The following is a 72,089-nucleotide window of genomic DNA, read 5'->3' as shown; positions in this document are numbered from 1 at the left end:
GGGTGTTGCTAGGTGGTTGCTAGCATGTTGCTAGGTTGTTGCTATAGTGTTGCTAGCTAGTTGTTATGGTGTTACAGGTAGTTGCTAGGGTGTTTGCTAGGTGGATGCTATGGTGTTCCAGGTGGTTGCTATAGTGTTCCAGGTGGTTGCTAGGGTGTTGCTAGGTGGTTGCTATGGTGTTCTAGATGGTTGCTATGGTGTTGCTAGGTGTTTGCTATGGCGTTCCAGGTGGTTGCTAGTGTGTTGTTAGGTGGTTGCTATGGAGTTCTAGGCCGTTGCTAGGGTGTTCTAGGTGGTTGCTAGGTGTTGCTAGGGGGTTGCTATGGAGTTCTAGGCGGTTGCTAGGTCTTTACTGAGTCCAATGACGCGACCCATAGTTTTCTATGACAAACGGTTCAAAAGTTATGAAATATCAAACATCGGCCAATCAGGAAGGGGGGCGAGGCTGATCTCCACCAATGGACAAAGGACTCTCTACCATGTCCAATGAGGCATTGCACAATTTGTGGGCAATTTTTCCCCATAGAGATGCATGGCCGAATGTTCAAATCTAGAGAGAGACCAGAGCACTGCTGCCAGAAGACAGGGCATTGTGACATCACAAGGGTGAGAAGACAGAGCATTGTGACATCACAAAGGTGAACATTCCGCCATTCATTCTCTATGGGAAAAATTGCCCACAAAAATTCAAATTTTTCAAAAACCGTGCAACCAATCTTTCCACAAAGTAATAGCACACCATTCCCGATCAAGCCGCTCGATTTGACATATTGCACGTGTATGTGGTACGAAAACTCTGGGAGGAGTAGCGGTCCAAAAAATGCGTGGAATAAATAATAAATAATAACTAGACAATTCCTGCAGAAATTGTGAAGTGTGGTTGCCGCCAACGCAAAGTCGACTTTGTGCTGAACGGAGTGAACAGAGGTAGGTAGTTGCTATGATGTCTGAGGCAGTTGCTAGGTGGTTCTATGGAGTTCTAAGTGGTTTCATGGAATTCTAGGCGGTCGCTAGGGTGTTGCTAGGCAGTTGTTATGGTGTTCCAGGTGGTTGCTAGGGTGTTGCTAGGTGGTTGCTATGGAGTTATAGCCGGTTGCTAGGGTGTTGCTAGGCATTTGCTATGGAGTTATAGGCAGTTGCTAGGGTGTTGCTAGGGTATTCTAGGTGACTGCTAGGATGTTGCTAGGTGGTTGCTATGGAGTTATAGGTGGTTGCTAGGGTGTTGCTAGGGTGTTGCTAAGGCGTTCTAGGCAGTTGCTATGGTGTTGCTAGGTGGTTGCTAAGGTGTTCTAGGCCGTTGCTAGGGTGTTGCTAGGTGGTTGCTAGTGTGTTGCTAGGTGGTTGCTATGGAGTTCTAGGCAGTTGCTATGGTGTTGCTAGGTGGTTGCTATGGAGTTCTAGGCCATTGCTAGAGTATTGCTAGGTGGTTGCTATGGAGTACTAGGTGGTTGCTAGGGTGTTGCTAGGTGGTTGCTATGAAGTTCTAGGTGGTTGCTATGGTGTTCCAAGTGGTTGCTATGGAGTTCTAGGCCGTTGCTAGAGTGTTGCTAGGTGGTTGCTATGGAGTTCTAGGTGGTTGCTAGGGTGTTGCTAGGTGGTTGCTATGGAGTTCTAGGCGGTTGCTATGGTGTTGCTAGGTGGTTGCCTTGAAGTTCTAGGCGGTTGCTAGGGTGTTGCTAGGTGGTTGCTATGAAGTTCTAGGTGGTTGCTATGGTGTTCCATGTGGTTGCTAGGGTGTTGCTAGGCAGTTATGGTGTTCCAGATTGTTGCTAGGGTGTTGCTAGGTGGTTGCTATGGTGTTTTAGGTGGTTGCTAGGGTGTTGCTAGGTGGTTGCTTGGGTATTCTAAGTGGTTGCTATGGAGTTTTAGGCAGTTGCTATGGTGTTGCTAGGTGGTTGCTAAGGCGTTCTAGGCAGTTGTTATGGTGTTGCTAGGTGGTTGCTAAGGCGTTCTAGGCCGTTGCTAGGGTGTTGCTAGGTGGTTGCTATAGAGTTCCAGGTGGTTGCTAAGGAGTTCTAGGTGGTTGCTAGGGTGTTGCTAGGTGGTTGCTATGGTGTTCCAGGTGGTTGCTAGGCTGTTGCTAGGTGGTTGCAAGGGTGTTGCTAGGTGGTTGCTATGGAGTTTTAGGCAGTAGCTATGGTGTTGCTATGTGGTTGCTATGGAGTTCTAGGCTGTTGCTAGGGTGTTGCTAGGTAGTTGCTATGGAGTTCTAGGTGGTTGCTAGGGTGTTGCTAGGTGGTTGCTATGGAGTTCTAGGCGGTTGCTATGGTGTTGCTAGGTGGGTGCTATGGAGTTCTAGGCGGTTGCTAGGGTGTTGCTAGGTGGTTGCTATGGAGTTCTAAGTGGTTGCTAGGGTGTTGCTAGGTCGTTGCTATGGAGTTTTAGGCAGTTGCTATGGTGTTGCTAGGTGGTTGCTAAGGCGTTCTAGGCCGTTGCTAGGGTGTTGCAAGGTGGTTGCTATGGAGTTCTAGCTGGTTGCTAGGGTGTTGCTAGGCAGTTATGGTGTTCCAGATTGTTGCTAGGGTGTAGCTAGGTGGTTGCTATGGTGTTTTAGGTGGTTGCTAGGGTGTTGCTAGGTGGTTGCTATGGAGTTTTAGGCAGTTGCTATGGTGTTGCTAGGTGGTTGCTAAGGCGTTCTAGGCCGTTGCTAGGGTGTTGCTAGGTGGTTGCTATGGAGTTCTAGGTGGTTTCTAGGGTGTTGCTAGGTGGTTGCTATGGTGTTTCAAGTGGTTGCTAGGGTGTTGCTAGGTGGTTGCTATGGTGTTCGAGGTGGTTGCTAGGGTGTTGCTAGGTGGTTGCTATGGAATTCTAGACGGTTGCTATGGTGTTGCTATGTGGTTGCTATGGAGTTCTATGCAGTTGCTATGGTGTTGCTAGGTGGTTGCTATGGAGTTCTAGGCCGTTGCTAGGGTGTTGCTAGGTGGTTGCTATGGAGTTCTAGGTGGTTGCTAGGGTGTTGCTAGGTGGTTGCTATGGAATTCTAGGCGGTTGCTATGGTGTTGCTAGGTGGTTGCTATGGAGTTCTAGGCGGTTGCTAGGGTGTTGCTAGGTGGTTGCTATGGAGTTCTAGGTGGTTGCTAGGGTGTTGCTAGGTCGTTGCCTTTGTGTTCCATGTGGTTGCTAGGGTGTTGCTAGGCAGTTGCTATGGAGTTCATGGCGGTTGCTATGGTGTTGCTAGGTGGTTGCTAGGGTGTTGCTAGGTGGTTGCTATGGAGTTCCAGGTGGTTGCTAGGGTGTTGCTAGGCATTTGCTATGGAGTTATAGGCAGTTGCTAGGGTGTTGCTAGGGTATTCTAGATGGTTGCTAGGATGTTGCTAGGTGGTTGCTATGGAGTTATAGGCGGTTGCTAGGGTGTTGCTAGGCAGTTGTTATGGTGTTCCAGGTGGTTGCTAGGGTGTAGCTACGTGGTTGCTATGGTGTTCCAGGTGGTTGCTAGGGTGTTGCCTGGTGGTAACAATGGAGTTCTAGGCGGTTGCTAAGGTGTTGCTAGGTGGTTGCTAGGGTGTTGCAAGGTGGTTGCTATGGTGTTGCTAGGTGGGTGCAATGGAGTTCTAGGCCGTTGCTAGGTTGTTGCTAGGTGGTTGCTATGGAGTTCTAGGTGGTTGCTAGGGTGTTGCTAGGTGGTTGCTATGGTGTTCCAAGTGGTTGCTAGGGTGTTGCTAGGCAGTTATGGTGTTCCAAGTGGTTGCTAGGGTGTTGCTAGGTGGTTGCTATGGTGTTCCAGGTGGTTGCTAGGGTGTTGCTAGGTGGTTGCTATGGAGTTCTAGGTGGTTGCTAGGGTGTTGCTAGATGGTTGCTATGGAATTCTAGGCCATTGCTATGGTGTTGCTAGGTGGTTGCTATGGAGTTCTAGGTGGTTGCTATGGTGTTCCAGGTGGTTGCTAGGGTGTTGCTAGGTGGTTGCTATGGAGTTCTAGGTCATTGCTATGGTGTTGCTAGATGGTTGCTATGGCGTTATATCCGGTTGCTAGGGTGTTGCTAGGTAGTTGCTATGGTGTTCCAAGTGGTTGCTAGTGTGTTGTTAGGTGGTTGCTATGGAGTTCTAGGCCGTTGCTAGGGTGTTCTAGATGTTTGCTAGGGTGTTGCTAGGCATTTGCTATGGTGTTCCAGGTGGTTGCTAGTTTGTTGTTGGGTGGTTGCTATGGAGTTCCAGGTGGTTGCTAGGGTGTTGCTAGGCAGTTGTTATGGTATTCCAAGTGGTTGCTAGGATGTTCCTAGGCGGTTGCTATGGTGTTCCAGGTGGTTGCTAGGGTGTTGCTAGGTGGTTGCTATGGAGTTCTAGGCGGTTGCTATATTGTTGCTAGGTGGTTGCTAGGGTGTTGCTAGGTGGTTGCTATGGTGTTGCTAGTTGGTTGCTATGGAGTTCTAGGCCGTTGCTAGGGTGTTGTTAGGTGGTTGCTATGGCGTTCTAGATGGTTGCTAGGGTGTTGCTAGGTGGTTGCTATGGAGTTCTAGGCGGTTGCTATGGTGTTGCTAGGTGGTTGCTATGGAGTTCTAGTCAGTTGCTAGGTTGTTGCTATGTGGTTGCTATGGAGTTCTAGGTGGTTGCTTGTGTGTTGATAGGTCGTTGCTATGGTGTTCCATGTGGTTGCTAGGGTGTTGCTAGGTGGTTGCTATTGAGTTTTAGGCGGTTGCTAGGGTGTTGCTAGGCAGTTGTTATGGTGTTTCAGGTGGTTGCTAGTGTGTTGTTAGCTGGTTGCTATGGAGTTCTAGGCCATTGCTAGGGTGTTCTAGGTGGTTGCTAGGGTGTTGCTAGGGGGTTGCTCTGGAGTTATAGCCGGTTGCTAGGGCATTGCTAGGCATTTGATATGGTGTTCCAGGTGGTTGCTATGGAATTCTAGATGGTTGCTAGGGTGTTCTAGCTGGTTGTTATGGTGTTGCTAGGTCGTTGCTATGGAGTTAAAGCCGGTTGCTAGGACGTTGCTAGAGGGTTGCTATGGAGTTCTAGGCGGTTGCTATGTCTTTACTGAGTCCAAAGTCGTGACCCATAGTTCTCTATGACAAACGGATCAAAAGATATGGAATATCAAACATCGGCCAATCTGGAAGGGGGGCGAGGCTGATGTTCACCAATGGACATGGGACTCTCTACCATGGCCAATGAGGCATTGCACAATTTGTGGACATTTTTTCCCCATAGAGATCAATGGCCGAATGTTCAAATCTAGAGAGAGAGCAGAGTACTGCTGCCAGAAGACAGGGCATTGTGACATCACAAGGGTGAGAAGACAGAGCATTGTGACATCACAAAGGTGAACATTCCGCCATTCATTCTCTATGGGAAAAATTGCCCACAAAAATTCAAATATTTCAAAAACCGTCCACCCAAACTTTCCACAAAGTAATAGCACACCATTCCCGATCAGGCCGCTCGATTTGACATATTGCACATGTATGTGGTGCGAAAACTCTGGGAGGAGTAGCGGTCCAAAAAATGGGCGGAATAAATAATAAAGAATAATAATAATATGTGCAATAATAATAGTGTAGTTGCCCTAAGGCAACCACACTAATAATAATATGTGCAATAATAATAGTGTAGTTGCCCTAAGGCAACCACACTAATAATAATATGTGCAATAATAATAGTGTAGTTGCCCTAAGGCAACCACACTAATAAATAAATAATATGTGCAATAATAATAGTGTAGTTGCCCTAAGGCAACCACACTAATAATAATATGTGCAATAATAATAGTGTAGTTGCCCTAAGGCAACCACACTAATAATAATATGTGCAATAATAATAGTGTAGTTGCCCTAAGGCAACCACACTAATAAATAATATGTGCAATAATAATAGTGTAGTTGCCCTAAGGCAACCACACTAATAATAATAGTGTAGTTGCCCTAAGGCAACCACACTAACTAGACAATTCCTGCAGAAATTGTGAAGTGTGGTTGCCGCCAATGCAAAGTCGACTTTGTGCTGAACGGAGTGAACAGTGGTAGGTAGTTGCTATGATGTCTGAGGCAGTTGCTAGGGTGTTGCTAGGTGGTTCTATGGAGTTCTAAGTGGTTTCATGGAATTCTAGGTGGTCGCTAGGGTGGTGCTAGGTGGTTGCTATGGAGTTTCAGGTGGTTGCTATTGAGCTCCAGGTGGTTGCTAGGGCATTGCTAGGTGGTTGCTAGGGTATGCTAAGTGGTTGGTAGGTGGTTGCTATGGAGTTCTAGGCGGTTGCTAGGGTGTTGCTAGGCAGTTGTTATGGTGTTCCAGGTGGTTGCTAGGGTGTTGCTAGGTGGTTGCTATGGAGTCATAGGCAGTTGTTAGGCTGTTGCTAGGCAGTTGTTATGGTGTTCCAAGTGGTTGCTAAGGTGTTGCTAGGTGGTTGCTATGGTGTTCCAGATGGTTGCTAGGGTGTTGCTAGGTGGTTGCTATGGAGTTCATGGCGGTTGCTATGGTGTTGCTAGGTGGTTGCTATGGAGTTCTAGGCGGTTGCTATGGTGTTGCTAGGTGGTTACTATGGAGTTCTAGGCCGTTGCTAGGGTGTTGCGAGGTGGTTGCTATGGAGTTCTAGGTGGTTGCTAGGGTGTTGCTAGGTGGTTGCTATGGAGTTCTAGGTGCTATGGTGTTGCTAGGTGGTTGCTAGGGTGTTGCTAGGTGGTTGCTATGGAGTTCTAGGTGGTTGCTAGGGTGTTGCTAGGGGGTTGCCAGGGTATTCTAAGTGGTTTCTAGGATGTTGCTAGGTGGTTGCTATGGAGTTTTAGGCGGTTGCTATGGTGTTGCTAGGTGGTTGCTATGGAGTTCTAAGCCGTTGCTAGGGTGTTGCTAGGTGGTTGCTATGGAGTTCTAGGCAGTTGCTATGGTGTTGCTAGGTGGTTGCTATTGAGTTCCAGGTCGTTGCTAGTGTGTTGTTAGGTGGTTGCTATGGAGTTCTAGGTGGTTGCTAGGGTGTTGCTAGGGTATTCTAAGTGGTTGCTAGGATGTTGCTAGGTGGTTGCTATGGTGTTATAGGAGGTTGCTAGGGTGTTGCTAAGCAGTTGTTATGGTTTTCCAGGTGGTTGCTAGGGTGTTGCTAGGTCGTTGCTATGGTGTTCCAGGTGGTTGCTAGGGTGTTGCTAGGCAGTTGTTATGGTGTTCCAGATTGTTGCTAGGGTGTTGCTAGGTGGTTGCTATGGTGTTCCAGGTGGTTGCTAGGGTGTTGCTAGGTGGTTGCTATGGAGTTATAGCCGGTTGCTCGGGTGTTGCTAGGCATTTGCTATGGAGTTATAGGCAGTTGCTAGGGTGTTGCTAGGGTATTCTAGGTGGTTGCTAGGGTGTTGTTAGGTGGTTGCTATGGTGTTCCAGGTGGTTGCTAGGGTGTTGCTAGGAGATTGCTAGGGTGTTGCTAGGGGGTTGCTATGGAGTTCTAGGCGGTTGCTAGGTCTTTACTGAGTCCAATGACGCGACCCATAGTTCTCTATGACAAATGGTTCAAAAGTTATGAAATATCAAACATCGGCCAATCAGGAAGGGGGGCGAGGCTGATCTCCACCAATGGACAAAGGACTCTCTACCATGTCCAATGAGGCATTGTACAATTTGTGGGCAATTTTTCCCTATAGAGATGAATGGCAGAATGTTCAAATCTAGAGAGAGACCAGAGTACTGCTGCTAGAAGACAGAGCATTGTGACATCACAAGGGTGAGAAGACAGAGCATTGTGACATCACAAGGGTGAACATTCCGCCATTCATTCCCTTTGGGGAAAAATTGCCCACAAAAATTCAAATTTTTCAAAAACCGTGCAACCAATCTTTCCACAAAGTAATAGCACACCATTCCCGATCAAGCCGCTCGATTTGACATATTGCACGTGTATGTGGTGCGAAAACTCTGGGAGGAGTAGCGGTCCAAAAAATGGGTGGAAAGAATAAAATATATGAATAAAAATAATAATAATAATATGTGCAATAATAATAGTGTAGTTGCCCTAAGGCAACCACACTAATAATAATAATATGTGCAATAATAATAGTGTAGTTGCCCTAAGGCAACCACACTAATAATAAATATGTGCAATAATAATAGTGTAGTTGCCCTAAGGCAACCACACTAATAATATGTGCAACTAGACAATTCCTGCAGAAATTGTGAAGTGTGGTTGCCGCCAATGCAAAGTCGACTTTCTGCTGAACAGAGTGAACAGTGGTAGGTAGTTGCTATGATGTCTGAGGCAGTTGCTAGGGTGTTGCTAGGTGGTTCTATGGAGTTCTAGGTGGTTTCATGGAATTCTAGGCGGTTGCTAGTGTGGTGATAGGTGGTTGCCATGGAGTTTCAGGTGGTTGCTATGGAGCTCCAGCTGGTTGCTAGGGCATTGCTAGGTGGTTGCTAGGGTATTCTAAGTGGTTGCTAGGATGTTGTTAGGTGGTTGCAATGGATTTCTAGGCGGTTGCTAGGGTGTTGCTAGGCAGTTGTTATGGTGTTCCAGGTGGTTGCTAGGGTGTTGCTAGGTGGTTGCTATGGAGTTCCTAGGTGGTTGCTAGGGTGTTGTTAGGCATTTGCTATGGTGTTCCAGGTGGTTGCTAGGGTGTTGCTAGGTGGTTGCTATGGAGTTCAGGGCGGTTGCTAAGGCATTCTGGGTGGTTGCTTGGGTGTTGCTAGGTGGTTGCTATGGTGTTCCAGGTGGTTGCTAGGGTTCTGTAATTGTACTACAAAGTTCGAGAACACCCAAAGCAACATGTGTGGTCTTACAAGTTGACATGGTTTTCTGGAGTAAGACCGGACCAGAAGCTGCTGCACACGTTTTGTTGACGGGATTGTTGCCCTTTATAGTACCGTCTGGCTTGTCTGAGAATTCATTTATTCAGTAGGTGAGAGCATAAGCTTTCTAACCATGTATAACACGTCTAAAAGCGTTCTAGGCAGTTGTTAGGGTGCTCTAGGTGGTTGCTAGTGTGTTGTTAGGTGGTTGCTATGGAGTTCTAGGCGGTTGTTAGGGTGTTGCTAGATGGTTGCTATGGAGTTCAGGGCGGTTGCTAAGGCATTCTGGGTGGTTGCTTGGGTGTTGCTAGGTGGTTGCTATGGTGTTCCAGGTGGTTGCTAGGGTTCTGTAATTGTACTACAAAGTTCGAGAACACCCAAAGCAACATGTGTGGTCTTACAAGTTGACCTGGTTTTCTGGAGTAAGACCAGACCAGAAGCTGCTGCACACGTGTTGTTGACGGCGTTGTTGCCCTTTTTAGTACAGTCTGGCTTGATTGAGAATTAATTTATTCAGTAGGTGAGAGTATAAGCTTTCTAACTATGTATAGCATGTCTATTTTTGGTTTTGGAATATCGGTTTTAGGTCAAACGAAAGTATTCTCATCATCGCATTAAATGCATTCACTCTTTGTTAGCACTAGCATTCTAAGACGCTACACCTGACGAAATGTCGTCAAAGAATTTGCGTAATATCTTGTGAAATACTATTATTATTGAGGAAATCTGGGTATGCCTAAGCCATATGTTTGTTGATATACCTAGCTGACAGCGTTTTCATTTGTAAATTTGCATTTGTATACCGTTTTAATCGCGTTCACTTCTGCATTCAGCTATATCCATTCCGGTGGCTAAGTTGCCAGGATACCTCGTTTGAACAACACAATCCGTCCATGTACGTCTTCGTCAAGGTTTTATCTACACTGTGGTATAAATCATTTGAAGTTTACGAGTGTGTGTTATATAAAAAGTAATAGCACACGATTCCGAAAGAAGCCGCTCAATTTGACATATTGCATGTGTATGTGGTGTGAAAACTCTGGGAGGAGTAGCGGTCCAAAAAATGGGTGGAAAGAAAGAAATAATAATTAAAGCCGCAAGTGGCGTTGGGAGGGGTCCAAGCATTGGCACCATCGTGCCCCCTATGGAGCGATTTTAAAATGGCTTTTCCTCATGATCATATGCCTTCACCCAACATATCTACTGAATATCATGATGATTGTATAAAATATTGACCTATGGCCAATTTTGTGCGAAGAGAGGCTGTCGGAATACTTAGTTGCGTCGCCATGGATGTGTCCTGGCCGCTTCCCGTAAAGGCCTGTACTATGTCGTAACACTTAGATGGGATGTCGTAACACTCGTGTATGTACAGCTGCAGCGCTTCCATGCTGTAACTAAAAAAGGCGTCACAGTAGTGTTGTCACGATACCAAAGTTTTGACTTTCATACCGATACCAGGTTTAGTATCATGATACTCGATACTGAAACAATATTGATTCAATACTCGGAACCTAACAATACTGAAAATACCTTCATAGATCAGAAACCTAATGTACAAAAGGGTTGACCTCATTTTCGAATTCACGGTTTATTAAAAACCTGGTTTATGAACAACCTTTATGTTGAAGCCTGTTCAACATATTAATAAGCATAGGCCTATAGTGTTACAACACTCAACAATAGAAAAATATATTAAATATATTTCAGAAATGTAACAATTGTAAACTAAATTATCTTTAAACAGGTCTTTCACTTTTAAATAGATCTAAAAACAGCATATTTTAATAACAATTCAGCATCTTCCTATAATAAAATATTTACAAATTAGAACACCTACTGCTACTGAAGTCAAATGAGTCGAAGCTTGCCCTGTATCAGCGAACGAATGCACAAGCGCACGTCACCTCACTTGGCAACCTTAGTTGCTACTGCCATCTGGCGAAGATTCTGACAAATTACACTTTTCATCCTCTCAATCAGTAATGCGGGAGACAAATTTCCCTGGCTTTTACATTTGACTCAAAACTGCCGAACGTCAGAATATTCTAATTTCTTTAAATTAAACGTTTCTTTTACTTTTTTTTTTTTTTTTTTAGTACCGAAAAAGTGGTGAAGTTTTGGTATACCATGCAACACTATGTCAGACACATATTCCAATCCATTGCTCAGGTTAGCAGAGATTGCACATTTCAGAGTGCCTCAGAGACAGATAGAATAATAATACACATTTCAAATAATAGATAGGACATTGAGAAAAAACTAAACAAAAGACGAAATATCAACTCGCGAACTGCGTGCTGCTCGCAGAGTAGTCTACCGTATTATTTATTCAGACACTGGCATATAAGAAAATTTTCGGTTACGCTGACCGATAAAACGCTATTCCAAAAGCAAAATTAGACATGTTATACATGGTTAGAAAGCTTATACTCTCACCTACTGAATAAATGAATTGTCAATCAAGCCAAATTGTAATAAAAAGGGCGACAACGCCGTAAGCAACAGGTGTGGTATTAAGCACAGCTATCCTTGAAGTTAGCCTACCCAGGTATAACAAAATGTGTGTATATTTCACAAACGGATTGTCCAAGACAATATATGACCACTCATTCGCAAAAGGGACATCTCTACGCATAAAACCGATGGTAAGATTGTATATTTATTAAATGCGTAGTCCCAGATATTGACTGTATAATGACATGGTATGATTTTTAAAAAAGTTGTCTCGTTTATTTAGTTATTCAGTGAGCAGCGTTTTCACTGCTGTATTGGCATATTTTAGGGCAAATGTCTGGTTTATCTTGTTGCTACGGAATATCACATTACATTACATCAAAGGCATTTGGCAGACGCTCTTATCCAGAGCGACGTACAACAAAGTGTATAACCATAACCAGGTACAAGTGTGTCGAAAATCCTAGAGGCCAGTAGCCTACCATTCCAAGTGCAGGGAACAACCGCATAGTTCAACTTGGACCCGGTAGGTTAAACTGATTAACGCTAACACAAACAAGGACAGCAACAACGCAGTCTATGCAAAAATACAAGCAATAGTTAAGACGAGTTAAGTCACCTACGAAACAACTACCTAGTTACAACCCTAAGCTTACAGTCAATTTAGAGATTAAAGTGAGAAAACGATTTACAGCATAAATTGCGTCTTTTGTTTATATTCAATATTAGTAATTGCAGCGAGAAACTGCAGCTGTAGACGCAAGATAGTCTGTTATGTTATGGTAGCAACGGAACGAAGCGGACTATGAGGCTACCGTCATTGTTTCATTATACCAGCGTGTTTTCGCGCATTTGCACAGAAACTCAGAACCTATCAATAAAATGGTTTAGCTATTTCTCAGCATAATGACACATTTAAAAATTAAACGAACTCACCCGACATTGTCTTCCAATGCTTCCCGACGGTCAGACCGTCCCCTCACTGATAAAAACTAGACCCTACGGCAATAGTTAAGACGAGTTAAGTCACCTACGAAACAACTACCTAGTTACAAACCTAAGCTTACAGTCGATTTAGAGATTAAATTGAGAATGCGATTTACAGCATAAATTGCGTCTTTTGTTTATATTCAATATTAGTAAATGCAGCGAGAAACTGCAGCTGTAGGTCGTTATGTTATGGTAGCAACGGAACGAAGCGGACTATATATGCATTAGGCTACCGTCATTGTTTCATTATACCAGCGTGTTTTCGCGCGTTTGCACAGAAACTCAAAACCTACCAATAAAATGGTTTAGCTATTTCTCAGCATAATGACAGATTTAAAGACTTAACGAACTCATCCGATACTGTCTTCAAATGGATCCATGCCAAAGAAAAGTAATTATTCATCCTCTCAGAAAGCTTTTACTAACAAACTTCTGGTAGCCTATCCTAGCATGCATGCTGGGTGGCACTGTCAGACCGTCCCCTCACTGCTAAAAACTAGACCTATGGTGTCGGATTACTTGCGTCGCCATGGTTGTCGCTTGCCGTAAAGAAGTTTACTCGATGTCGTAACCGTTTAGATTTGGAGCTCCAGCTTTTCCGCACCCCACCTAATGAAAAAGTCCAAATGGTGTGCAAACCATATGGCGGACATAGGTGCTCCCAATAGGAAAGTTGTAGAACACATTCAGATGCATCAGTCGATGAAGTTTTGTGTTGCTCTGACTTACGGTGTGGGAGTTATGACCTTTTAAACTATGACCCTTTGTTATAGCGCCACCATCTGGCCGACATAGGTGTTTTTTATTGCCTGAGTAGCGGGGTGCCATAGGAACCCACCTACCAAATTTGGTTGGTCTAGAACTTATGGTTGCTGAGCCTCAGACATTTTAGCGGAGAAAACTGCCACGCCCCAACTAAAAAGTCTAAATGGCAGGCAAACAATATGGCGGACATAGGTGGGGCCAATTGCAAAGTTGTAGAGCACGTTCAGATGCATAGGTCGATAAAGTTTTGTGTTGATCTAACTTATGGTGTGGGAGTTATGGGCTTTTACGCGTTACCCTTTGTTATAGCGCCACCATCTGGCTGACATACGTGATTTTTAGTGCCTGAGTAGTGGGGGGCCATAGGAACCCACCTGCCAAATTTGGTTGCTCCAGGACTCATGGTTGCTGAGCCTCAGACACTTTTAGCGGAGAAAAATAATAAGAATAATAATAATAATAATAATAATAATAATAATCCTAACAGATACAATAGGGTTCCACCAGCTTCGCTGCTTGGACCCCTAATAATAATAATAATCCTAACAGATACAATAGGGTTCCACCAGCTTCGCTGCTTGGACCCCTAATAATAATAATAATCCTAACAGATACAATAGGGTTCCACCAGCTTCGCTGCTTGGACCCCTAATAATCCTAACAGATACAATAGGGTTCCACCAGCTTCGCTGCTTGGACCCCTAATAATCCTAACAGTTACAATAGGGTTCCACCAGCTTCGCTGCTTGGACCCCTAATAATCCTAACAAATACAATAGGGTTCCACCAGCTTCGCTGCTTGGACCCCTAATAATCCTAACAGATACAATAGGGTTCCACCAGCTTCGCTGCTTGGACCCCTAATAATCCTAACAGATACAATAGGGTTCCACCAGCTTCGCTGCTTGGACCCCTAATAATCCTAACAGATACAATAGGGTTCCACCAGCTTCGCTGCTTGGACCCCTAATAATCCTAACAGATACAATAGGGTTCCACCAGCTTCGCTGCTTGGACCCCTAATAATAATCCGAATAGATACAATAGGGTTCCACCAGCTTCGCTGCTTGGACATCTAATAATAATAATAATCCGAATAGATACAATAGGGTTCCACCAGCTTCGCTGCTTGGACCCCTAATAATCCTAACAGATACAATAGGGTTCCACCAGCTTCGCTGCTTGGACCCCTAATAATAATATGTGAGATAATAGTAGTGTGATTGCCTAAGGCAACCACACTAATAATATGTTGGATAATAACAGTGTGTTTGCCTAAGGCAACCACACTAATAATATGTGAGATAATAGTAGTGTGATTGCCTAAGGCAACCACACTAATAATAATAATAATATGTGAGATAATAGTAGTGTGATTGCCTAAGGCAACCACACTAATAATAATAATAATATGTGAGATAATAGTAGTGTGATTGCCTAAGGCAACCACACTAATAATAATAATAATATGTGAGATAATAGTAGTGTGATTGCCTAAGGCAACCACACTAATAATATGTGAGATAATAGTAGTGTGTTTGCCTAAGGCAACCACACCAATAATAATAATAATTATTATTATTATTATTGTTATTATTATTATTACTGTTGTTGTTGTATTTTTAAACCGGCCATTTGGACCTTCGTACATACAACAGCTTTAACGCATCCACACTAAAATTCGTACAAATTAGTCCTCATACAGATGAAAAAAGAGAATGGTCGGAACAACAATAACCATGCACGATTTTTTGTTATGGTTTGACATGGCTTAGATGATGTCATGCTGTGTTCAGTAGAAGTCATGGTATGGTAATTTTTCCGCAGAGACTTTCTTTTCTGTGAGAGGGATCTTGTCGCATTTGTTTCTGAATTCCTCTCTCAGTAACAATATATTTTGGGAAGAGTAGCCTACGTAGCCAATCATTTAACATAAAGGAAACGAGGGCAGTACTATGCATTATAACCGTAGCGTTGACTTCTGTTCCAAACCTGGGTACGCGCTCCTAAGTCGCTGTGCCTTTTAACTGTACACAATCACAAGGGCATTCGGGAGACGAATATACGAGGACACGGTTGTGTAATGATCGGTCTACTGAAGTCTTCTCCACAGCAGTATTGCGGCGATTGGGTCGATGCCCGTAAAACATGTTGGCGTGAAGTTCACTACCGTCTGCTTCCTTCGGAACACGGAGTCCATTAAAATTCTCTTTGTTTACAGACGCCGGGTGTGTTCCCGTCTAATACTGCAGTAGTGATAGAATCGTGGTGTGCACGGGTTTTCCTTGAAGGGTTCCGAGGAGCGAGCATAGTTCATTACGATAAATTTGCCGGAGTGTGCACCGCTCACCCCCCTCGACACGCGCAGAATAAGAAGCCACGCACGATGCGGGTCCCTGTTTCTCTCCTCATCTCCATCCTCTGTCAGACGAAAAACAAAGCGTCCCAAGGAAGGGCGCTGTCTGAGTAGATGAAGAAATATTTTGTTATATTTTTATATAACATGCGGCGTTGAGCGCCAATTTTTACTCATTGTTGGAAACGGGAAAAGGTCAAGATGAAATTTCCAACAGAGAACCCTCGAAAGCCAGGAAACTGGAGTCCCCCCCAAGGTTTGTTTGTTGATATTACCATACGGAGTTGAAGTTTATTCTTTGCCGTGTTGAGTGTGTGGTCTGCAATAGCGTGTTTAATCTTAGGGTAGGATATCATTATATTATGAAACACTGTCATGTACCTTGGTCAGTAACAAGTGAATGAAGGACGATTATCCAGCGTACCTACCTATTTTGTAGTTGCTTTAGAAAAATTCAGATAAACAAGTACTATGCTGAGCTGCAGCCTATGTGCCACACTGCTTCTGTCACCTTGTATTGCGTGTGATGACTTTAAGACATTATATTGTTGATATGTATGGATTTATAGTTATTTATGTTACACATTTTACCATAACATTAATTAGCTTAATTACAACTTTTAGGTTATATACCCGGTGTCTGGGAGGGGTATACTGTCGTCTGAGTCCTGTCTTCTGGTCTTGGTCTTGGAGAGACGGCAGATGGGCTCTGCATGCAGCCTGTCTACAATAAAAGAATTCGTTGCGGCGGTTCGCCTGGATTAAGTGCGCTGCCGCACCGCAGAAACAGCGCATTAACATGGAAATGGGGTTCTACATGCGTTTTGGAATCCAACTGGCTGTTCTGGTTATCGGCTCTTTTAACATACAACTCGTGCTGTTTGATTTCACGCGTTGCACCCGAGGTCCCCAACCGTATTAATGCCGAAACCTAGCCCGTTATTATTTAAGACATGATTAACAGTCGAATGAAAAATACATTGGATTCCAGTGATGCAGCATTCTGTTACGCATAAGACAAGAGTTCATTTGCAATAGGTTTTGATATGTTCCCTGAGGATGTGCATTGGATGCACATGAACCTGTATCTTTATTGCATAAAAGCACTTTGTAAAGAGCGAGGTCAATGACAATATGTTCATTTCCGAAAGTGCGGTTAGCTTCTCTACTACAGGTGATTGTATTAAGAAGTATGGTGCGACATAGTGACATGTAGGCTACTGCATGTATACAGCACGTACCAAAAAGCACATCCACACGCTCGGTCACGTGATACCTAGCTAACGTTGAAATCTGTGTAGGGTGATTCATGTTCGCTTAACTGTAGTAAATCGAAGTAGGCCTACCTTCTGTGTTGGGACTAAAGGAATTTTTTGTGCGCAACACGTGTGTTAAACAATTATTGTCAATTTTTCCCAGTAGTCGGGATAAAGTGTTACACATTTTCCATAGTATTTTACGATGTCCACGTTTCTCGTAGGTTTCGCGGGGGCCATAAATCCTTTTTGTTTTATTGACGATGTGATGTGCAATTCGGATGACGTCAGTTGTCCTTCTCAAAATAAGAATGTGACTATTTAAGAAAAGCATTGCCTTTGACTGATATTATCCACATTTCTTTCCTATTTCAGATGTAAAAAAAGAAATAATAAACACAGGCACATACATTTAAATGCGTGTGTTATCCTTACTCAGAATCAGTGTTTTCATTCAATAATGCATTGCCTTCACCACTCACTGGTGCAGAGAGAGATGTTGGGTTAAATATTACCCCAGTAGCTACATTCAAGGATAATTGTGCTTGATTTGTGGAGAAAATTTCTGCAATGTTAGAAAGGTCATTTGTAATCTGTAATCTGGTTTTCTACATGGTTGTACCTTTGCTATGTCTCCCCTGTTAAATTAGCGAGTCACGGAGGGAATGGAGAAGACCCAAATAAAAATGTGAGGTATACCCAGTTCAAGGATTAGGTTTCTTGTTGTGTGTTATATTCTTTGACAGACCCATTCACAGGAGGGTGTCAGAGGCATTTTTCTGTTACTAAATTTAATGTGACACATCAGCAAACACCAGAAGGGTGCCACCATTATAGAACAGCTGTCAGACAACTAGTGTCAAACTCCCAAAGCATGCTTGTCCAGTGCACTGGTAGCAGGCTGGATGTAATGTTTTTTTTTCTGCAGCAGAGAGGGGTACAGATGTGTTAAAATGCCTGTATTGTTCTACTCTTGTCCCTGAATGGAAACAGACACTTGTCCCTATCTATGTCATCACATGGTCCATTAGGATATCAAGACATCAGCCCGTCACTCATTGTGATTAGTTACCTCTTTTGGTGGTACTCTTATGTGCTGCCCTCATTGCTCAATAGTTTTGTGTAATCTAGGAATTCTGGGATGTGTGAAGAAGACATAAATGTTGGCCAATCTTTTGTGTGTGCATCATGGTTAGTCAGGGACATTCATTTCTACCTACAATATGTTTGAACAGTGCTTCCACGTTTGTATGTTGTAGCTGTAGATGTTCCTTGTGTATGTAAAATTATTATTGTGCTTGCATAATGCTACCTTTATTTGGAATTTGTAGAACGGGGCATGTACAAATACCTATGCTAGTATGATTTTCTCATGCCTACTAAGCCTTGGTCTTTTTCCTGATCTAATGAAGTGCAAGGGAGCTAACACTGGTAATCTTATTCCCGTTCTACCCCTAATGTCCTGTAACTTCTTCAGTGGACCCCATTTATACTCCATTTGATACACAAAAGTTTTTTTTTAACAGAACCAATGCTGAAGACTTTCTTTGATAGAAGTCTATTCTTTATTAAAAATGAATGGGCTTCTCCAGGTTATACATCTAATGGGGAAAGACATTACACTCGTCATGCAGCTCTGCAAAAAGCACTAATGACTTCCTCCGTGCTCAGCAGGGAGAGACCCGACCCCCAGTATGTGCAAGTGTATGTGTGTGTATGTGAACATGTGTGCATGTATCAGCATGTGTGTGTGTATGTTTGTGTCTGTATATGGGCATATGTGTGTGTGTGCTTGTGTGTGTTTGCTTGTATTTGAGTACTTGTGTATGAATGTGAGCTAGCTTCTTATGTTCCTCATTTTCAGATTCACAACTGCGCATCAGTTGCGTGTCTTGACCATGTCTGCCCTGGTCCAAGTCTCTCCCTCTCCTTTCACCCCTCCTCAACCACAGTGCCAGTCCAGACCAACACGGTTTCCCCGAAGAAGATCCAGCCAGGAATGCTGCAGTCCAGTCTGGTCCATGCCAGCGTGGCCACCATGCAGAACCCTATGGGCTGTGACCTGCGCTCGGGCAGCCTATCTCCGCTGCCCCGTCTCTCCGTGTCCTCGCGCTCGGTGATGGTGACGAGTATGGACAGCGCGGACGGCTCGGCCCTCCAGACTGTCATGAAGTGGAAAACGGTGCTGGCCATCTTCGTGGTTGTGGTGGCCTACCTGGTGGTGGGGGGCCTGGTGTTCCGGGCACTGGAGCAGCCCTTTGAGAGCAGTCAGAAGGACACCATCACACAGGAGAAGGCCGTATTTCTGCAGAAGCACTCCTGTGTAACACCCAAGGAGCTGGAGAGGCTCATTATGGTAAGCCTGCCACATGCTGAAAACCTGCTTCTATTTTGGCCAGGATGCACAGCTGCTGGGGCATGATTATTACAGGCTTTTCTTGATTAGTCATAAAATGCTGATTTTTAAACCACGAGTGTTCCTGGGGCCAGTGTATGGCTTCATTGCTTAACATTCTCTCCTGTCAAAGTATACAAAATCTCTTGTCATGAATGCACATGATATACCCGTGTCATCTGCCTCTGCCTGAAAATCCATATTTCCTGATTAATCAGAAAAAATAGCCGCAGTCTTTTCCTGAGCTGTCACTCAGGTGATCAGATGGATTTACTTATCCTTAACTTATCAAGGAGAAAACCTTGTTCGCGGGAGGACCTGAAAAAGCTGCTACTTTTCCATTCACATATCAAAGGTAAATCAAAATATACTTTTAGCCAGGCCTGTTATTTATTATATTTTATTATTGGAATTCACAAACCTGCCACTCAGTCCAAGTAATTTTGACTATCTGTCTTTTATGTAATGGAATTTGAAACCTGCTATGGCAGAGTTTAATCTCATTAAAAACATGATTTGAACATACAAAAATGCCAAGTTACTCACACTTACGAAGCACTGTCTATAAGTCATTCATTCACACTGGCTAAATCTAGGTCTGCCATTGAAAGTATTGACATCAAAATGACGCCAAGTTACTGTACTACAAACAATATAGGCTATCTTGCCTCACAGAAATGAAAGAATCTGTATTCCAAAGCAGTACTACCCAATGTCTCCTAAATTCATTGTCCTAGCATTGCAGTCCAGCAGACATTGCAAGGCCTCCTTGGAGAATTTTGGGAAATACCCTGTGAATAACTAGTGCTCTTTGTCATATCCTGTTATGTTAGTGCCTATAAAATGACAGCCAACATCTTTGGCAGCAAATTTACTCCACAAGCTCAGTTTGAGCCACAGCAAAAATTAATGTCTAAATTAAGTTTGGTTTGGAGAATTGGACAAAGCATATAACTGTTTTTTGTTTGAGTGCCAGTGCAAACTATTGTCCTGAAACTACACTTCATTATTTTTGGCTGGACCGCAACAGCAGGGCCAGCCTTACAAATGCAAATGTCTGTGACTGAGTGACTGAGTGATGAAGTTACACCATTGATCGGCCGGATGAAGCGTGTTAGGTCCGGCCATATACTAGGATTTGACCTGGTCTTGTTAATACTTTATTTTTGAGATGTAAAAAAAGTTTTAAAATGTTTAAATAAAAAAATGTTTTAAAAAGATGAGTTTTAAAAAATGAGGCTAGTTAGTGTGTGCAGTTTGAACACTCTTTAATTGATTGATATCACCACTGATACAGCAAGTCAACTGGGTGAGCTGCACACCCACTGTAAACCCTGCCCACAGTGGCACCAGATATTTTGTCATAGGGAGATATGCAATCTACATGAATATATGGTTCCACCTTCGGGGGGGAGTATGAGCACTAAAACTAGGTTAAACAGAGTAGAATGCATGGGGTCAAAGGCAGTTTTCCATAAAACCAACTCTGTAACAGATCTTTTTTATTGTGAGTTAAAGAATATTAGATGGAATTTTTCAGATGCTATTTATTATGCACTTAGATTCATGAAATCTTCAACCATTTACATAAAAATACCCATTTTCTCTGGATATGATGCAATTTGATGTAAATGTTGCATATGCAAAGTTTTTTCGACATAAGATTCAAAAGCAAGATGGATGGTACCACAGCCAGCCAAAGCCGAAATAGAGAATGTTGTAGACCACGGGTTATGCTGTACATCTTAAGACATCCTCAAACCTTAGCATCAGTTTTCAGACATCAGACAAAATGTGGAAATCATTCTTCAGACTAAAAGGCTTCTGGTCTCGGGAAAAAGAGTGTCAAGTCTAAGATGTCTAAGTGCCCACAGACACCACAGCCTCGGGGAAAAAAGGCATTAGACAAAACGGCATCAGGCATGTAAGATGCTCGCTGACCACTATTTTTCCATAACGCTATTTCTATTGAAAAGTGATCAAACAAATACAAAATATAAGTATCTAGTTTTAGCTACTAAAGGAAAAGATCCTAGCTAATTATATTATACACCGATCAGCCACAACACTAAAACCACCTGCCTGATATTGTGTAGGTCCCCCTCGTGCCGCCAAAACAGCTCTGACCGGTCTGCGGCTACGCAGCCCCATACGCAGAAAGCTGCGATGCACTGTGTGTTCTGACACCTGTCTATCATAGCCAGCATTAACTTTTTCAGCAATTTGTGCTATGGTAGCTGTTCTGTGGGATCGGACCAGACGGGCTAGCCTTCGCTCCCCACGTGCATCAATGAGCCTTGGGCGCCCATGACCCTGTCGCCGGTTCACCGGTTGTCCTTCCTTGGACACCCCACAAGACCTGCCGTTTTGGAGATGCTCTGACCCAGTCGTCTAGCCATCACAATTTGGCCTTTGTCAAAGTCGCTCAGATTCTTACGCTTGCCCATTTTTCCTACTTCCAACACATCAACTTCAAGAACTGACTGTTCACTTGCTGCCTAATATATCCCACCCTTGACAGGTGCTGTTGTAACGAGATAATCAATGTTATTCACTTCACCTGTCAGTGGTTTTAATGTTGTGGCTGATCGGTGTACATTTACAGGCAACCATTTCAGGATGTGAGACGAGATGTGAAGCCTTTAGTTTGAGGAACAGTGTTGTGCTAACGATCTGATACTAAAATGTACCGTAAGGGATCTCAAACCATTTTTCTAAAGATAGCTAGCTACCTTCAACGAAATTAATGTGTCCGAGAGCTGCTGATGTGTCCTTTACATATTTCTTCACATAATAGAGAATACATTTAGGATTTTTAAAAACCTTTTGCTGAGCTACTGATAGGACACAGCTGGGGTACAGTTAGCTAACTACCTAGGAGTTAGCCAAATAAGCTAATGCTACACAACTATATAACGCATTGCAAAAATTTAGCAAGTCAAACAAGAGGTGTGCAATTAAGTGATGACAAGATAGCAAAAAGTATATACCATCTATTCATTGTCTGTTTAACAGTTGGCTAAATCAGTATGTACTAATTGAGTTGAACATAGACTAGCTAGCTACTGTAGAAGGTTCTATGTAGTGTTATGACCCCTGTCATAAGTTTTGTTTATATTTGTCTCTGTTACATGTGTGTTTCATCTTTCTGGTTTGTCATCTGATTGGCTATTTCTGTCTCTGGTAACTCAGCTTGAAAAAGCCGCCATTCTCCATTCACCAGTGTAGACTAGCGCTTTGAAGTTGCGCTTGGTGTGTCGTGTATGGTGATAACTTCGTTTGACTTATTAGCGTATTCAACCCTTTTCTTGTTTGATTCCGATTCACGTCTAGCCCTTCTGGTTTGTTTTCTGATTAGATCTTGTGTATGACCACTGACTCATTCACGTGGACTCTGATTCCTACCCTGGCCATTATAGTTTTTTTGCCCCATGATTTTGTGTGTCGGCACAATTCGCTCTCATATTCAATTCCGTTTCTTGCCTAGCCCCTTTTGTTTGTTTACTAGTTGAATTTCGTGTTTGACCATTCACTCGTTCTTGACCTCTACTCGTTTTGCCCTTTGCTCTTTGTATAGAGCTTGGGTTAGTTAGTGTGTTCCCTGGTGGGCTGCAGATCCTACCACCAGGACACAACTTTGTTATTTTTCTTTGTTATTTTTCCTTTATTATTTTGTAAGGTACTCTGGGTGGAATTTTAACTCTCTGTTGTGGAACGCTATTCAGATTTTGGTTTCAGACTGCCGACTATTTGTCTGAAGCTCCGCGTTCAAAGTTGCCCCATGCCCAGTACCAAGGCTAGCCAGCTTTCAGTTAGGTTTGGATAGGCAGATAGGGACCGAAGTTACTGGTCGGTTTGAAGTACAATTCCCGTACCCGTTCCCTACTCATTTCCCTTATCATTCATCCTGTAACAGCCTGACCCTAGACCAGGTCGTAACACTAGAGAATCTCTGGTTTTACTTAGTTAGTTAGCAAGCAAGGGTTGGCTGCATGCAGTCAATCACTTTCACATCGACAACTCATCCTGTCAACAACATAAGATCAGTTTAGTGTTTTCAGTACATTTCCATGTTGATATACAAAATTGATATAGCTAACCTACATAGCCATATAGTAAACCATCTGTGTCACAGTGTCCAAGGGTGTGCATTGATTCTCAGTAAATGGACACCTCGGCCTTTTAACAGATCTAAAATGTATGCGCTGCAAAATCCAGCATTCTAAGGTAGTTAAACAGCTTAAAACAGTTAAATCAGTATTCTGTCGATTTTGAATTGTTGTTACATCTCCTCCCATTTTCAGTGTCCAATTTTACAATTGATGGCAACGTTGAATTAACGTTGTAGTTACTGTTGCTGGCTTCATTTAAGGTTGCCAACCATCCCACAAAATACGGAATCGTCCCTTATTACTCTTGCTATGTTTCATATTTCTTATTATTATCTGTACTTTCCGCCCAATTTTTCTAGCTCTAACTACTCCACAGTTTTTGCACTACATTCAAACTTTTTACACCAAAATGACCGGCTAGTTCCAGACATTGTTGCTTGATTATTGGAATATTCAAAACTTTTTGAAATATTCAACTTTTTGTGAGCAATTTTTGTGGTCAGTCCAGGACGTTTAGTGGAACGCTTTAGTAGGACGCATGCGCAGGTGGTCACTCACTCACGGACGTTTAGTAGGACGCATGCGCAGGTGGTCACTCACTCACTCATGGATGTTTAGTAGGACGCACTTCGAACGGCACAAGATTTTTAAGCACAGCTTTATCACCTAATGTTACTTTAGCTAACCCTAACATGTTAGCGTTTCGCCTACTTTAGTTAACCTAGTTAGCGCGTATGGATGCTATCCTGCACGCATGAATAGGAGCTATGGACACACAGCTACAACCCACGTACAGATGCTGTCCTGCACGCATGATGAGTAGGAGCTAATGACACACAGCTACAACCACCGATACAAATGTATGGACACACGGATGCTACAACCACCGAGTATGGACACACGGAGGACAACAAATTACGTTACAGAGGTGAGGACATGCCATAGCTAGCTAGTTATATAGTTATCCAAGTTTTACTTATGACACTTTTAGGATATGACTAATCCCTGAAACATAATTGCTACTTGCTGATCCCCGGCTGTATATGTAACGCTACGGAGCGCCGTGGGTCTGGACGGTTTCGTGCTTGTTCTGAGCTATGCGCCCTTATTGAAATACATTGAGGCTTGATGACAATGTCAGTTGGAATTTGAAGCAAGCCCACAGAATTCCTTCAGGAATTGTAACCTTTCTACTAAGGTAACCGTTCCGTATTTAACTCATGGCTACGGGATGCATTTTCTTCCGTATCTTTGTCAACGATTGCGCTTGTAGTAACCGCTGTTTTGAATATAATTCAATAGCTAGCTAAAAGATGCTCAATTTTAAAAATAATGTATATAACCAAAATATTTTGAGCAGTAATACTTACATAGCAAATGATGAAATTTTATCTGTGTTCAGTAGATAGAGACAGAGACAGCAAATCAATGACGGTTCTATCCGCTTCTGTTTTGCTCCAGAAAACAATGTCAGATAGGCCTAGGTCTATCAGCAAACATATGGCTTAGCCATGCCCAGAGGTCCTCAATAATAATAGTATTTTCCAATAAATTACGAAAAATTGTTGACAACGTTTCGTTAGGTGCAGCGTATTTTACTGCTACCATAGAATGCGATGATAAGAAATTTTTTGGTTACGCTGACCTATAAAATGCTATTCCAAAAGCAAAATTAGACATGTTATACATCGTTAGAAAGCTTATACTCTCACCTACTGAATAAATGAATTTCAATCAAGCCAGACTGTACTAAAAAGGGCGACAATGCCGTAAACAACACGTGTGGTATTACTCACAGCTATGCACGGCATCACTAATGCGCATATATTTCACAAACGGATTGTCCAAGACAAAATATGACCACTCAGTCTCAAAAGGGACATCTCTGCATGTAAAACCAATGGTAAGGCTGTATATTTATTCAATATTTAGTCCCAGATATTGAATGTAGAATGACATGATATCATTTTTTAAAACTTTGTCTCGTTTATTTCATTATTCAGTGAGCAGCGTTTTCATAGCCTGCTAGATTTAGCACCCTAGTCCTTGCTGGTAGTGATATAGTCTTTTATTGTTGACAGGTGATTCTGCAGGCTTTTGCAATGGAAAGTAGCATATGTCTATTCCAGGACATATTTCAGTAGGCACAGACTTATATTGTAATACGCCATCAGCGTGGCTTAAATAGTAACAAGTAGCCTATCAGTAGGGTCGTTTTGTAACCACAAGTTACAGTAGTTTTAACTGAACATGTAGCCTAGCCTATAATTTAACGTCCATCTTACCACTTCAGTCTGCTGGCCACTTGAGGATGCTGATGCCCAAACAGTATGTCGATTCATTTTTACATTTGGAAGCCTGTGCCTCTAATGCCTGCTTCCTTTTTTCTCTAATTTTTTCGGCCCCTCCTTTACTTCTTGACATTTACTTGTCCATGGCTTTCGTTAGCCGTCTAACTGCTGCATGCTACTTTTGCATTACAATGTTAACGCGAATTAGCTAACTTGGTTGTGATTGGCCATTGAGCCCAGTCCCGGAACACGCACGCAGCATGCTCTCCGGCGCACCCCTAATGACAGGCACACAGAGAGAGCCGGTAAAGGGACAGACAGGGCCGGTAAAAACTTTATGGATTTTTTGACGGTCCACCGGCCCACCGATGCGGCGGCCCACCAGGATTTGTCACGGTATGCCCGATGGCCAGTACACCGCTGTACCCCACAATTGACAGTTCACAATTTTCCACATGTCCTTGTTACATTGGAAAGATCCCCATCCATTTTGATTAAAGATATGCTCCCAAGTCCAGCTGCATCCACTCACGTTGGTGCACATTTTAGAACTGCGGATCCGCATATCTTTGGCCTTAAGGTGTGTTAGCACAAATAGACTTCCGAGAATTTTGTGGGGAAGAAGGGTTGAGCTGAGCTTCATGCTTCGTTTGACTTACGTGCTTTCTCAGACGAGTCAGGTGAATCCATGTTGGTATTCCGGTCAGGCGGTCGGCTGATGGGGTGGTGAGTAGCACGGTATGTGGTCCAGTCCAGTGAGGGCCAAATGTCTTTTTCTGGAAGGACCTCACCAGGACCTGGTCTCTGGGTTGGACTGCAGGGCTCTCCTCCTGGTCTGTCCCTGGATCAGGTTTTGTCCTTGGGTCCACACTGAGACAAAAGCTTAAAATATTCCAGCAATCTATCCCCCATCACATGCAATTCTCCTCCTGCAATACACAAGTCCCTGGGAGTCCTCATGGGTCGACCTGTTCTAGCTGTGAAACATTTTCTTTGGGGGACGACTGTGCAATTTGCAAAGTTGCAACAGGAGCTGTTACTTCTCAATCTGTGGCTGCCTTTCTGGCCCATTCATCTGCCCATCTATTACCATTTTAGTGTGGGTCTGTACCTTTTGTGTGTGCTTTAATTTTAATCACTGCCACATTCCTTGGTAGTTCTATGGCTTTATGCAAATTTTCTACCATTCCCCCATTTTGTATTGGTGATCCTGCACTGGTAAGGAACCCCCTGTTAGCCCATAAGTTCAGATAATCATGCACTACCCCAAAAGCATAACGTGAATCAGCGTATATGTTTACGTCAGTCCCTCCCATTACTGTACACTATAACACCTGCAGTGCACAATTAGTGTTATGCTGGACCAGTTATGATTATTAAGGTTCGTCCACAAAGCAGTTTTGGGATGTCAGTGATCACACGCACACACAGATCTTATGCAAAGAAATTTCTGGCTTGTATTTTTTTTTTTTTAACTAGAAAATGGAACAAGCATATAATCAAATGATTAAAAGAAAACAATTTCAGTGTAACCAAATAGTTCCAACTCTAGGGTGCACCCGTCTACCTGACTTCACACTTGACAGATTGTATCAAGGTAAGTAAACAAATATTACAGTAAGTATAATTCCAAAATTTACAACCTCAAGGTAAGTATCATTAACACAATTCAATACTTACAAACACACAATATCTTGACCCACACCCATCAACTTCATAAAGAATACCCCAATGAGTGGAATGTGTGGTAAAGTCCAATGGCACTGCGCGAGCCAGTGCGAGCGTTGGTGCAGTTCAGTCCTACCACACTGGTGGAGATAGGTTGGACTCAGTCTGTGTATTTTTACAGGATCCGAGCAAAGAAGGGGATCTTCATGTCATGTCTTCAGTCTGTCTTCCTGGGACGGCTCGCCATCAAGGATTCAATGGTTTCAACCATAACAAAAAACCTGACCAATTCTGTGTGGCACAACTCAATATTCTCGTTCAAACAGCCTCTTATCCACACTCTGCGGTGCAGGGTGAACAAGGAAGATGAGCTGTTTTCATTTATGGCGTCTTTCAAACTTTTATCTGGTTTTACCCACTTTTTAAACTCTTTTCCTCAGCAACAGTCTAGTGTCTTCTCAATCCAAGCGTGGTTTGTTTTAACTGCTGGACTGGCTACCGGAGAAGAGAGGGGGCGTGTACCAAGTGTGATTGTGAGATACCCTATTGGCTCTTAAAACCAAGATACCATTTGCGTCTGTACTGTACGTTACAGCCCATTCACAGCACGATACACCTAGGTAGTTCCAGTGCACTAGCCAGTCCGCTAGCTAGCTAGCTAGCTGTAAGGGAAGTTGTTTGCACAGCAGGCAGCGAGTTAGCACAGCACTCGGTGACATGAAATGTAACATACTCCATGGCAACCGACGTAGGTAACTAGACTGCATAGCTGAATCTAACTAGATAATTCACCAAACTAAATACAATGCCATTTTTTTTTTGTCTCTAAACTGTTATACCACGGTTGTTAATGAAATGCTACAAAAGCAAATTCATGTGATGATAGCACAGTCCTTTTAGGAGAATGTTGCATGTTACAGATTATTATTCTTATTATTAATTTCTAGTGACCCATTACTTAATCTGGGTTACAACATGCTTCTGCCAATGCACATAATTCTGCAACCTGTGCTGACTGATTCACCAGTCTGCCATGTTTGACTTTCCATCTTGTGTACACAGCCCATCCTGTGTGTTTTTTTTCCCATCTAATACCTTCCTCGTCAACACAACAGTGATGAAGTTGTCCCTCATCAGGGGTTGGGAGGAGGGTAGCTGGGTTCAAAGTAGTTATATATTTTAAATGTACTGATGGCATCAGAAGACTTGTTTCTCATCAAGTCCATCGGGCCACGTGTACTGCTCTTGACCTTTTGCCTGACAGAATAGACAGAACAGAATGAGGTATGACAACATAAACCTGTGTACTTATTAATGGCAGCGCTTGATTTAAGGCAATCGATGCCGCTTCAACAACTTGTAGACAGTCAGGCATTGCTTTGACAACCGCATCTAAATTGGAGGAGAAATACGCAACCGGCCTTTGTCTGTCCCCATATTTTTGTGTAAGCACCGCCACCATGTGTCCTGCATTTACATGAGTATACAGTGTGAAAGCCACGAGTGGGTTGGGGAGCCCTAACCCCGGGGAGGTGCAAAGTTTCTGTTTTAAAATGGAAAAGGCAGTCTCGCACTCAGAAGACCATTCTATCTTGTCATGTGGACCACCCGCTCCCATTAATAGGTTGTTTATCGATTGGGCAATTTTTGAGTAATTGGGTATACACTCACCGGCCACTTCATTAGGTGACAGGAGTGGCACCCAGTGTGGTCTTCTGCTGCTGTAGCCTATCTGCTTCAAAGTTTGATGTGTTGTGCGTTCAGAGATGCTCTTCTGCATACCTCGGTTGTAACGAGTGGTTATTTGAGTTACTGTTGCCTTCTATCAGCTTGAACCAGTCTGGCCATTCTCCTCTGACCTCTGCCATCAACAAGGCATTTTCACCCAAAGAACTGCCGCTCACTGGATATTTTCTCTTTTTCGGACCATTCTCTGTAAACCCTAGAGATGGTTGTGCGTGAAAATCCCAGTAGATCAGCAGTTTCTGAAATACTCAAACCAGCCCGTCTGGCACCAACAACCATGCCACGTTCAGAGTCACTTAAATCACCTTTCTTCCCCATTCTGATGCTTGGTTTGAACTTCAGCAGATCGTCTTGACCATGTCTACATGCCTAAATGCATTGAGTTGCTGGCGCGTGATTGGCTGATTAGGTATTTGTGTTAACGGGTGCAGTTTGCAGTTGAACAGGTGTACCTAATGAAGTGGCTGGGAGTGTATGTGTCTGACAATAATTAAAAAGTATTTTGCGTAGCGCTCGTACTGTAATGGGTTGCCGACACTCCGTTATGGCTTCAATTTGGTTCGTGGTCAGTCTCTTACAACCCTGTGAAACCATATAACCCAGGTAGACAACTTCTGGTTGTGCAATCTGCGCTTTACATGGGTTGCACTTCACACCATTATCTGCCAAATGTTTTCAAATAACATCCAGATCTCTGCGATGTGTGTCCATATCTTTGGATGAAATGAATAAATCATCAACATATTGGAGCACGCATGATTTGATTTCAGGGAGGCTATCAATTACATCAGCTAACGCGCGGTGAAACAAAGTCGGAGAGTTGTGGAAGCCTTGGCTAAGTCGAGTGAATGTACATTGTTTATTTTCAACAGTAAAAGCAAACCAAATTGGCTATCCTTGGCAACGGGGATAGACCAAAAACCAGTGATCACTCAGAACAGTGGAAAGGATGGTTCTGCCACTAGGGCTGTTAATTAGTCTGCATGCATATTTATGTTCCGGTAATCAACAGTAAGGCGCCATAAGCCATCAGGCTTCTTTACAGGAAAAATTGGTGAATTACATTTTGACTGAGTCTCCACCACCACTTCCCTTTTCATGAGTTCCTCAATCGTTTTTTTAACTGCGTCTATAGCCTCTGCTTTTATCGGGTAAGGGCGTGTGGGTGGGGGTGGTTTACCTGTGATTGTAACAGGGCATTTTGATGCGCCTGCAATCAAGTTTGTCTTCCGCCCATACCTCAGGAGGACCTGAAAGTTTGTCCATGACTTGTACCTCTGCACAGCCTACAAAGTCTTCCCTACAGCGTGTGTATACAAGCAGAATTGTTGTAGTATGTTTATCGGAAGGTATCTGTAATGCCAGGGAATCTCCTAGGTTCAACTGACACTGTAAGTCATTTAACATATCCATGCCCATAATAGTTCCCTCTGTCTGGTCTTTGCAATAGCCAATGCGGCCTATCCAAAATTTGTGTTCGGTTTCAAATAATATGGGTTTAGTTAAGTATGCCTTGATCCGGGATCCTCCCAGACCAGTTACTTCAGTGGATCTCTTAGTCCAAGGAAACCCCCGGACATTAGTAACAGATACTGAAGCCCCTGTGTCTATGAGGATATTACACAATATGCCCCCCACCCTTGTTTGTAAATATGATCGTTTATGCGAAACAACATTGAGCTGACTACTTCGTTCTGACCGACGTTCATTTCCAGATTTGCAATCTCTTGCCCAACGCCGAGTTTGTTACACTTTCTGCACCGGCTGTTCACAAATTTGCGGTCCTTTGCAACGTATCCATATTTGTCACAGTTATTACGCTGGACCTTCCTCCCTCTAAAACAGTTTGCCTGGTTATGCCCTGGTTTCCCACAGCTGCTACAAGGAGCTATCTCCTGTACAGGAGCTATGTGGAAAGACAATTTGTTTTGAGATTGTGACCTCAGACCTGATCTTGTGCCCCCCTTGTTCAAACCGCTATGATATCTGTTTAAACATGCCGCCCACGAAATCAAGTCGCTACAGTCCTTCGATCGATAACCAGACCTACCCGCAGTATCTTGGTATATACTTATACTTCCCTCGAGTACATTCATCAGGAAATCAGGGTTATCCTTACTTGGGTTGTCACCTGCATTGCCATATGTAGAGTACAAACTGTACTTCTCGTCAGTATACCTATTAAAAGGTTCATCTTTGCGTTGTTGACGGGTGAGATATAGTGAATACAGATTGGAACCTGTACCTAGAGATTTAAACTGCCTTCCTAAACCTTTCCGCTGCTTCCTCCATTTCAAGCGTGAATGTGAAGCGAACTAAAGCCCAGGCCGGGTTATTAACCCTCTGGGGTCGAGAGCTCCGCCGGTGGAGCTCGACAAGATGAAATTAACTTTCGTTTCTATTTGGATGATTAACTTCACGTGCTGTTGTCATACAGACGCAACAAAAACATTGACAGAAACCTTAGAATCGCGGCTTTCCAATGCGCCCATTGGCAAATAATATGAATTGTTTTAAAAGTTTTAAATTTGATTAATTAGATCATGTATGCTTCGTTAAACTTTACTCATTACTATTTCGCTCAGCAGGAAGTCCGCCCAAATCGCATTCACATGTTAACAACATTATAATTACTCTCCATAGAAGGAGACTAAAGGAGGGGCGATGCGAGATCCATGTGAGAAATGCCAAGTCTGCGAAAGCGGGATAGAATGTCAAAGTGTCACCTAATTCACTTCTTTTGAGGTGAACATTTCGTTTAATTTTGGAAAATGGTCCGTCCGGAAGCCGACACTGATGAAGAGCGGTGTCATTTCGAAAAGCGAACTGATCCAGCTGAGGATCAACTTCATGCGTAAGTATATTTCTTATGATCATATTGGTAAATGTGTACTGTATTGCAACGTATCTGTGTGTTTGTAGGAATACCCAGCAATATGCGCGTTTGTAAATTTCCTCACTACGAACGATTTGTACTATTGCATCTCAAAATTATAGGCTAGGCTTTCTGCGTCTGGTTGTGTTAGAAGTATCAGGTAGACTGTATGTTTTTCGATCATATTGGTAATAAATAGCCCGTGGCGTGGCTAAGATTCTAAAACTGATGTCCTTGCACAATCGATATTAGCATACTGTAAGTAAATTCGGGAAATAGCAATATAATAACCACTAACAATATATACTAGCTAAACAGACCTAGCCTACTTCAGATTGAGGCATTGTTATTGATGAGTTGCGTGTAGTTGAGCTGGAATAGCAATGTTTATTTAGTTTAGCTAATGTTGTTTCGTTGATAGCTTGCATTATTTGTAAATGTGTGCTGTATTGCATTCTCTGTGTGTTTGTAGGAATATTCACTAATATGCGCGCTTGTAAATTCCCACACTATGAACGATTCTAACCATTGCTTCTCAAAATTATAGGCTACCTCTCTGCGTCTGGTTGTGTTTGTTTGGTTCTTTGTTTGTATATGATGTAACCATGTCACATTTCCTAAGTTTTGTTTTCATTAGTTAGTGGTTTGCCCCTTTTTTGTAAAGCACATTTAATTTTCACCTGTTGAAGGAAATGTGCTATATAAATAAAGTTTATTTGATGTCACATTTCCTAACAATTTTGTTTTTATCATATTTACAGAGATGCTGATCAGGAAACACGGCCTAGTTCACCACTAGCTAAGAGGCCACGCAAGCGTTGCAAGAGTACACCAGTCTCATCTCATCTTCCATGCGTATAGTTTGCTTCAATAAATGTTCTGAAAATCAAAAGATGTCTTTGTTTCTGTCTTCTAAATGGCTCACTGAGTCTTTGTCTTAGTGGTGGGGAGGCATGCGGCCAGGTGTGAATAGCCTACTTAGCTGGCAGGTCGTCCTACCCAATGCATATTCATTACAGAAAGGCCATTTGCCCTCCCATTCTCACCTGGTGTTGAAAAATAGTAATCACAACACTAACTTTTAGCAATGTATTTTATATTTCTCATTGGATTTGCTAAAATATTTTGTCATCTTTTGATACCCAAGACCTTGATGAACACATTTCAGTGACCAAAAGTCTTAGTCACAATTGTGCTTTATTACAACATTCCTGTGCATGTTCAAAACTACTGTTTACAGTTTGTGTGTTTTTAGAGCAGTTTACAATCCACACATGATTATGACCTACTTACTGCTGCCATATTATCGTAGCTGAGTCTGTGCTGAAAACAAAGATATGAAACACTTTGGAATCACTGTATATAAAGTTGATGAAATTTACACAAATGTCAGAGCATCGCACAATCACCAGTGTGCCTCATTTTACCCTTAGACCCCAGAGGGTTAAAGCTTTATAACTCTCAATGTGAGCATCACAGAGACTGAATGGCTTAAATGAAGCAGGCCTTAACAATACTGAATGGATTTTCTCTTTTTTGGTTTGCAATGAAATACTGAAAGACCCCATATACAATACAGGTTAAACTATACACGTCCTGGATAAAAAACTCCTTGACCGCAAGTGCGTAAATTCGAAGGGTGGATATGTAGAAGTACCTATGATCTTTGAAGAAAAAACAAAGCAGTGTACCCAGTGTCTCCAAATCTATCCAAAATGTCTAAATTATACATTGCTCTAAATCACAACATACTCATGCATTTCACTACAACTGTTTAGACTCAAGAAACTCACTGTTGCATCATTTTCAAGTGGGAATTACAAGCTTTCCATCAGTACAGTGGTCTTAAATATCCTGAATATCAAATTTCTCCAAAAATGAATAAAATGCTTTTTGTCCGTTATAAAGCATATAAATGTGCCCCTTATGAAGGTTTAAGATGAAACATTGATATCAGATTAAAAAATAATGCAAAACCATTATCACACAATGTGGTACAGTACCTAAATGTGTAATCATTAACTCTTGTATGTTTGTCTGTACTCTACAGTAGGTAATGATTTCTTGTATGGGGATGGGACGACATTTAAAACAATATTCAACCGCCCACCACGTTTTGGCAATGTTTCCAGTTCAGGTCACATCCGGTGCATTAAACACAAACACTACTTAGCTACCAATGAACACTTACATTACAGTATGAAATATCCTCATTGTAAAATACCACTAACCAATTGAAAGACACTCCATTTCAAAAATTGCAAAAATAACTGAAATACTTTCAGTAGTAGCACTCACATTTGGACGATGAAATCTAATCTATGTTCAGCAGACAGAGACAGAGACAGAATACATGCTGTTGTTCCCCAGTTCTGACTTAGTCCAGAAAACAGTATATCAGCTAGGTCTATGAGCAAACATATGTCTTAGCCATGCTCAGATGTTCTCAAGAATAATAATATTTTCCAAGAAATGAGAAAGTCATCAATAAAGTTGCCAGGTGCACAGTCTTTGACTGCTACCACAGAGTGTATGCGTAATGCAGGGATAATGAGACAAAACTTTAGTGTATGCTAAGCTATAAAACCCTATTCCAAAAGTAAAGACATTATACATAGTTAGAAAGCTTATTCTTTTACCATTTGGATAGATTAATTGCCAGATTGTACTAAAAAAGGTGACAACACCGTAAACAACATGGGTGGTATTACGCACAGCTATTTTGGAAGGTACCCAAGCATCACAAATTTCACCAACGGATTGTCCAAGACAATACATGACCACTCAGTCCCAAAAGGGACATCTCTACACATAAAACTAATGGTAAGGTTGTATATTTATTCCATATTTAGTCCCAGATATTGACAGTAGAATGACATATAGTATACTTTTAGAAAAAATTGTTTTGTTTATTTCATTATTCAGTGAGTAGCGTTTTCACTGCTATATTGGCATATCTTAGGGCTATTGTTGAGTTTATCTTGTTGCTATGACAGAATGCAATTTTTTAGTGGTGAAAGAATATTTTTATGAATGCCCAGATAGACACTATTGTGTGTCATGGGTGGGGGGTGTAGTTGCAGATGAGACTGCAGGTAGGGGGTGCTTGTTAAACGAACGACAGGCGCGACAATGATGGCGCTGCGAAACTCTGTATTCGGCATGGTTGTCGTGTAGTGTCTACTAATGAAACTAGAGCACAGAGTTTCTGTTGTCAACTCATACATTGGTTGCAGGAGCAATGAGTTCAGCAAACTAGGCATGCTGGCATGCCGACCACTAGGGGGATTGCGCGAAGGGGTTAATTGACCATAGATTTTGCTTTTAAATGTGCATTAATTATAATTATATCATAATTATATTATTAATTTATTAATACTACTCTACTGTCTATACTGATGGAACTGATTTGGGTTATCACACTGTTTATTTACTATTAAATTAGACCAGTGGTTCTCAAACTTGGTCCTGGAGGACCACAATGTTGGTTTTCATTCCGACCTCAACTGCAATCCCAGAATTTTACCAAGCTATTACTTTTTCTTAATTATGTGCTTTTCATGTTTTAGAGCTGGGGTCCCCAGAAAGGGCCAGTGTGGGTGCACACACCTGATTCTACTAATCAAACACTAGAGTCTTTGCTAAGCACCTTGATTCGTATAATCAGGTGTGTGCACCCGCACTGGCCCTTTCTGGATAAGACTGAGGACCCCAGCTCTAAAACATTAAAAAAACACCTAATTAAGAAAAAATAACAGCTTGTTAAAATTCTGGTATTGCAGTTGAGGTTGGAATGAAAACCAGCATGCACAGAGGTGCCCCAGGACCAAGTTTGAGAACCACTGAATTAGACTATATGACAAAGCTGCTGTAACAATTGACTTCTTTTTGGATCTTTATTCCATGAAATTTCTCTCATTATTCTATTTCATAATTTCAAAATAAAAGCAGCAAAGACATCTCCGATTTCTGTAATTGTTTTGACACACTCTTTCCCCCCCCCCTCCCCAGCGCTCCATAGAAGCTGCCAATGCTGGAGTCAGCCCTATTGGAGAAACCCATAATTCCAGTCACTGGGACCTTGGGAGCGCCTTTTTCTTCGCAGGGACAGTGATCACCACCATAGGTAACACCACACACTGCAGCATGCATACATTATGCTCCAAGCACCCAGGGTCATAAACACTTTTACCTAAAAGGATTAGAGATGAGTAAAAATTGACAAGTGTGCAGGCTGCCTTTATAGTTAAGGTAGTATTTGTGTTCAGCTAACCCACCCAATAACACTATTTTTGATCTACATTTACCATTATATTTTTAAAAGTCTGTGCTATTTTATAGTGATATTTATATTGTTATGTTTGTAGCAGACTTGTGAATATTCTTGGAAGGCCTGTGCACACTATACATATTCACTCAAAACCAATTGTCCAAGAATAGGACAGTAAAGATTTATTGACTGTCTGAGTGACACTGATCCTTGAAGAGTAGTTGTAAGCAGACACAAACAAACCACAGACCTCTCCGTTTGAAGGGGATTACTGTCTCAGCTGTGCAGCATAGTCAGATAAATGACCAGACAAAAAGGTTTTCCCAGACTGGACCTTTGAGTATTGAACACTTCACCCTAACTGCTTTGGTGAACATTCAGTTGTATACATGGAGTTAACTTGGTTGTTTGGGCCAATATATAAAGTCTCTGTTAGCGACGACCTCTTGGTAAAAGTTATACTGTCAAACTGAGACCACGAAAAAGAGACCATTGTGCACTTGTGATTTTGGTGCACTGGGTGTACTTGTGATTTTGTTCCACATTAAATTTGTTTATTATTAAAGGAAATGAAGTTTCATTCAATTTGAAACTAACCACTCAGTTGTGGGACACCACAATCATTTTGAGCAGGTAGACTGAATTTGTATGCAAATAAATTTGACTTTGTCCAGAAGAAAGCAATCCTAATGATAAAAAAGAAAAATTTAAGTAGACCAGAATACAAATCACCACTAGTGAGTGAGGTCTGAAAGCATGTGGCATAGATGCATAGATGCCAAGCAGATAAGTGATAATGATGACTAATCACCAGACCTTGCGGGGTTCCAACAGTAGGAGGCAACAGAGTGAAATTTTTCCTCATAAGGACAGTTTCCATCATTCTGCATCTGCTATCGCATTGTGTTGCATTTCTGAGTGACTTGTCGTTTTTAGAAGATTAGCTCTGTGATTTGGAGATATTCATATTTTGGAAAAATAAAGCCGCAGCTAAAATTGGGCTGGTACTGGCAGGCATACTTTAGGATAGTGGTCAGTGTAGCCAGCATTCAAATATTTTTATTGAACTCTCTTGTCATATTATAACAGTTGCCATGTGTAAGATTCTTAATAGGGAGGTCAAACCTGTTTTGGCAATTCTTCAGAAAACATATTTTGACAGTTTATTTTTCATGTATAATGTCATAAATGCTACAGTGTAATCAAATAACAACATAAAAATCACTAACTTGCTAGAAAATACTAGCATGTATTTACTTTAATACAATTTTAAAAATTAGCCACTTCCTTCTTCCATGTAATCACTCTTGTTGGAGGGTTACGCATGTCACCATATTTAAAATAACACCCATTTGTAAAACTAAAATGCTTTGTACCACACTGTAGACAAGATCTGATGAAAAACACGTTTTCAACGTACAAAAATGCCAAGTTACTCACACATACAAAGCACTGTTTATAAGTCATTCATTAAAATCTAGGCCTGCCATTAAAAGTATTGATATCAAAATTGTGCCAAGTTACATGCAACAGTATTGTCTATCTTAGCTCAGACAAATTAAACAAGCTGTACTCCAAAGCTACCCAATGTTTCCTAAATTCTTTCAAATAGCTTCAATGGTTGTTAAACTAGTTTTAACAACAATATTTTTGCATGTATGTCTTCAGCAAATATATTGTGTACAGTGTGGTATAAAGCATTTTAGTTTAACCCCTTCGTGCAAATGCCAAATCTGCCCAATCCTTGCCCATTTGGGGGGTACCCTATTTAAAGATTTATAACTCCAGGTGTGAGCATCACAGAGACTTGGACTACAATACTAATAATACTATTGTTATTAGATTAGCTTATATTCATAATTTATTCATAAATTATGAATATAAGCTAAAGTGCCACAAATTCAATTATCTTGGCAAAATGCAGTCTCTCCTCTTCTGACTTAGTCGAAAATACAGTATCAGCTCGGTCTATCAGCAAACATATGCCTTAGCCATGCTCAGAAGTTCTCAAGAATAATATTTTCCAAAAAATAAGGAAACTTATCGATAATGTTTCGCCTTTTACTGCTATCACAGAGTGAATACGTAAGGCGGCAATGATGAGACAAAATTTTTGGTTGCACTGGGTTATTCAACGCTATTCCAGAAGTAAAATTGGACATGTTATACATCTGTACCTTCAAGCCAAATTGTACTAAAAAGGGCGACAACACTGTAAACAGCATGTGTGGTATTACGTATAGCTATTTTGGAAGGTACCCAGGCGTCACCAATGAGCTTATATTTCACAAATGAATTGTCCAAGACAATATATGACCACTCAGTCTCAAAAGGGACATCTCTACGTGTAAAACCAATGGTAAGGTTGTATATTTATTCCATATTTAGTCCCAGACATTGACAGTAGAATGAAATGGTATAATTTAAAAAGAATTATTCTTATTTCGTTATTCAATTAACAGTGTTTTCACTGCTTTATTGGCATATCTTATTGTTGGGTTTATCTTGTTGACAGAATATGATTTTTTAGTGGTGAAAGAATATTTTTATGAACTCTCAGATGGATGCTATTGTTCAATGTGTCATGCATATAGCTGCAGATGAGACTGCAGGGAGGGGGTCCGACAATAGTGACACTTACAAACTCTGTATTCTGTATAGTTGTCGTGTACTGTCTACTCATAAGGGTAGAACACAAAATTTTGTTTCTTTTCATAGTTTGGTTGCATTAGCACTGAATGTCTGAGTTCAGTAATCTAGGCACACCGGCGTGCAGGCCACTAGGGGGGCTTGTGCGAAGGGATTAATGAATGGGAGTTTTTTTTATTACGGTGAAAAATGGATGTGAGCCTTGTTGATTCGAGTCCCCAACTGCAATATAATTCTGAAGCCACAGGGCCGCTAGGTTTGAAGCTGAGACGCTTTGGCATGTATAGCCTTTTGAGAGTACATATTTTACAAAATATTGCATCCCATGACAATATACCTGAGTAAATGCGTACACTACATTGGGATGGCAGGTATGCCATCCCGCCAAGTTACGCCTTGGCGGGGGCATGCCCCATACCTATACAGCACCGAGAGTTTGGCACTTTTCATGGTTCCCCACAGAAATAACCACAACAGCCACAGACACTCAGCCCTTAAAAACATTAAATTCTGTACATTCTGACCCCATTTCAACAGACAGAATTCATAATCAACTTCACATGTCCACACAATAAATTTGCGTTTTCTCCTTCTTCTTCTTCTTCTTCTCTTTCTTCTTCTTCTCATTCTTATTTTTCCTGCCGCCTATCCCACTAACAACATGTCTCCCCATTGGACATTTCACTGACACCAGCCAAATCTTCACCTACATGACCTAATCAAAAACGCGCATACACACGCAAAATACCCATACCTTTTTACTCTGAAACATTTCCAATTTAAACAGCTAGTCCGCCTGTGGCCTAGTGGGCAAGGTTGCAGTCTTGGGAACACGGGATCGTAGGTTCAAACCCAGCTAGGAACACCTTTCTTTAAAGGAGTACCATGGTGATTTTCACACTTTCTCGGTTTTATGTGCTATTTGCACAAGAGGCATTGAAGAAACACAATGAGTAAAGTATTAAATATGTCCATTCTGTATTTTTGGAGAAATATGCGTTTTAAATTTATCGTCCTATTTTCAACCGGTTGAGAAAGTTCTCAACTTGGTGCCTCACGAACACAGTAACCACTCCCCTTTCCACGCCCCGTAAACCCATGGATAACTCCAGACCCATAGTTTGCGCGGCTGGCTTACGGGCAAGACAATGCAAATATTTCACTAACGTTAGGTTCACTTAAATTAGAGTGCCTTTTAAGGACTATTAGATTATTTCTGGTTATATTCATTTAGCTAGCTAGCTAGCTAACGTTAGCTAACTAGGTAGTTTGCTTTCATAAGGCAATGTTATCGATAACGTTAGCTAGCTAGTTTGCTTTTATGAGGATGTTATAGTTGTGCTTTTATCTTAACTTGGCTAGCTAGATAGCAAAAATTATAATTGGATATAACTCAACGTCCTTATCTTAGCTATCTATCGATACTTGATATACTACTAGGCTAGCTAGCTTGTGAAAAGTCCCCCAAAAATAGCGCTTATCATAGGGGTAGCTATGGTAACGGGGCACGGTCTGTCAATCATAGCTAACTGACAGTTCTCATTACCACGCCCAGACGGTTCAGGTGAACTTTTATAGTGGGAAATTTAGGCTTAGAAAAATACGTTTTAAAGTACATTGAAATGACTGAATAATAAAAAAATTATGCACATTTGTTTTGTTGTTGCCTAAAGACAACTGGGAAGTGTCACGTTCAACCACCATGTTACTCCTTTAACCTGCTTTTACCCTCACTAATAATTGTCTACTACTTCTCAATTATTGCTTTTGCACCATATCTACCAGCCGTTCCCCGAACGTATACACTGTATTATGACGTACCGTCTGCACGTTCAATTGTTAACCGGCTACAATGTTGCAAAGCCATATGGATTCAACGGGAGCTCTTCTGCGCTTACTGGCCTGTGTTCTTCTTTAAAACTAAGCACAGGTTTGCTAATGATATTTCACGCATTGCATAGCTATGTCATGGTGCTGCCCCTAACAAAGTGACAGACTGGTAAACCTCCGGTTAAACGATTGAATCCCGCCTCGTCCTCAGGCAGATCATTTCCTCTTTTACACTAACGTTTTCTTACGCTTATATTTGCTTTACCAAAACTCACTCACGGCCACCCATATGCATTGCATGACGGCAAATGTATTCCTTTTATTAACAAGTTAGGCTACACCAGTTCACCGCTGTGCCATTTCTACTAACTATATTTCTTCACTTGGCTACCGTACAAAACCTTCTTATCAGCAAACGCCACGTTTCTACATTCATGTTACCTCGCCATGTTCTCTATCTAGCCTCATACAAACAATTACTACGTATGTACGTTCTGCAACTCCGCCTTAAAACATTACATTTAAAATCATGATTCACTCATAAATATAACTACTAGCACTGAACATGAGAAAAACACATTAGTGCAATAGATTCCACACGTTATTTAACCCTCCACTTCAACAACTAACGTTTAATACAGACCGTTACGTTTGATAAGGAAACTAAGCTCGCTCATGATCACTTCATTTACTTCGCACTATAGTCTGTGATCATGTCAACCTTCACCTACATGCCCATTCTCCTAAAAACATATTGTTTCAACTACGCAATTTCATCATTTCGCCTAATTTATCTCACACTGTTGTTATTTTCTCATATGCAAAGCCTGCTGGGACATAGGCCTATGCATCTGCTCCTATTCTCCACTATCAACTTTTCTGGTTCTAGCTTAACAAAACAGCAAAGAGGATTCCTACCTGCATATAAGCCTATCAAAATGCCTTATAAACCTTACAAACACTAAAAGTGCATCTTCACGAAATAACAGACAACGGAGCAGGACAGAAGGGTACACAAGTTGCGACCTAGGCAGCTCTAATTCTACGGGCTTGCTGATTCTTTTGTCAATCAAGGCTCGTTGGATGCCCGTCAAATCCGTGAGTAGCCTACATACCATATTTCACCTTTTCTGATGCGTTTACAATTACGCCACCGCACCAATTGTCACAGCCACTGTTTTACATATATAGCAAACCGAAACTGCTAAATGTACACGCTCATCAGACTGTACAAATTCACACAAGGATAGGCATAATCCACAACCGTTTCTTACAGGGTCACTTCGCATTTCTCACTCTCATAATAAAACGCTTTGCAAAAAGAAATTATATCTCATAAAAAACACGTTTTCAACGTACAAAAATGCCAAGTTACTCACACATACAAGACATACACCGTCAATAACTCATTCATTCAGACTGCCAAATCCAGGCCTGCCATTAAAAGTATTGATATCAAAATGACGCCAAGTTACGGTACTACAAACAATATAGGCTTTCTTGCCTCACCGAAATTTAATAACATGTATTCCAAAGCAATGCTACCCAATATTTCCTCAATTCTTTCAAGTCACTTGGCCCTGTGTGTATATAAGCGTGCAGTACATGGACAGGCCAAACATATGTGTGGATGGCTTTCTCACAGTCAAGATTGATTGAATAGGCATCTATATGTCCAATTTGTATTGGTATGTATGTATTTTGGTGCCCAGCCTTTCTGTTGCGTGAATGATTGTATGTTTCTTGGTATAAATGTCTGTTCGTAAATGTGAGGGAAATGTCCCCATGGGGATAAAGAAGTTCTCTATGTATGTATGTAGGCTACAATATGTATTTTACATGTATTTATTGTACGTTGCAAATATACAATCACTTGTACATTGACTCAAATTCAGTTCAGAAGCAAGTATAAACATATGTTTTCTGGAGAAATATGCTTCCTGTAGTGACTGACCAGCAGTTTTCTACATGAATTTCAATGTGTTCCATGAGGCAATACGAAATATTTGACACTTTGATCTGACACAAAGTTTGCATGACATTGTAATATGGTAAGATTACAAAACACAGGGCCAAGTGACTTGAAAGAATTGAGGAAATATTGGGTAGCATTGCTTTGGAATACATGTTATTAAATTTCGGTGAGGCAAGAAAGCCTATATTGTTTGTAGTACCGTAACTTGGCGTCATTTTGATATCAATACTTTTAATGGCAGGCCTGGATTTGGCAGTCTGAATGAATGAGTTATTGACGGTGTATGTCTTGTATGTGTGAGTAACTTGGCATTTTTGTACGTTGAAAACGTGTTTTTTATGAGATTAGTTTTACTGTACGAATACCACTAAATATTGGTTAATACTGTTGAAGACAATAAGATAACGCCACCCTTAAAGTCGCACAGGCAATGATGTGTTTCCCTCCAACAATAGTGATTACATGCCAGGGGACGCGGCTCATTTTTAACATCGTAATAAAGCAAACAACCACTATATTCTAGCAAGTTAGCTATTTATATGCTGTTATTTGATTATACTGTAGCATTTATGACATTATGCATGTAAAATAAACTGTCAAAATGTGTTTTATGAAAGATCGCTGTTACGTGCCATGTGTTTCTTTTGTGTGGACTTCCCTGCCTTCACCTGTCAATCACCATCCACCAAGTCCCACCTTCACCAATCCCCACCCCTCCGTGTCAATTCTGGACAACCAATCAGAACTCGCCACCTCTACTATATAAACCGTGACTATTTGTAACAATGGATGTCTGACTGCTCTGTGTTGTGTAGTATTTGACTATGTTAACCACTCATATGAACTTGTCTTGTTTTGTGTACACTTCCAAGGCTTGGGACAGGTAAGACTGGGGGCTCCTGTACATATGCCCGTAGGCCTTAGGGGTGATTGCCAACCAATTGTGTTTTCAGTCTGCTAGTTAGAGTAGATAGGCCTTTTGTTTGTGTACTTGTTGTGATAATGTCCCCTGAGATGTTAGACCTTGCCCAGTCTATGAGGCAAGTTGAGATATTTTGTTTACAATTGTGGTCACACCATCTGCACTTTGAAAAAGCTTTGCCAGGCTATCTGCACTTAAAAATTTTAGTAAGCAGTATTGGTATTTGTATCTATTTGTTCAACCAACAAAATTATTTGTATTTGTATTTTTAATGAACAAAACTGGGCGTGGTGTAAACCGGAAGTGGGTGGAGTTTAACACAGACGCTGTATTAAAAGTTTAAAATCTCAGATTTTTACCATTATAATCACTGGCATTGCTATTGTTGAGATATTAAAACATTAAAGTCATGGTTTTACAATGACATCAATAATAATCCAGTATTTAACAGACTTATTTTGTTGATTTTTTGTTTGTTAATACTTTTTCTTTCCTCATTTCTGAAGTTCCACTTTACCTGTATGTTTGTATTTGCATAAGCTGGGTAAAAGAAATAAATCGAAAAAGAAATAAATCGAGAACCTTCCCTGGGTGGAATACATCTCCAGCTATTATGCTTTATTCAATGTTCCCCAAGTTGTATTTTGTAAAGACAAACTCCTGCACATGAGCTGGAAGCAGTCTAGAGTGATGGGGAGACTCCCTTGCTAGACTGAAAAGTTGCTTTAAACCCTTGGTGGGGGGTAGGTCAGCTATTTTAGAGCCTATGCTGGGTGTGTCATTAGAAAAAATCCTGTGCATTTAATGTTTAACTCTAGAAAGACTGCGCTGTTGACTACATACTACCGTTACACTAATGGCCAGTGGTGTCAGATGTATCCAGCATTACAACATTGATTTCTGCCCCAGCAGCGACCTAAGTTCATAAAGACTATGAAACCATATATTGCAAAACTATTTTCTTGAAAGAATGGATACATATGAATCACTTTCAACATTTGTATTTTTAAAATGATATCTGTTTTGTTATATAAACTAAGGGAAACTGTATCGAGGCACATTACAGGAAAAGGGCTTAAATGTGCGTGACAAAACACAAAATGTAAAAACTGTTAAAGAATTTCAAAGTGCAACATTTTTAAAAAGCAATTTCTTTGGTCATTCAGCACATTCCTCTCCCTCTTCTCCTGGGAGTGCGCTTTTACAGCCTATGCACCGTTGTTCTCTTCTTACCAACTTCACAAAGAACGCTCAGTTTTGGTGGTTTTCTGGGACCACACACACACAAATCGGTTATATTTCATGCAGTTGTCATGTAGCTGTTCATCTTATTCAAAGTCTCAGTTTCAGTGAAAAACTTAAAATATGTTGGTGACATTATCTCTGGGGAGTTCTAAGCCTATCATTTCTATAACTACAGCGACCACAATTATTCATCCCCACCCTAAAGGCATTATCACCTTCACAATTGCAGTGAATTAATTTTGTGTGATTGAATGTGCGAGATTATACTGAACAAAAATATAAATGCAACACTTATCAATTTTGAATATTTTATTGAGTTCAAAGGTAATAAAAGTAAATCAGTCAACTGAAATAGGTTCATTAAGCACTTATCTATTGATTTCATGTGATTGGGGATACAGATATGCATTTGTTAGTCACAGATCCCCAAAAAAGAAGATACGATGAAATTAACAGAATACTGATCAGTATCTTGTGTGACCAGTGTTTAATTCTTTCTTTTAGTTCTTTATTTATTTGCACAAACAAAGGAAAAGAAACTAGTAAGCAGAAAATCGTGCAGGTAGTGACATGAAACCCTAAGGGGCTTATGTAAGGTCTCTACCTATAATGATATACAGTTTACGTGAATATTTACAACACATTACATCAAAACATATAATTAATAAAAAAAAACAAAAAAACAAAAACAAAGCCAACAAGAGTGAACATAAAACAAAATATAATGATAGAAAAGAATAAAATATTAGAAATAGTGATGATAATAAAGGCAATAAAAAAAACAGAAAACTTAGAGCATAAAGGAAAGGTGTAATTAGTGCAGTATGTGTAAGATTTAAGTATGGCTGTGTGTGTTTGTGTAGGCTATGTGCCAGTTTGGTTCAGCAGGGATATCCTAAGCTTGGATTTGAAAATGTTAAGAGATGATGATTTGGCAGTATTGTTATAGGTGTTCCACAATATAGATCCTCTGTATCGGATTGAAAACTGATTGTTAGTAGTGCAACAGTAGGGAGGGTGAAGGTAATCTGAATGTCGTGTATTATATGTATGTATATTAGAATTTAACTTGAAGTATACCTTGCAGGGTATGGGGAGGGTGTCAGGGAGATATATGTATTTATAGAGGTACATATTTGAAGTGTGTTAATATTGAATATTGTGAGTATTTTAAGCCTATTAAACAGAGGAAGAGATGGTTCAAGTCTGTTAGAAAATGTAGCCAACCTAATTTTTTTCTGTATTAGGTGAATGTTGTGGTGACTGGAGACATGTACTTGCCCATATAATATTTCCATAAAGAAGATATGGGTAAATTAAACTGTAATAAAGTGTTAAGAGACCTGATTTATTAACCAGCCTGGATATTTTTCTGATGATACCTGATGATTGACTTCATTATTTTATTACAGACCAGATGTATGTGGTTTTTCCAGTTAAGTTTTTCATCAATCATAACTCCGAGAAATTTAGTGGACGAGACCTGAAGGATTTAATTCCCATTGATTGAAATTTTTGCACTATTTTTACAATATTTCTTGTTCCTTCCAGTGAATATCAAGAAGTTAGATTTTTTTATATTTAAGGACAATTTATTAAGTTGAAACCACTTAGCAATTTTTCCATGCCCTTTTTGGCTTCTGATATAAGAGAATTGAAGCGATTTCGCAATAGAATCAGGTTGGTATCATCAGCAAAGTGTAAGGGAAGTACATTAGGAGATGCAGCAGCAAGGTCACTGATGTAGATCTGAAACAACAGAGGTCCAAGTATGGATCCTTATTGAAGCCCAGCCATTGACATAGACAAACTTCTCTCTATTATATATATATATATATAATTTAGTAACCATTTGTATGTAAGTTCATGAAAACCATATTTGGATAATTTAGCAAGTAATATGTCATGGTTTACTGTATCGAAAGCTTTGGATAAATCTAAGAAAATGCCCAGAGCATATTCATTGTTATTTAAGTAGATTTTATCAACAAGATTTAATAATGTCATATCAGTGGAGTGATTCTTGCGGAATGCAAATCGATGTTCATACAAAATAAACCCTCTTCAATAGCTGTACGAAGTTGTTGGATATTGGTGGGAACTGGAACACGCTGTCGTATGCACCGGTCCAGAGCATCCCAAACATGCTCAATGGGTGACATGTCTGGTGAGTATGCCGGCCATGGAAGAAGTGGGACATTTTCAGCTTTGAAGAATTGTGTACAGATCCTTGCAACATGGGGCCGTGCATTGTCATGCTGAAACATGAGGTGATGGCGGTGGATGAATGGCACAGCAATGAGCCTCAGGATCTCATCACGATATCTCTGTGCATTCAAATTGCCATGGATAAAATGCACTTGAGTTCTCTGCCCATTGGATATGCCTGCCCATACCAACACCCCACCACCACAATGGGCCACTCTATTCACAATATTGACATCAGCAAACCGCTCACCCACCCGACGCCATACACGCTGCCTGCCATCTGCCCTGTACAGCTGAAACCGTGATTCATCAGTGAAGAGAACCATTCCCCAGCATGCCAGTGGCCATCAAAGGTGAGCTCTTGCCCACTCACGTCGATTGTGATGCTGAACTGCAGACAAATCAAGACCCCAGTGAGGACGTCAAGCACGCAGATGAACTTCCCTGTGGTGAATTCTGACAGTTTGTGCAGAAAATCTACAGTTGTGTAAACCAACTGTATCATCAGCTGTCCTTGTGGCTGGCCTCAGACAATCCCGCAGGTGAAAATGTTGGATGTGGCGGTCCTGGGCTGGCGTGGTTACACGTGGTCTGTGGTTGTGAGGCCTGTTGGAAGAACTTCCAAAATCTCTGAAACGATGCTGGAGGCGGCTTATGGTGGAGAAATGAACACCCATTACTCTGGCAACAGCTCTACAGGACATTCCTGCAGTCAGCATGCCATGATTTCTTAACTCTTGAGGCATCTGGGACAAGGTGTTGAACAACAAAAAACTCATCATTTTAGGGTGGCCTTTTATTGACCCCATCATAAGGAACACCTGTATAGTGTTCAGTATAGTTTTGATAGCACTTTATTGGGAAATTCTTATCAAAGCAACGGCTAATGAATTGTTGAACAGCCTGCCAGACTAGAGAGTGACACGTTAGCAACTGGGTAAAATCACCTTTTGTTGTCGATTGTCTAGCGGGGGTATTTTGTGAAGATAATGGCACAGACTGCCTGTATTTCTTTACTAAGTCAATTATTATTCAACTTTTAAAAACATTGTTATTTTAAGCCCCAATATTTAGGAAAGTTGTGGAAGGAGGAGGATATAGCATTCACAGCATTGAGTAATTTTAGTTTGAAAGACCCCAAAGCCCCATGGCATCACTCTGGCCTATCTAGTGTTTGGGGGAACTGTCACTCACTGTCTCTCTGCAGTTGTATGTATGTCTAATTGAGAAACTTAGTGCTGACTTCTGAGCAAATTGCTTCAATAAGATGGGAAAAAAAGATCCAAATCCAAATAATATTGGACAAATTTGGGATGAGAAATCATTCGGAGAGAATGCATTATTTGAATGTTGCCTGTGGTGGAAATTTCATCTGTCTCCACCAGCGGTAAGAAGAGTCAAGAGACACAATACAATGCACAATATTCAATATTCAGTTCAAGCTTTTAATGTGTGCAAACAAAAGCATACATGAGAACACTCTTACCCAGTGCCCTGAGTCGCAGCTCAAGGACTTTCCCTTTTATAGGGGTTTGGGTCTTGCAAAGCAGCTGATTCATGCTAGGCGGTTTGAAGCTGATAAGCAGAAAGGCTATCTGAGGTATTGCAGCTGTGTGCATCAAGGATAAATTCTTGTGGTTGGGGGGTACAACATTGGATGGCTGAGGAAGGACAAACAGGCACGTCCTCAGGCACGCGATGCTCTGCATGTTGCTCCGCGATGCTTCCTCCCCCCCAACCAGCAATTTTCATCAATATATACACAAGCATAATTTTTCTATCCCAGTCCCCCCTTTTATCATTTTATGATAACTATACAATCAAAAGAAAAATTAGACAACATTGGCTGGTTCACACAGTATAAGCATTATACAAGAGTACCTTCTTTATCTGAGTCATATTCACTTGGGGACGGTGGAGTGGGGACCCAAGGGGGTCTGGGGTTCAAGTCAGGCCAATGGTGAGGGTCAGGCCAATGGTGAGAATCATCATCATCGTGGAAAGGATTCCCTGGAAGGGGCTCCAGAGCTTTTACGTCTGGGTCCTCAGGCTCTTTTGTTGCTATCTGCACATACTGTCCTTGTACAGCACTGTTAAGCATCTTAGAAACCAAGGATCGCACACAGGGGATAATGCATGCCAAACAACAACACAGTACAAAAAACACCACTATTGCCGTTGGTCGTCTGAACATTATCCTCCAGCCAAATAAGCGGGAGAACGATGGCGGCAGAGATGAGGATGAGGCAGCAAATCCGTGCTCTCAGGCCATACCCTATGCGGCGCATGGGGTGGCAAGTTTGGGTAGGCATCATTGGGGACAGCTTACTAGCACTTGTCTCATTTGACTTTAGGCTTCACGCCTTCAGTCTGTCTTTTCCTCTTCCTGCAGGGGTGGTGCTTGTTTACAGTGGCTGGCGTGCACCCAGGTTGTGTGGCTCTCGACCTCCACTGCTGTTTTGGAAGTGAGTAGCACCTGGAATGGTCCTCGCCACCAGGGTTGGTGCCAGTGGTTGCGTCGGAAGTCCTTGATCACCACCTGGTCTCCTGGCCTGAGGTTGTGTAGTTGTCCCTCTGTTGGTTTTAGTAGCGCCTCTTTTACCTGCGCATGAATATACTGGAGAGATTTAGTTAGATGCACACAGTATTCTAGCATCTGGTTACTCATTTCCTCTGCCCCTAGGCTAAGGGGTCTGGGCACGGACACTCCCGTTTTCATTGGTTTCCCTGTTAAAATTTCAAAGGGAGAATGGTTAGTGGCTCCATGAGGGCGTCCCCTCATTGCCAACAACACCAGGAGTAGGGCTTTTACCTAACCCAGTCCCGTTTCAGTCGTAACTTTAGTCAATTTGTTTTTTAGGGTGCCATTTGCACATCCTACCGCTCCTCCACTCTGTGGATGATAGGCGCAGTGGTTCTTCAAGTCAAACCCTAAATAAACAGAGAGACAATGGTTGACAAAGTGTGATCCATTGTCAGAGGGGATTCTTCTCGGAATTCCCCATCTGGGCAGTATTTCCGAGATCAGGGCCTTTGCAACTGCTGATGCATCTGCTTTAGCTGAGAGAAAAGCTTCAATCCATTTAGAGAACATGTCAACAATTACAAGACAATATTTCTTTCATTTGTTTGGTGTTAGTTCAATGAAATCCATCATTAAATGTTCAAATGGTTCGGTAGGAGCAGGATGACTGGACTTGGTGACTGGTTGGCCCCTACCGACATTGTGGGTTGCACAAATAACACATTTTTCACAAAAATATTTAGAGTAATTTGAGAAGCCTTGTGTTGCCTAGTGCTGTTGTATTGTTGCTGCCATCTCCACTTTTGACACATGATCCTTTCCATGTGTCACTCTTGCAAAATAAGGTGCTTTTGAATGCTTTTGGTAGGCAGGGCTTACCACAAGGCCCGTACCAATAGTCTTTGTTCCTGCTTTCGCCCATGTGCGCTTTTCAGCAGGTGTCGCTTACGCTTGACATTCTATAAGGGAAGTGAAAGGCGTATGGAATAGTGCAGCTTCCTCTGCTAACAATGTGATTTGCTAAATTGGGGCAGCGAGACTGCCTGCAGCAGTTTTAGCAGCCGTGTCTGCACAGTTATTACCTTAGGTGACTGGGTCATCCCCAGATGTGTGGGCAGCGCACTTGCATACAGCAATTTGTTTTGGTAACAGAATGGCCTCTAATAGGTTGTTGACTAGTGATGCATGCGTGATAGATTTCCCGGTTGATGTAAAGAAGGCTCTATTCTTCCATAGGGCTCCAAAGTCATACGCCACCCTGAATGCATACCTGTTATCAGTGTAAATGGTAGCCGAACGGTCCTGTGCCAAGATGCAATCATGAGTGAGTGTGAACAGCTCAGTCGCCTGGGCTGAGAGATAGCCTGGCAGGTGAGCTGACTGTAGGTACGTGTGTTGCATTACTACTGCATAGCCGACCTGTGGGGTCCCTGTATCAGGGTCCCTTTTAGCTGATCCATCCAGAAACAAGATCAGGTCGGGTTTGGTGAGAGGTTGTGCCTGTAGAACGGGTCTTGGTGTCAGAATTTGTTCTACAGTCGCCGCACAGTCATGGAGTTCACCGTCCTCCTCGGCAGGAAAAAGAGTAGCAGGGTTAATGCCAGAGCAACGCTTCACAGGTACATTGGGTATAGATAACAACACATGCTGGTAATGGAGCATGCGCACAGTTCGAGCATTAAATCTGGATTTCTAGTCCGCACATCAGATCCCTCCCTAACAGATTTACAGGAAAACAATCAAAGAACAAAAACGAGTACTTTAGCTCCATTACACCTTGTTCATCATGTATTTGAACTGCAAGCGGGGCGGTAAACTTCTCTCTCGTTTTCCCTCCCCCAGCATCATGTGTTGCAATGGTTCTGCCACTCATTTTAGGCGGGGTGTTTCCCCATTCACTTTTAGTGATCACTGAACATACAGCTCCCGAATCTACTATGAATTGCAACATTTTTCCCTGAACTTCTATTTCTATGGTTGGTGACATGCTAGGTGGGGTATATTATAAAATCTCATAAAAAACACGTTTTCAATGTACAAAAATGCCAAGTTACTCAAAAGTATTGATATCAAAATGACGCCAAGTTACGGTACTACAAACAATATAGGCTATCTTGCCTCACCGAAATGACATGAGATGTATTTCAAAGCAATGCTACCCAATATTTCCTCAATTCTTACATACCTCAGGTGATGTCTCATTCTCTACTTTCTTCTTTTCTGCCTTCTGCAACCTACGCTGTCCTTCTAATGCCCATTCTGAATACGCCTTCCAATCAGGCGCCCAATGTCTATTTCCTTGTCTGACTTTAATCTTATTATCTTGTTTTTCTAATTCAGATTTAAGCCTTTCTAACTGAGCGGGCGAAAAACCCCAGTCCCAATTACGACCATAAGTGTAATTGTTGTACAGCCCCTGGTCCGAATTTATCATACATAATTTTTCCTGGTCCTTCAGTGACTGGAGAACTACATTCTGATTGCTTCGAGGTGCACAAACCCAATTCTGTTTCTCAATTCTTATCTTAGGATTTACATGTTTTATTCAATGTTTTTACTTTTACTTATTCTATGTGAGTCCCAGACTCAGAGTACTCATTCTTTGGAGTCCCAGATTCCCCGATAGGTGATTAATTCAACTAATAGTCCCAGACTTATTAGTAAACCCGTCAGTTTCCCAGTGAATTCATCTATTTTCTAATAGAAAAGAATAGTGTTCTCACCTTTTGTTCTTTGGATCCGTATAAATCGTCTCCAACAGACCATTTTATACAGGCGCTCATTTTCTTCTCCCCGATGCTTTCACTTACGGCTTTTTCGGGGGAGCATTGAAGCTCCGGGTCCCAGACTCCAGCTGTGCAAGATTCCAAACCTGCTCATATGTCTGCAAGAAAGACTTAAGTTAGCGATCCTGCCAGCTACCCCAAGTTTACTGTGGTGGAAATTTCATCTGTATCCACCGGCAGTGAGAACAGTCAAGAGACTAACGCACAACATTCAGTTCAAGCTTTTAATGTTTGCAAACAAAAGCATACATGAGAACACTCTTACCCAGTGCCCTGAGTTGCAGCTCAGGGACTTTCCCTCTTATAGGGGTTTGGGTCTTGTAAAACAGCTAGTTCATGCTGGGCGGTTTGAAGCTGATAAGCAGAAAGGCTATCTGAGGTGTTGCAGCTGTGTGTGCATCAAGGATAAATTATTGTTGTTGGGGGGTACAACCTTGGATGGCTGAGGAAGGACAAACAGCCATGTCCTCAGGCATGCAATGCTTTGCACGTTGTCCTCCCCCCAACCAGCAATTTACATCAATATATACACAAGGATAATTTTTATATCACATACCATAATTTTTATATCACATAGGACGGAGTGTGGCACAGTGGGTAAGGAACTGCGCTTGTAACCGAAAGGTCGTAGGTTCGAATCCCGGGTAAGGACACTGCCGTTGTACCCTTGAGCAAGGTACTTAACCTGCATTGCTTCAGTATATATCCAGCTGTATAAATGGATACAATGTAAAGTGCTAAGTAAAAGTTGTGTAAGTCGCTCTGGATAAGAGCGTCTGCTAAATGCCTGTAATGTAATGTAATGTAACATACCGAATGTGGTACTTGTATTCGGCACCATCCTTAGTGTAGTGTACATTACTCTTTGCGGTTACCCGATCGTGATGGAAATGAAAAGCAGATAAAGTTACTACTTGCACTTTCAATACGGCAAAATAGAAATAGAATAAAAATACATGAATAAATACAAAATACTAGAAAATACAGTATCGATATGGCAGGCATGCCGCATACCTCTACAGCATGGAGAGTTTGGCACTTGTTCTCCACAGAAATAACCGCAATGACCACAGACTCTAAAAACAAATTTTTGTACCTTCTGACCCTATTTCAACAGACAGAATTCACAAACAACTTCACACGTCCACACAATAAAGCCCCAAATTTAGGGGATTTTGCGTTCTAGTTCTTTCTCCTGCCGATTACATCATTACACATGGCCCATAAAGAATGTCTCCTCATTTCACATTTAGGTACAACAGCTAATAAAAACAATGGATACACATGCAAAATGGAAATATTGTAGCAGAACCAGAGGAGTAGTGCTGGATGGGCGCTATGTGCCTTCATGCTGGCTCCATTCCCTGGATGCCTGGAGCCATGCTGCCTTTTCCAGCCAGCCTGAGTACACTCACCTGAAGACACCTAGGCAATCACAGCCCTATTTAAGCCTTCCAAACACAGCAGTGGCAGGGAAGGACCAGTAAGGGAAAAGCGTAGCTACTGTCTAGAGAAGTCATTATGGTGAGTGAAAAGTAACTTTGTGCAAGACCTTTTTTTTGGTGGACTAACTGAATTGTGTATGGAACTTTGCTTGGAAGAGAACCCGATTGGATAACAAACTTGGCCTGTTTTTCTGACTTGGATTGTGGACTTTGATTTGGTTGTTTGTAAGACTGGGAACTGGCTTAGCTGGCCAGTGAGAGAGAGGGGAACCTGAGAAGTGTAGTTAGGCTCCAACTGGAGCTAGATTTTGTTCTTTTGTCTGGGTTTTTTTCCCCCATTATCACGTTGGTTGGGCTGAGGCCCAACTCTTCGTATACAGACTATAATAAAAATCTGTTGTACTCCCAATCTGCATTCCATCTCCTGTCTTATTGCACACTGTTACAGCCGGCTCGCAGGGCCGCAACAACAGAGTCCAAAGTACCAAAAAATCTATCCAAAAACTGATTTAAAAACACAAACCCAGACATTTATTAGAATAAATAACAAACTAAAACAACGGAAAACCCACAAAGTTCAAACAAAACGGTCTTCACAAAAACTACAAACCCAAAACCACAAATCAAACCACAAGCCGCACACAAAAGAAACCTGAAAGAAGAATCTCCCCAGCCTCATACTGCAGGGCTTATATTGGGCCACAGGCAGGTGGAGGCAATCAAGCAGTTAAGCAATTAGGTATTACCTCCACCTGCACTACCCAGGCAAGCAGAGGCTGGGGACATAACAACGCTGTGGGGCAACTTGAGGCCTCCATCCCCCGATCCTGTCACAATATATACAAGTTCACACATCTAAAAGAATAAAAGGTTGCAACCCCGGCATCTACTTCACTTGTACCTCACTGGGTAGGGACTTTGGTACAAGTGACAGGTTCAGTTCAATTCCCCCCTCAGACTCAAGCAAATCTCTAACTCATTGCACTGGCTCTCTGGGTAACTACAAATAAAACATTCAAACTACTGCTTTTGCTCTGTGTATATATATATATAGATATCTGTCTGTATAATCTGTATGGGAAACTATTTATACTTTTGAAATCCAACTAAAATACACCCACACTTTAGACAGTTCTACTTTTGGCATCTGGCAAGTTTAATGTTAGCTACCTTGCTAATGATACGACAGACCGAGTGTATACCATTGGTATAGACGGTTCCGAAATTAAACACCAAGATCTGCTTTGCACTTCGGTTCATTCTGGTAGATAACATTACCGGGCGTATAGGAACTGGCACAAGACAATGACTTCTTCATGGCAAGTATGTCGGTTTTCATAATGCTCACATTTACAGCTGTATCTGTACTTGTAAACTAATTTTTAACGTCACATTTCTAATTTAATGTTAGCTAGCCCTATATATCCTCCACCAACATATAAACAATTAGTAGGTTTGTCATGTACAATAGCCCATTAAAAACACTTCACCAACAGTTTTATACATTCATTCAAATGTCTTGCATGAGGCAGTTTTTGTTATTTAACACTTTGGTGCGACTTAGTTTGAATGACCAAATTTGTTTCAGATGGCAAGATTTTAAAAAACACAGGGCCAAGTTACTTGAAACTATTTAGGAAACACTGCTAAGCAGTGCTATGGAATACAGCTTGTTTAATTATATATTATAAGATATTATTTATTGTAGCTTGGCGTAATTTTGACATCAATACTTTTAATGGCAGTCCTTGATTTTAATTAAGGACAGAGTATGTGTAACTTGGCATTTTTGTATGTTGAAAATGTGACAGAAAAAAATGTAGCGGTCAAGAGAAAAAGTGTAGAACGTGAATGTGAGTCCTACATATCTGTCACCTGCATACCTGTTTTCCAGTAAATTAAATGCAGTCAAGCACTGCCATGTTGGGAGGTCATTTCCTCCTTTACTTATAGAGGAAAAGCACCTTGAATGTGGACATAATGTTGATGTTTCCCTGCTGATGTTTCTCTTCCAGGATATGGGAACATTGCCCCCAGCACAGAGGGAGGGAAGATTTTCTGCATCTTGTATGCCATATTTGGGATCCCTCTCTTTGGATTCCTCCTGGCGGGGGTTGGTGACCAGCTGGGAACGATATTTGTGAAAAGCATTGCCCGTGTGGAGAAAGTGTTTACGGTGAGTCGCAATGAGGACGTCCTTAGTATGTTCATTGCCAGCACCCTCAAATACAGGTCAGACTCAAGTAATTATAACAGTTGGCATGCAAAATTGAAGCAGTAATTGTTTCACTGAGAACTGACTGTTTTCTGTGAGAACAAAACCTTTTCATGCTGGTTTTGTCCAGCAGTAATACCAGTGCCCAGGGGACCAGGTCTGTGACAAGAGCAGCAGGTCTACTACACATAACAATTACATTTCTTTGCCATGGAGAATAAACCAGGGTCTTTCCATTCTATTTATGGAAGAGCACTGTTTTGGAACTCTGAACATCATGTGAGACTTTCTACAAAAATTTTTTTTGTTTAGATATTCTTTATTTCCTTTCCTTGCTTTCCTAATTCGGTCCTCACTCTCCTCACATTATCTATGTGTCCTTCTTTCTTTTTTCTCCCTGACTATCTTTTCTTCTCTTTCTCTGTCTTGTGCATTCTTTAACTTTCTCACTTCCTCTTTCCCTCAGAATAAACACCGGCAGATCAGCCAGACTAAGATCAGAGTGATCTCCACCATCCTTTTCATTCTGGCAGGATGCATAGTCTTTGTCACCATCCCAGCTGTAATCTTCAAGTACATAGAGGGCTGGACTACGCTTGATGCCATTTACTTTGTGGTCATCACCCTGACAACTGTTGGCATTGGTGACTATGTGGCAGGTGACAATGTAGTTTTGTGCCATTTGGGATTCAGCGATTCTCATCAGACAGCTGATATTCTTGCCAAAATGGAGCTGTTGTTACAGTCATCAAGTGATATATTTAAAATGTGATACGCTGAAAAAAATGTTAAATTGAGAAAAAATATAGGTGTAAAAAATGAGTGACGTGCATGAAATGCACAGTGCAAGTTCAGTCAGGAAACTCGCTGCAGCTGACAATTGGTCAGCCTCATACTCAACTAATCACATGCACACATCACTATGGAGTGTCTGGCCAACTGTCTTTGCAAACTATGCATGCTACAGCTTACAGAATTGCGCTCACCCTCCACCTGTCTGGATCTGCTTGTAGGTACTGGGGGGTTTTTGGTATTTTTTTCCATTTAGTAGGGGGTATGCATCATGATCCCTGTTTGATAGGTTAGTGCATGCCCCATACTGCGTCAAACAAACAATAATTACTTTGCATATTCCTCGATATATTTACTCGAAATATGTGAGTTATCCTGACTGAAATTGTAAAATGTACATTTATCCAATGCATTTTTTTCAGTGTAAATATCAATACACATACACAATGCACAAATGCATTTTTCAAGCTTTACTGAGGCCCACTTAATTAATGAGAACTCCAAGAGAACACAATTTTTTCAAGAGAAGCCCTAAGTGTCTTTTAGATGCACAATGATTACTACTCACTGTTTGTAGGACTGTGATTAACAAGTGTGTGTCATAGGAGGAGATCGAGAAAAGAAATATAAGAAGTGGTACAAGCCGCTGGTGTGGTTCTGGATCCTGGTGGGCTTGGCGTATTTTGCTGCGGTGCTAAGCATGATTGGGGACTGGCTCAGAGTTCTCTCCAAGAAAACAAAAGAGGAGGTAGGACTCCATTCCTGCAGCTCTCATACCTCAGTGCTCAGTTTAAAGCTACACTGCTCTAAGCATGCACAATTTCACACCTCACTACTGTGGGAATGCTGACTTTATAACAGAACCAGCTCTATGTAGTTGATTTGGGCCACAACCATCCCTGGGCCACACAATTCAGTGGTGTGATTTATGTTGGAGCACTTTGGGGCTGCAACAATATTCCTGTTTAGGGCCTCCAGAAACCTGCCCTGAAAAAATATTTTATTCCATTTCTTTAAATTGAGTTAATTGAAATTTCAAGTTTCAAGTTGACTCACATGATTGAAAGTTTTGACAACTAGTGCCACAACATAAAAAAAAGAGTTTTTATTCCATTTTAGTCAGCTGGACTTATTTTTTTAAGTTGACTAGAGAGTTATTGTGGCACAACTTAAAATTTCAAGTTTGGCGAACTTCTCAAGCTGCTTACACATGCAGATTGACAGCCTTTGACCATTGAAAAGGTTATGCAAAACAAATTAGGCAACATGTGGAAATTATATTTTTTACTTATAGAATGAGTTAAATAACTCAGGACGGAGTGTAGCACAGTGGGTAAGGAACTGGGCTTGTAACCGAAAGGTCGCAGGTTTGATTCCCGGGTAGGACACTGCCGTTGTACCCTTGAGCAAGGTACTTAACCGAAATTGCTTCAGTATATATCCAGCTGTATAAATGGATACAATTGTAAAATGCTATGTAAAAAAATGCTATGTAAGTCGCTCTGGATAAGAGCGTCTGCTAAATGCCTGTAATGTAATGCAAAATAAAAATGAAATAAAAAGTTCTCTCAGTAGGATGTAGGTTACCTTTGTCAATTAATCTTACTATTCTATAATTTTATCTATTAGAATTTGATTGGTGACCAATAATTTGAATAATAAACAGTTCAGGCCTGGTCCACAAGAGAGCATGATTGACAGCCCTGATGATTGAACCTGTGCATTATGGTGATAGACCCTACAACATGCTCAGATAATGTATTATAGATTGGAACCTATTGATGCAATTGGTCTGTTTTATAAATCATTAAATTTGAATACAGTCAATTGCCAAATAATTACATTTTTGGCTACCAATACATGCCAGCTTGATAGTTGCTAAGCTAATGTGAAGTGGGTTAGGGGTAAACAGCGTATTTGTTCTTTAAAATCATTTTTAAATGGACAGTCCAGCAGAAAACAGTGACATACCCTATATGTACTCTAAGGAGGTGGGGTGGAGAGGCTTACCATTGATCCCCGCCAGTCATCATGCTCCAGTCCACTTTTCCTAGTCCTCATAAAAACATAAAAAGGCCCTGTTGTTTTAGTGTTGTGTCTTAAGCCGTTCACCCACCGCACGCGTAGCGGCCGTGAGCGCACGACGGGCGTACTACGTCCGTAGTTGAAGTACTGTTATTACAACGGCAGCGGGCGACGTCTTCTACACCAGCTGCGAACCGGGTGCGAACTTAAGCGTAGTTTTTCGCTTCTGTTCTATTTTTCAGCTTGCCACGCGGCATGATGACCTGTTTATACACAGAAATATGCTCTAAAAAGGTAGATATACATGCTCTGATTTATATTTCACCCTTATATTACTGGGGGTGTGTCGCTAGTTCCCTCTTGCAGTAGTGGAGAACAAGAAAAAAACAGATAAACACCAGATATTTTATAAGCAGCTAAAAAATACAAGTCTTTTCGTTCTTGTATTGTCCTGGCAGAAAAAAATTAAAACTGGAACCTGGGAAAAAATCTTATTTTGCGGAGGGGGCAGGGTAAATTCGAAAATACACCACAGAAAGACGTAGCTTATTGAATGATGTAGAAGTGAATGCTCTGAGCAGCAGTTTGTTAGCTCGAAGTGTTGGAAGGTAGTTTTTAACCAAGCATTGCTCAGCGTATTTGACTTCTCTGATGTCTTCACCGTGCTTTCAAAAAAGGGCTTGTTAATAAAAATAAGATAATCCACAGAGCTTTAAAAGATCAGATTATTTAGTGGTCTTGCTGATGAAAATGCACCTGTTTTATAAATGAAGTTGTAAGCAAGCCTTTATTGCACTTGTACTTCAAAGCTTTTGGTATTCATGGCGTTGTGGTGTTCATATCCCTTCAAGTTTAAACTGAGTTTAGCTGATTTTACTAAATCTGATCATTTAAATATTTTGACGTGAATAACAAGACAACATGGGAATTCCCAATGGATGATTACGGATTATTTATTATTATAATTATTATTATTATTATTATTATTATGATCGTTACATATTCTTCATAAAGTTGGCATGCTTGTTAACCAAACAAATTAATTAATACAGTTTGAGATTAATTATTATGCAGGCTACATTGCGATTTAAGCTTACAGTAATTCTTTAAAGCGTTTACATATTTTTGATTTGATTTGAAGTAAGCAATCTTTTTCCCTATCCAGTTTCATCAGGTTTCGGTAGCTTCAGCACAAACTTTGTCAGGCTATTTAGCCTACATGAGTTAAGAAAATATTACCAAATTAAAGGCGCAAGCGGCATTGGGAGGGGTCCAAGCATTGGCACTACTGCGCCCCCTATGGAGAGATTTTAAAGTGGTTTTGTCCTCATGATCATATACCTTCACCCAACATATCTACTGAATATCATGATGATTGTATAAAATATTGATGACTTACGGCCAATTTTGTGTTAAGAGACGCTGTCAGATTACTTAGTTGCGTCGCCATGGATGTGTCCTAGCTGCTTGCCGTAAAGGACTTTACAATGTCGTAACACTTAGATGGCATGTTGTAACACTTAGATAGCCAGGTATGTATGTAGAGCTGCAGTGCTTCCGCGCCGCTACTAAAAAATGGAGTCAGACTAATGTTGTCACGATACCAAAATTTTGACTTTGATATCGATACCAGGTTTAGTATCATGATACTCGATACTGAATCGATACTTGAAACTTAAACGATACTGATTCGATACTCGGTACCTAACGATACTGAAATTACTTTAATAGATCAGAAACAACCTTTAATTTGAAGCCTGTTCAACATATTAATAAGCATAGGCCTATAGTGTTACAACACTAAACTATAGAAAAATATATAAAAAATATTTCAAAAATTAAACAATTGTAAACTAAATAATCTTTAAACAGGTCTTTCATTTTTAAATAGATCTAAAAACAGCATATTTTAATAACAATACAACATCTTCCTATAATAAAATATTTCCAAATTAGAACACCTATTGCTACTGAAGTGTAGAGTCGAAGCTTGCGCTGCATCAACGAGGTTCAATGCACAAGCGCACGTCACCTGACTTGGCTACCTTAGTTGCTACTGCCATCTAGCAAAGATTCTGACAAATTACACCTTTCTTCCTCTCAATGAGTAATGCGGGAGACATATTTCCCTGGTTTTTACATTTGACCTAAAAGTACCTAACGTCTATATAAATATAAATTCTAATACCGAACCGTTTTTTTTTAAGTACCAAAAGGGTGCTGAAGTTTCGGTATACTGTGCAACACTACGCCAGACACATATTCCAATTCATTGCTCAGAGAATGAGAATTTCCAGAGAATGCACATTTCAGAGTGCCTCAGTGACAGATAGAATAATAATACATATTTCAAATAATAAATACGACATTGAATAAAATTAAACAAAAACTAAACAAAAAACGAAATATCAACTTGCCATCCCTGCTACCTGCGTGCTGCCCGCAGAGTTACGTATTATTTATTTTGACATTGGCAGACTACAGCATAAGTCTTTTGACTACAGCATAAGTCGTAAAATACTACTGTCTTTTGTTTATATTCAATAATTGCAGCTGTAGACACAAGAAAGTTTGTTATATTATGATATATTACGGTAGCAAAGCAACAAACCAAAATATTTTGAGCAGTAATACTTACATAGCAATGATGAAATTGTATGTGTTCAGTAGATAGAGACAGAGACAGTAAAGCAATGATACAGTCCTATCCGCTTCTGTTTTGCTCCAGAAAGCGATGTCAGATAGGTCTATCAGTAAACATATGGCTTAGCTATGCCCAGAAGTCCTCGATAATCATAGTATTTTCCAAGAAATTATGAAAAATCGTTGACAACGTTTCGTTAGGTGCAGCGTCTTTTACTGCTACCCCAGAGTGAATACGTAATTGAATGCGATAAGAAAATTTTCGGTTATGGTGATCGATAAAACGCTATTCCAAAAGCAAAATCAGACATGTTATACATCGTTAGAAAGCTTATACTCTCACCTACTGAACAAATGAATTGTCAATCAAGCCAGGCTGTACTAAAAAGGGCGACAACGCCGTAAACAACAGGTGTGGTATTACGCACAGCTATTTTTGAAGGTATCCAGGCATCACAGATGTGCATATATTTCACAAACGGATTGTCCAAGACAATATGACCACTCAGTCTTAAAAGGGACATCTCTACGCATAAAACCAATGGTAAGGTTGTATATTTATTCAATATTTAGTCCCAGATATTGACTGTAGAATGACATAGTATCATTTTTTAAAACGTTGTCTCGTTTATTTCGTTACTCAGTGAGCAGCCTTTTCACTGCCGTATTGGCATATCTTAGGGCTATTGTCGGGTGTATATTGTTGCTATGACGGAATACGATTTTTGAGTGGTGAAAGAATATTTTTATGAATGCCCAGATACATAATATTGTCCATTATGAAGTTCAGACCCTCCACTCCCAATAGCACATTCAGATGCATCGGTCGATGAAGTTTTGTTTTGATCTGACTTATGGTGTGGGAGTTACAACCTTTTAAACATGGCCCTTTGTTATAGCGCCACCATCTGGCTGACATGGGTGATTTGTAGTGCCTGAGTAGTGGGGGGCCATAGGAACCCACCTACCAAATTTGGTTGGTCTACGACGTATGGTTGCTGAGCCTCAGACCCTTTTAGCAGAGAAAGCTTCCACGTCGCAACTAAAAAGTCAAAATGGCGGGCAAACAATATGGCGGACATAGGTGGTCCCAATAGCAAAGTTGTAGAGCACGTTCAGATGCATAGGTCGATGAAGTTTTGTGTTGATCTGACTTATGGTGTGGGAGTTATGGCGTTCTAGGCATGACCCTTTGTTATAGCGCCACCATCTGGCCGACATAGGTGATTTGTAGTGCCTGAGTAGTGGGGGCTATAGGAACTCACCTACCAAATTTGGTTGCTCTAGGACCTATGGTTGCTGAGCCTCAGACACTTTTAGTGGAGAAAAAATAATTAAATTAAAAAAAATAAAATAATAATAATCCTAACAGCTTCGCTGCTTGGACCCCAAATTAACAAACTGAAAAAGGTCTCTCACCAAGTATTCACTTACCCATAATCAACAGTCGTGAACAAGCATAAAATACACTATGTAATCCCACTGCAGACTGCGAGAGCTACTAGGAATATAGAGCTTGAACCAAGCCTTTGCGCGACACAAACCGAACCTGTGTAGACACACTACGCGCTGTGCCGTGCTGCTTCGCCGTGCCGCTTACGCTACGCGTGGTGGTTGACCGGCTTTAGTGATTGCAAATCCAAAAGATAGATTGTCTGCTTCTTATTTTAAGGAAAAAACATACCTTTATAACAAAAATTTTGGAGCTCTCCATGAATGTGACTTGGTCTGGTGAAAGGGTGGCCCATGGCACTGGTGGGTTAGTTTGAGATTAACTATAGAGCTTTATTGCTACTCCAGATGTCTACAATGCAGCCTATGTCTCACTGAATTCTAGTTATACAAAGACAGATCAAGCTAGACATATGCTTCTATATCAGCCTTAATGTTGTTCCAAACAAGCTTTTTGATGGATTCCTTTTTAAACTCAGTACGTACCGAACTGCCAATGGTATGTACTGGATCTAAATTTCATCTCCTGGATTGATTCAGTTTGCCAAATCAGTTTAACTCCCCCTCCTTGTCCCTATTGGTCCATGCACTGCCCTCACTAGTTCACATCTCCCCTATGCTCCACTGATGCTAATCCTACGTTAGCAATAGCAACACAGTGACAAGATGTTTGACTATATAAATTTGTAAGCATTAGGCATACTTGCAATCAAAAGCAAACTAGCTAGCTAACGTTATCGATAACATTGCCTTATGAAAGCAAACTACCTAGCTAGCTAACGTTAGCTAGCTAGCTAAATGAATATAACCAGAAATAATCTAATAGTCCTTAAAAGTCTCTCTAATTTAAGTGAACCTAACGTTAGTCAAATATTTGCATTGTTTTGCCTGTAAGCCAGCAGCGCAAACTATGGTTCTCGAGTTATCCATGGGTTTACGGGGCATGGAAAGGGGAGTGGTTACTGTGTTCGTGAGGCACCAAGTTGACAACTTTCTCAACCGGTTGAAAATAGGATAAATTTAAAACGCATATTTCTCCAAAAATACAGAACGGACATATTTACTTTACTCATTGTTTTTCTTCAATGCCTCTTGTGCAAATAGCACATAAAACCGAGTGTGTGAAAATCACCATGGTACTCCTTTAAAAGTTTCACTCTTGAAATCAATTTAGCAATTTTCTTTGCAATACCTATTTCTTCACTGTCAATCATGTTTTGCTTGACAATTTTGACTCAAATCTCTTAAAAGTATGATTATTTCTTTGAAAATTTTGTCCTGACTTTTTTGAAAACACACTCCAGTGGCAGAGTCCCACAGATGTTTCACCTGTGCACAGCCGGGACCTTGTCACCTTTCATATTGTATGTTGGCTAGCCAAACTAGCTAGCCACAATACACCATAACTGGCCACTGAAGAGAAAATTGTGTATGTTGTTTAGGTTCCATATTATGTCACAATACTACTACTGATACTACTACTACTAATAAAAATAAGAATAATAAATATTTATGTAGCACTAACCCAAACAAGTTATTCAAAGAGAAAACATAACAATGAACAAATAAAATTAAATAATATTTAAGACCAGATAAAAAGCAGAAGACAACAAATAAGAAAGCTATTGTAAACAGGTGAGATTTCAAAAGCTTTTTGAAATCCAAAGCAAACTCCGCAGATCAAATGGTTTACAGGAGGTTGTTTCAGGGAGGGGCTAGGACGTAAAATGCATGATTACCCTTTGTAGCACATCTGAAACAGGGAACAGCTAAAAGACATTTACTCAAATCTAAATGCCCTTGCGGGGATGAATGGTTTAAGTAATTCAGAAATCTTGCTATGAGCAGGGAGTTAGTTCCTTGCACAGGGCAGGTAGAGAAAATAAATAGTATGTTCTGTGAAGTGAGCATTTTTATTTATTTATTTTTACAAAACCAAGCCAAGGCTTCCTATAGCATGCACAGTGAAGTCTGAGAAAATGGTCTACAAGAAAATCTGTCATTGCATAAAGTGCAGAGTATTCTGAAATGTGGAGTTCATAATCACTGAAATCTCAGGGCGATTATCCTGTTTTTTGAATATACTCTTTTGCTGAATTCACAAGGCGTTGTTTACTGCAAGTAAAAGCTTCAAGATGATAGCCATAGAATGAAGGTTAAGCCACACTACTGTAATTCATTTTAAAGAATTTAACTTCCCAACACTAATCAGCCTGCTAATAATGTCATGGATCGCGTAGGTAGGACTCAAACACAGAGTAAAAAAACACAAACTCAAAAAGGGAAAATTAACAAAGACTTTACTTACACAACAGGGACCAAAAAAAACAGGAAAACCAAAAGGCCACGCAGGGTACTTTCAAAAAACACAACAGAAAACTCAAAATTCAAAACACACAAAGAGCAGAACACAGGCAGGACAGAAACCAGGCAGGAACAAACAGGTAGAAATACACAGGCGGAAACACAGTCAGAAACACACAAACACAAGCAAGCAGATACATACAAGTCTGAAACAAACACAAGGAACCAGCACCCGAGGCAAGAGGACAAAGAACTTAAATAAACAAGACACAGGTGAACTCAATACATAATCAAACGAGAGGGAAGGGATAACGGGAGGCAGGTGGGGACGATGATTAAATAACGAGACAATAATGGAAAACAATAATACAATTAACACAGGAAACCAATGAGGGAATGAACAGAAATACAAAAACTGAGAAGTGCCGCCAACTGGTGGCCCAAAAAGGAAAAATAGAAACAAAAAGACAGAACCATGACAAATAATGCAACTTATTGAGAGAAATAAGAACCATAAGTTGAATCCAGAAGTAATCCGTTTCACTAAACTTAAACAGTTTAGACTCATTTTAAATATCAAGTTAACACCGTAATGTTATTTTGTACAACCAGAATATTTTTTGCAATTAACTGACATGAATATGAATTGTAACTTAGTTGACTCAACATGTAATCAGTCACTTTCACTCATTTTAAACCATTTAAATTTAAAGATCAACTTAACTCCACATTATATTCTTAGTAAATTTAAATCAATATAATTATATGTACAAATTAAATTGAAATAATTAAATGCAAATTTAAAATTCGGGACATTCCTTGAACTTGTGTTACAACACATCTGATAATAGTGAATTCAGTATGTGAGTAATAAACTGTGATGTGCTTGTTTCCTGTCCACCAGGTGGGCGAGATCAAGGCTCATGCAGCAGAGTGGAAGGCTAACGTGCGAGCGGAGTTCCGTGAGACACGGCGGCGGTTGAGTGTGGAGGTTCATGATAAGCTCCAGCGGGCCGCCGCCATCCGGAGCATGGAGCGTAGGCAGCTGGGACTGGACCAGCGAGCTCAGTCCCTAGACATTCTCTCACCGGAGAAGAGGGCTGCCTTCAACAGCCTGGACGCTGATCGCTACACCGCCTCCTCCCAGGAGAGCATCGACTCCAAGCTCAACAACCTGCGGCTGAGAGTGGAGCAGTATGATAAGGCTGAGCAGGCTTCATCTGAGGACAACATTTTCAACCGCTTTGGCTCTGTTGGCCGACTGGCCAAGCGCAACAAGAACAAGGACCTGAAGAAGAACATTGCCTTCGGGTGCAGTCCCACCACTGACGAGGAGAAGAAGGATGAGGAGGACCACGGGGAGAAAGAATTCAACACTAGCCTCACCGATTTGCCCCAGTACGCCGAGAGCTCCAAGCCCCAGAACGGTTTTTTTTCGATTCAGACCAAAGAAAGGGCCAATCAAAAGATGGTTGAGGAGAAAGGGCAGCAGACGCAGATGAGTCCTTAGGGTGGATGTGATGGGAATCAGGGAAATGGGATTTTCAACGTCACCAAAACGTGCCTTATCTTTCACTGTCCTAGACTCTGAAAGCTGAGACAGTGCCTTTGCTGCTGTTTGCATAATGACATTCACTGTGCCCTAATGAGTTTTATTTTCCAAAATCTGAGAGGAAAAAAGGTGAAATTATCTTTATCATTTCAACAGTATCTGATGGATTATTTAATTACAGAATAACAGTATGGAAATAATTTCTATTTTATAATTGAGATTGGATAGCCCCAGTAATTTGGATGCTCCTGAAAAATTAGATGTACAATCAGTATGTAGATCACAGATTGTTGATTGAAAGATGGCAGAAGGGAGATCATAGTTCATGCTTTGTAGATCATATAGATGATTACAGATTGGAGATTAAAAATCTACTAAATCCGATCAATTTGTAGATTGCAGATCATGGTAAAGATCACATATCACAGGCAAGGTATTGCAAATCACTGATCATCGGTCACAGTGTTATATCAGTGAAATCTTGATTCCTGAATGAATTCTGAATTTCTTTGGATCTTTCACAACATGGGAACAAAAAATCTCTGGCCAGCTGTGGTGCTGCTGCAGGTGAAAAAGTGCTGAAAATCAGAAGATCAGAAGACTAAGTGATTCAAATTTTGAAATGAGAGACATTTAAGACATTCAGTAGGCTTTTGATGACATGCATACACCTACTCTAAGATTAAAGGAAATGTATGAAACTCTCTGAACTTCAATTGAAACAAAACAGAACAGCTACTTCATTTTGTGCATGGTCTACAAGAAAATCTGTCATCCCATAAAGTGCAGTGTATTCTGTATAAATGTAGAGTTCATAATCATAACACTGAAATCTCAGGGTGGTTGCCCTCCTGTTGTTTGAATATAGTCTTTTGCTGCATTCACACGGCGGTGGTTAGTGTGAGTAAAAACTTCAAGATGTGAGCCTATCGCCATAGAACGAAGGTAAAAAAGGAAGGAAAAATTTATTATAAGAAGACTTCAACACTCAAACAAAAAAAATATTTTAAAGGTTTTGGTGGTGGGGTTCAGACAGTTCATAAAACTTAGTTTAGTTAAAAATAGAGAGAGAGAGAGACAGATTTCATTTTTAATGAAAAAAGCTATTGTTCCTCAGTACCCTCATTTAAGAAGGAAGGAGGAAGAAGACACTAAATGTTTGTTTTTTGTTTACTGATTTTTGGAAATCAGAACAAAGGGTTTTTTCTACCAACCAAAACTTGGTAAAAGACAGATGTTTCCTCTCATTTCATTTTTGTTGCATGTTTCAGCCTGCAGATTGATGTGCAGCTTAATAGTAATGAGGTCATCAATGGCTGGATTAATGTAAACCCAATAGCCAATCAGTGAGGATATTGTGTGATTACAGATAATCCTGTTGACCAAAGTTTGGAGTGAATTCAAGCAAGCTCTTTGATTTTGGCTACCTGTAGTTATTGATTGCAGGTTTCCACATAAAGTTATACTCCATTTAATCATTCTGCTAATTTTAGCAATTTTTGCAATTGCTAAAATTTTGATAGAAACTTCCTGGTTCCATTTGTGGTCATACTTTAGTAGCTTCTGTCAGAATGGGGACCTTCAATTGGTTAAGGCTGTTTGGAAGCTCCTCTGATTCATGTGAATTGAGTAGGAGCTTCTCGTTGGTCAAGGTTGTTTTGATGTGTGCTCTGTTTAGTATATTATTTAAAGTGGGACCTCTGGTTGGACTGGGCAGTTAGGATGGGTACAGTAATTGCCTAGTGTGAATGCAGCACATGATTAATACATGTTTGTTATGAAAACAATAAAAATAAATAAAAGACTGTAAACTATAACTAAAAAGACATGGAATGAAAAGCATGCAATTGTGCAGATATATTCTCATGATAAAGGTATTGATTGTACCCCTACATGCTTCTAAAGGTGAATCTTATGCTGTGTTTTTTATTTTGTCTCCACATTGTGAGCAGGGCTGAACTGCACCTGCTCAGTCTGTTGTTCACAGTATTAATTGTGCTGCTCTTACATTTAATGTAGTGAGTGCCTTTTGGGAAATAAATATCACTATGATACAAGGATGGTCATTGCTGTCATCTGTGATTGATTCCCATGCAAATCAGGGCTTTATGACCCCTAATAGGATGTGAACTACCTACAGGACACTACCTACCTACCTACAGGACACAGCGTGTACTTAACAGCTGTCAAGGTCAATGAACAAAGTCTATAGCCGCGTTTCCACCGCAGGAACTATACCCCGGAACTAGGAACCTTTTGAGGAACTCGGTGCGTTTCCACCGCAGGAACTAGGGTCTAAATTTAGTTCTGGGGGCTTTGTTTTACCCCCCAAAACGTTCCTGCTCGGGGGGTAGTACTTTCCGAAAGTACAGGAACCTTTTGGGTGGAGCTTGCAGCGCTGAACATTTCTGATTGGTCGAGTACTCGCAGCATTTGTGTTGTATTTATTTTCCGCCATTACCCGCCATGTTTGAAAATATGCAGCGGCAAACCAATTTATTTTCATAATAACTTCAAATCAAACTTGTACGTTATGCGGCGCAGTAGCCTAGTTTTGGTTATAGCCTGTCAACGTCTTGGAATTATAACGTGTGCTCTTCTGTTCTTTTCTTGCTTTAGTATTCGTTTTATAAAATGCTAAGCATTCGTGCTGGGACAGCATATTACGTAGGCTACCAAAACATTCAAACGGATTAATTCGGTTGCTGAATATTTTCTTCCGGATTTTCTTTGTTAGCCCGTTGTAATTGACTCAAAACGTTTGATACAGTTATGTGAGGTATGCGGTAGTTCTGCATAATTAACATTGATGATACAGTACAAGCAAACTGGAAATCACCATCCGCACTTTTTAACCGCGTAAACTAACAGGTTAATTCTAGTAATCTTCCCTTTAGCTTTTTCAGACTGCCGTAATTTTACTGACATTTTTCAATTCCACGAAAAGACCAGGAAGACTATGGACTAATTTATGGTGCATGGTTCGCATCTGGAGGGCACACTTCGCTGCTCGGCTAGCACTAACTTCGAAGGAAAGCAAACGGTGGCTGTACCACTACTAATTTACATTTTCACGCAAGTCCGAGTTTTCGTTCTATTCTTGTCATTTTGCCATTAGCCTATATGGAATTGACGACGAGAAAGTAATCAAACAGCAAATTGTTTACAACGTGTGCATGTTTTCTGCTGTTGTTGCCAGTTATACATATAAATGTGAATGCATTCTGTCTCTTCGGATGTCAAGACATGAAAGCGAATGTTCGCATAAAAACATAATGAATGTGTTTGAGAGGATATATGAAAATCAATAAATACAAAAGTAACCATATATAGTCATTGTTGGTAACCCGTTGTATAAGTGGAATAAACCCCTCCGGGCTGTCCCGGTTATTAGAAAATAATGTAGGTTACTTCGGTGGTAGTATGGGGTTACGGAAGAAATCATATGACAGACGGACCGACGACAACGTTACTTTTTCATACGTCAGTGGGCTAATTTGCCTAATCTTCGCGGTACTTTAGACCTCGGTGGAAACGCAGACAACCATTGGCTGAAGGAACCTTTTAGTTCCTGGTAAAGTAGTTCCTGGGACTGAAAGTTCCGGGTAATTTCGGTGGAAACGCGGCTTATGACCACTTACCTAGGCTCAGGAATATGTCTGTTTGACCATTCAACTAGGATGCAAAACTGACACTGACTGCATACTCCCAGTACTGAATATGGCCGCTTTCCTAAATCCCAGTACTGTCCTACTGACACTGTTTGACTGCATACTCAGGCCTCATTCCTGACATTCCTGTTACACAGATTTTCCAGTGTAACAAGCAAAATGGTATATGAAGGGAAATGTTTAAGTAATTGTTTTAATCAAAATTGTAGTAGATTACGTACAGTAAAAGCAGACACAAATAAAAGAAAATCCAAAGTGCTAAAACCCATAAAACTGGACTGCCCATGACTGATGTATTGTGGAATATGCTGACACATGAATATGTAAACCATTACACCTATTTATTGTGAGACATTTGGCACTGCACTGGAAATTGATCATTTTTTGCTTGTCTTCCATCATCCATCACTGTGTTGGTGTTCTCCCTTAATTTCATTGTAAATGTCAAGCTGGAAAAAAGATCCCACTGATATCAGTCATGGTCATGACCTTTGAAGACAGAAGGTTTCTGAAGAACATGCTCTTGTTTCTAGACAAATGATGTGTCATTAAACCTGAAACCCTATTTTTAATGGAGCCAGGGTGACATTAACAGGTTCGCTGTTTCTCATTCAGGGCTATTCTGGAGTCTTGTGATATCCGACAATAAAATAATGGTCTCCAATGGGAATGATGATAATAATTATCCATATAACTATACACTGTGTGTGAGAGTGTGTGTGTGTGTGTGTGTGATTTCTAGATTATAGTTGTAATTTTTGAAAGCAGCCTTTACACTAAGAGAAGCAGGACTGCAATGTGAGAAAATGCAACAGGTGACCTTTTTGTTTTTACATTTTTGGGTAACACTTTACAATAAGGTCACATGAATTGGCATTAACTAATGTATTAAACTAATTATTAAAATATAAAAATACTGAAAAGAGAGGATCCAAGATTTATCCATGCAAGATTTTCAGAACCTTTTTTGAGCATTCAATCTATCTTGAGACATTTTCTTTACTATCCTAAAATTTAACAGATACACATATACAGTGAGCTCCATGTTGTTTGGGACAAAGCCTTTTTCCCTCCTTAATTTGGCTCTGTACTCTAGCATTTTATATTTATAATCAAACAATTCATATGTGTTTAAAGTGCAGATTCTTGTGCTACCCAATGGGCTACTACTGAAGTAGCTGTTGGGGCTGAAATTTGTTTTTAAATGTGTGCACTTCTATATATGTCAATTTTTGGTTGAATCTGATGCTTTTATTGGCTGATGTACCTAAATGTCCAGTGGAGAGATATATTTGTTTATGGGCCTATCAAACTCTTGGTTTCATGTCGCAGATTCCTTAACTTTTCTTTACTACTAATATTTCTTGCATAGAAATACATGTCCTCATAGTGACAGAGTGATTTGGAGGTCAGTTGTGTATGCAAATGCCACACTGCTGTCATTCCTTTCAGTCGTTATGTGTGGAAGGCTTGCTGTGTGCCCACTTGCGAAAAATTAATCATAGAAACAGTGGGAATCATTTAAAAATATAAAAATAATTAAAAAAAATAATAATAATAATTTACAGCTCGCTGGTTATGAGGGGGTGCCCTCCAAGGGTTACTTGACCTTCTCCCATCTGCCATCTCACACCACAATGGGTCATCCCAGGGCTTATACCATTGATTGTGGGCAAGACGACCAGTGGGTGTGCTTGGAGTTATGTTATCGAACTGGGGGTGAAACTGTAAAAGAATTGGCAGCATGTTACATTCTCTCATCATCAATGTAAAAGCCTAACATGTCCCAGGGGAAAAGGTTTTGTTTTATTGACCCACAGCTGAGGGAGTAATCAGGATATTACAATGCATTTCATACCCCTCCTCCTCCATACACACACATATATACGTATTTCATTATAAAGCCGCGTTTCCACCCAAAGTACCCAGAACTTTTAGTCCCCGGAACTAATTTTCAAGGAACTAAAAGGTTCCTTCAGCCCATTGT

General features: G+C 40.9%; 1 protein-coding gene and 1 long non-coding RNA gene across 2 annotated transcripts; one reads left to right on the top strand and one right to left on the bottom strand.

Annotated features, from left to right (window-relative positions):
* Window positions 1–14,820: 14,820 nt before the first annotated feature.
* LOC135257866 (potassium channel subfamily K member 10-like) lies at window positions 14,821–68,488 on the top strand. The gene is made up of 7 exons (XM_064341067.1): window positions 14,821–15,507; window positions 18,460–18,863; window positions 35,606–35,720; window positions 55,464–55,624; window positions 56,130–56,322; window positions 57,061–57,203; window positions 65,784–68,488. Exons 1-7 carry the CDS (start codon window positions 15,453–15,455, stop codon window positions 66,387–66,389), a joined length of 1,677 nt encoding a protein of 558 aa, XP_064197137.1. The 5' UTR covers window positions 14,821–15,452; the 3' UTR covers window positions 66,390–68,488.
* LOC135256975 (uncharacterized) lies at window positions 48,118–52,261 on the bottom strand. Its single transcript, XR_010330556.1, has 2 exons — window positions 51,941–52,261; window positions 48,118–50,783 (listed from the first exon to the last, which is right to left on the bottom strand). It is a non-coding gene; the product is annotated as an uncharacterized LOC135256975 (long non-coding RNA).
* Window positions 68,489–72,089: the final 3,601 nt, after the last annotated feature.

The sequence above is a fragment of the Anguilla rostrata genome, chromosome 6 (genome assembly GCF_018555375.3).
Source record: "Anguilla rostrata isolate EN2019 chromosome 6, ASM1855537v3, whole genome shotgun sequence".
NCBI classification, from domain to species: Eukaryota; Metazoa; Chordata; class Actinopteri; order Anguilliformes; family Anguillidae; genus Anguilla; species Anguilla rostrata.
Note: the sequence above shows the minus strand (reverse complement) of the source record. Positions and strands in the feature narration are given on the sequence as shown.

What these genes read in the sequence shown, in the direction of transcription:
- LOC135257866 (XM_064341067.1), top strand. Translation starts at nt 15,453, where the DNA reads ATGAAATTTCCAACAGAGAACCCTCGAAAGCCAGGAAACTGGAGTCCC. An exon ending in AAACTGGAGTCCCCCCCAAG is followed by an intron (nt 15,508 to 18,459) that starts GTTTGTTTGTTG and finishes CCTCAACCACAG; the next exon opens with TGCCAGTCCAGACCAACACG. An exon ending in GTGTGGAGAAAGTGTTTACG is followed by an intron (nt 55,625 to 56,129) that starts GTGAGTCGCAAT and finishes TCTTTCCCTCAG; the next exon opens with AATAAACACCGGCAGATCAG.